Below are 69,781 nucleotides of genomic sequence, written 5' to 3' on the forward strand. Positions count from 1 at the left end.
TGTGCCCTACAGCCTGTTCTCCTGACCAGTGTCAGCAACTCAAGGGAGCCCTTTCCCATGGGAGGCTGTCATGCCCTGTGAGGGATCTCTCTCCTTCCATCTAAACTGACCCTTGTCCTGGCAGGCTGGTATGGCGCCTGGAGCTGCTCCGTGTTGGAGGCATCCCCCCACTTGCGCTCTGGGGCGAAGGGTGCTGTGGGGATGTAGACAGGTCACTGGTGCAGGACTGAGCTGGCTTCTATTGTCCAGGGCCCAAACCAGGCCTCCCATTGGCTATGGCTTTGCCATCCAGAGGGGCTGGCAGACGCCTTGGGGCCAGGAGTCTTCACCATGCCAAGTTGCCAGCTTTGGGGGCCCTGCCCTGGATTGGGCACCACCTGCCCTGCTCAGCCCTGGAGCCACCTCGAGGGATAGGGGATCCTTGAACTTCACTCCAGGCGGTGTTGGCATGGAGGGAGCAGTGCTGGGCAAGGTGCCCACGCTTCTGCTTCCCACAGTCCCCTCTGTGTCTTCCCTTAACCCTTCCTGGGCTGGTGCATTAGTGGCTGAGATCAAGGTGGAAGGACACTTGGCATCAGGCATGGGAGCCACAAGGGGCAGCTGGGGGATTGGCCCGTGGGGAGCAGATGATATCTTGGCTCCTCCCCCTTCGAGTTCTGGGGTCACGTGCATCCCTGGGGCCCCCATTCATTGCTGCTACGCCTTGGCTGGCACCTTGGTCAAGGGCAGCTGGGATTTCCCTCTGGGGCAAGGGCCTGCTGTTGAGTAGTCTGAGTTGCTCCCCCTGCCCTGAGTGCAGCCCCAGGGACGCAGAAGTCCCTAGGCCCCACCTCCACATCTCCCCCTTCCCTGAGCCAGCCTCTCGTAGTCCAGGACTAGACCATTGAGCGCTGCTCCAGAAACAAGCTACAATGTGGTTACAATCAAGCAAGGCTGAGCTTCCCCCCGCCCCTTCGCTGAGCATTCCAGAGAACCGGTCCCCAGCTGGCCCAGGAGCCAGCCCCAGGCCTGGCCTGGGTAGATTCTCCTGCCACCTTGTGCATGGTCGCACTGCACGGTTCTAGCCTTGGGCAGTCCGGGCATCTGGGGGTTAAGGCGGCAGCCCAGCACAGATGTCAGGCTGCAGGGAAGGAAGGGATGCTGGAGTAATCAGGGCCTCCCAGAAATAAAGCTGGGGGGAAGGGGCCAGAGCTCCATCTGCCATGAGTGCTCCTGGAAGCTAGAGCCCCAGGGCTTGGAGCTGGCCTTGGCTACAGGGAGGGGAGGAGGAGCGGGAGAGAGGGGGCCTCGGAGGTCTGTGCAGGGCTGTAGAAATGCATGGTTGAAATCCACCACAGGACCCCCTCGGACTGCACTGCCTGTGCCCTGGTCTCCGGGGACCCTAGGGGGCGGGGTGGTACAAGGGAGGGCCTTTGGAGACCCTGGGTTTAAATTCAGATCAGATCGCAGGTGGAGCAAGTTTTGTTGGCTGCATTTTTGTCTCTTTTGGCAGATTCTGTCTGCATCACAAAATAACCCTGGGGTACCTCTGGGTGGGATACAGGGGGGCTGCGGGTCGGGGGTGAGAGGCACCGGCAGAGCAGTGCAGGGGGGAAGCTAGCCCTGTCTGCTGGCCTCTGCTCAGCCCCTCTGCTCCATGTGCATCCAGCTCCCCCAGTTTTCAAATCAAAGAAGCAGCTGCAGTCACCTGAGCTGTCCTGGCGCCTGCCCAGATCCCACTGCGGGTGTGGGTCCCAGGGGTCCTGCCCTCTGGCCTCTGGGAGCTGAGCTTTTACCCAGGAGCCTATGTGGTGGGAGGGGGGAGGCTGCCTCCAGCAAGCCAGTCCTGGGGTAGGTGAGTGAGGCACTAGAGCAGCCTCCCCCATGGAAAGCTGGAGGGAGGTCAGCCCAGGCTGCAGGTGGCTGCTGATTCGAGGGGTGCAGGGGCAGGGTGGGTCCTGAGGATCTCAGCCCTGGTGCTGGTCTGTCCCCAGGGGCAGCTGGAATGTGGGAGCCCTGCACCGCCAGTGTGGCTGTCAGGAAAACCCCTGCCTCAGCCACAGCCCCTTCCCCTCCTCTCCGCCCCCTCCAAGGCACCTTGGGCACTTTGTCTCCAGCCTACACCTCTTGCTGACCCCAAAGTGATAAGGCCTGAGCCATGTGACTCTGGCTCTCCTTCCACTCCTGTTGTCCTGGTGACGTCCCCCTCCCCCACGTCACACACTTGCTCCCCCCATCTGTGCCCATAGTCACGCACACAGGGGGCCCCATCTCTTCCCTTCCGGACAGACAGACGTGCTCCACCCCACACTGTCCACCCTCTTCCCCCCGGCTGCTGTTATGTTGAGTCCAGTTGTAGTCATCCAAATTTTAAAAAAAAAAAAAAGGGGGAGGGCGGGAGCTGCAAAATGAATGGCAGTAGCCCCTCTGCCCCCTTTTCCCGGGAGATTTCAGAGTGAGAGCCCAGTGGAAGGAGTGGGGTCTTGTGGGGAGATCCTGTGCATTAGTTCTGGGGGGAGAATGTTCGCTAGCAGGGTAGAGCAAGGATTCAGAGCCCTGGGTTCTTTACTGGCTCTGGGAGGGAATATCGGCTAGTGGTTAGAGCCAGGAGACCTGGCATCAGTTCGCTTTTCTGGGAAGGAGCGTGTCTGCTAGCTGGAGGAGAGGACTAGGAGTTGGGACCCCTGCATTCTATTCCCAGCTCTGCTATTGGCCTGCTAGGTGACCTTGGGCAAAACACCGCCCAGATCCGTGCCTCAGTTGCCCCATCTGTATCCCAGGGATACCATTTGATCTGGGTTACCAGCTGTTTGTTTGCAAAGCACCAAGAGGGTGGGATAAAAGGAGTCCCATGCCAGCTGCTCTGCGTGGCTGGGAGCTTGCACTGCCGCTCGGCTCAGCCACGCCTGGGCTGTGAGGGAGCCAGGGTGCAGCTGGCAGCCTGAAACGGGCACGCCCGCTGGCTGATCTCTCGATCCCCACCCCCGCTCAGGCACTTACAGCTGCCGATTGTGCGACCACCGCCCCAGTGCCATGGTGACAAATGCCACTGTGTTGTGGTGAAGCCCCAGAGAGGTGCCCCTCATCCTGCTGCCTGGCGACACCCCGTCACCGCCCCGTGGATAATGCACCAGCTGGTCATTAGAGGTTGCCCACAAAGGAGAACCTGTGTAGGGTGCTGCTCCATCCGAGTGCCCTCAGTTCCTTAAGCCTAGGGACACGGGTGCCCAGCACCTCTGGATCAGGCCATGGGGCAGGTAATGGAATGAGATGGAGCACAGCTAGGACCTCTGGGGAAGAATGGACAGTAGTGCAGGAAAAAGACTGTGGATGTCTGTCTTCGGCAGGTACACGCCCCCCCCCCCCTTCCCGAGAGGGGGTTATGCTGAGTTTGGGCTTGAGCCCATGCCCCTCTGGCAGGTGGCTCTAGCCCGATGCCACGTCTGTCTCTCAGCATGGCTTTTTTCCTCACTGCGCTCTGCTGAGCTGTCTCTGGCTGATCCCTGGTAGTTTGGGGGAATTGCTGTCTCGTACTGGGGACGCTGGAACAGAAAATGTTTGTGGCTATGTCTACACTAGGACTTTTGTCGATAAAACTTTTTACACCCCTGACTGTCAAAAAACACCCCCCTGATGCTCTCCCACTGACATATCTACTGTTGAGGGTTTGGGGAGACAGAGAAGCAGCCGTGCTGTGGGAGAACTAGAGAGTGCATGGGGGTCCGTTCACAAAGGGTGCGGCACCAGAAACACTAGAGGTGGCATGTCATGTAGCAGGGGCTACCCCAGGGGATGGGCTGTGTGGCTGTAACCCCTCTCCCTGGGCTGTAGGCACCAGGTACACTGTGATGCTATATACACTAAGCCAGCTCTGGCGCCCCTCCTTACTTGGCTGGAGAGGATCACTTGACCCTCCCAGGGTACCCCCCCCCGATGGCGGAGCAAGGTAAGACGTGGGCTTGTGTTGATGAGTCCATCGTTTTGGGGGGAGTAAAGCATGCAGCATCCACTCTTTGTGCTTCTTAATATCACTTGTTTTGTGCCTGAGCTGCTTTATCTTGAACAGACCTATTGTGGCAGGGGCTGTGATCTCCCCTGGTTGTCCAGTGTACCCATGTGCAGGCCACATAATAGTGGATCATTGGATGGGGGGAGGGGAGAGGGAAACTTAGAGGGAACCTGCGAAGCATTTTGCGGGGCAGGGAGCACAAGCCCAGTTTTTCCTTTTCCTTACAGTGTTGAAAGAAGGCCTCAATTTGGGGTGTCAATTTTTTTCTTTCTTGCTTTTTTTCCCCCCTTCAGAACAATTTGGAATATCCGTTATGGTCTTGGGTGATGTGTTGGAGTGGCCTCAGGGATGTTTATTGTTAGATCGCTTCCCCCCACCTTCCCCTTTGAAGGGGCAGAGATGTTAGATCTTTAACAAATACTTCCTTTCTCCACAATGTTTATTAGGCATTGGAATTAAATAGAAGCCAACACATGGTTTTAGAAAAAGTCCGGCCAACAATCCCATCTCCTCACTTGGTGATGGCTCTTGTGATGTCATCGCTTCACTAGATCTCCAGACTCCACAGTCTCTTAGGGTAGGCGGGACCAGAATTTCAAATGGGAACTTTTTTTAATGCCCTTCCCCCACCGCCCATCAAAAAGGAGCAGAAAAGGGCAGGTCCTCTTTAAGATGACTGATCCAGAGACTGGAATGCCTCTGATAGTTCAGAGATCTCTTTCCTCCCCGTTCCCCCATGCCCCCCATCTCTGTTCCCGTTTCCCCTGCCTCTTCCCCTATTGATTGCAAGCACCAGCTGGAAGGCCTGCCCCCGCAGGCAACCATGTGCAGGCGCGACTCCTTTGCAAGGCCTGGCATGCAGAGGCAGCCCTGGGTAGTGCTCGCAGCCTGCAGCGGCCGGGTTGGGTTGGGAAGCAACTCGGTGTGTTTTTCCACTGCTGGCAGCGTTGTGTTCAGGGTTATGGAGAGGTGGTGAGGCGGGTGTGTCTGTAAGGCGGGGTGGCTCCACACCCCACCCTTACCTCTTGCCCGATTTAGCCTAATCTGCCTCTGCTTGCATTCCTGAACCTCTCCCCTGGAGCGAGTGCACCCCACTGGGCCAGTGATGGGGCAGCTGCTGGATGGGTGGGACTTTGGGGGGAGAAGGGTGGTCTGGATGTCTAAGGGCAGGGTTGGGAGTCTGTGTGTCTGGGTTCAATTTCTGCTCTGGTGTGTGACCGTCCCCTCTCCGTGCCTCAGTTTCCCCCTTGGGGGAACTGGGACAGTGGTGCTTGCCCATAGTGCAGGGGTTTGTGCAGCACCTTGAGGTGCTTGGATGGGAGTGGCTGAGGGAAAGGCGGGGTGTTATTGCAGCCAGACCCGGGGGAGTGGGAAACCGTCCTGGCGAGGTGCTCCAGAGCTGGTGAGCGTCCTGATGTTCGGGTTTCCATGTGCTGACGCAGCATCATGATGCTGACTGGGCCCTGGAGGGCAGTGTTTAAACAGGCACTCGTGCTAGTTTGGGGGTGGGGTGAGGGCTGGCCAGTCTTGTACCTTCCAGGGGACGGTAATCTGAAATCCCAACACTTCCTCTGCTATCACACTGGCTGGAGCAGGCTGACAGCCCCCCACTTTGTTAGCAGGTGCGAATTCTGAGGGAGGTACCTCATGAACCCCCCTCCCACTCTGGGTTACTAGGGGAGAGAAGATTTAGGGATGGGCTGAGCAGCCCTGAGAGAGGAAGCCTTGCGGCTGTGTCTGGGGAGCAGGCTAGAGCCACATGCTGGTATCTTCGTGTTGCTTTGACAAAGCCAAGCCCAGCAGGGGGCAGTGTGGAGAGCAGGTTGGGGGGGAATGGGCTGTCCCATTCTCTGACTCTCCTCTCCCAGCATGCTCTTGGGGACCTTGCCGTGTGAATCATTACCTTGCCCTTGAAGTCTCTTGTGCCCCAGGGATTGGGGGGGCTCTTGTGACAGTAGCTGAACTGCCCAGCTGGGCTAGGATTGTGGCTGCTGTTTGCCTCCCACGGCATGCGGGGGTGGTGATGGGTTCTCAGCCCTGCCTCAAGAACCCTCCCCACTTTAATTTACACTGCTCCCCCCCCTTTATTTCCCTCCCTCGGGCCCTCTCAGTCCACCTAACATGCATTGCCTGGTGGGGGGATCTTCGGGGCCAGGGCTCCTTTATCTCCTTGGGCAGCTGCCCTAGGAGTGGAGATAGCGCCTCTCAGGGCTTGGGGATTGACCCCTGTGCTGTCTACATGGTACTGTGTAGGCCCCAGGCTCGTCCAGAAAGGAGTGTGGGTGTGGGTGAGGTGCCGGCACTTATCAAGCCCTAAACTGTAGGGGAAAATGACAGGAGTTTCAAGCCAAATTACCCATCCCTCCTCTAATCTAATGGGAAGGGCAGGCGTGGCTGGTGGGGGTGGGTGGTGGCTGGGTGGAGTGGCCTGTATGTAGATGGGTTAAGCTCTGCTGCCATGACACCAACGCCCTTCTCCGCCTCCCTCCCCCTGCCACTGCCTGCGGAAAAAGCTATAAAAAGAACATATTTAAAGTGACACCATCGTGATAAAAATTGGAGAGAGGGATTTTAAAACTTCCACCATGCCGTTCCCCTCCGTCTGCAGGAGCACAGGGCAGGCTGGCCGGCTTGTGTGTGGGTCCCAGCTTGCTCTGTGCTGGGGTGTGACTCAGAAGCCAGGCTGGTCAGTTTCACTCTCTGCTCCCTGGTCTGTAGGTGATTTGGTTGTATGCAGGTTGCCAGCATTGTAGGGGTTTCTCCCCCATTCCCCTAAAAGACTTCCCCCACCCCCTTCCAGCTTTAATTCTCATGGCTGCGAGGATGTCTAGGTGTCCCAGAAAGCCAGGGAGTCTGGGGATAGTCACTGTGGGACTAGTGGGAGCATTGTCCTACTGCATACAGGTCCCCCTCCCCTGTTTGGGATTTCCGTCCTCCCAGGGCTAGGCTGTGCTTGGCCCCCAGTCTCTCTCTCTCTGGAACACCCCATGCTGCTGTCCCTGGGGCTGGAGGGGGGCAGGGCAACATGAGCCGTGGCAGCTTCCAACCACAGGGAGGTAAAACACCCTTTCCCTGCCTGCCCCTGAGGCCTGGCCCGGCTCCAGCTCCCAACCCGGCCGCAGAAGGTGCTCGCTCCTGAGGGATTCCTAGCCCCTTCCAGAGTTGCCGTCTCAGCAGAGACGGTTATGAACAACCTCCCATGGGGGAGTGAGGCATGGATGGGGTGGGCCTGGGCCCCCTGAAGATGGGGGTTCCTAATAGCGGGGTCAGCCAGGCAGGGCCAGATTAACCTTTTGTGGGCCCGGTGCCAAATATATTTGTGGGCTCCCATGGAGGCAATGGAGCATGTTGCAGGGACGTAAGTCCCCAGAGCGAGGGGCAAGCCAGAGGCAATGGAGCATGGCATGGCAGGGGAGGCCCCGCTCTGCCCCGGCCCATGGAGGGCCAGGGCCGGCTCCAGGCACCAGCGGAGGAAGCACGTGCCTGGGGCGGCACATGCTAAGGGGCAACATTCCGTTTATTCTTGGGGCAGCACAGTCCGAGCGGGGTTTTTTTTTTTTTTGCTTCAGCAGTTCGGGCAGCTTTTTTTGCTGGGGGTGGCAAAAATGGTAGAGCCGGCCCTGGCGAGGGCACAATTTACAAACCAGCAGTTGCCAGACGCACAGTGGCCCCGTCGGCCCTGTGCTGCCAGCGTGCCCCTTTCCCTCAGGGGCGGGCCCATGCCGTGCCACGCAGCCCCCCCCCCCAACACCGGAACCCCTCCCCCCAATTCCCTGTGGCCAGAGCCCCCCTGGACTTACTATGTCCAGCACCCCCCCACATATGCATAGCACCCTGCACAACACCACCCTTGCCCAGTGCCCCCCTGCCCACAGCCCCACCACAACTGCCCAGCACCCCCCACAGAACCCCCACTGCCTAGTGCCTCAACACACACATCTTCCCCGTCACCTCCCAGCCCAGCACCCCCTAGAGACCCACTCCTCAGCCCCTGCCTCCCGGCCACACCCAGTCTGCCGGGCTGAGCCGGCAGTGCAGCCAGGGCTGGTCCCAGGGCCGGGAATCGCTCCGGCCCCTTGGGAGTGGCACGATCAGCCAGGCCAAGGCCTGCCCTGGCTGGGCTCTCTCAAGACGCACTTGCCTGGAGGGGCCCAGGCAAGCCCCCCACACTGTCATCCGCCCCGCCCCCCGTCCCCACCTGGCTGAGACTGCCCAGGCTTCTGCACCAGTCCCAGGCAGCTCAGCTCTGGGGAGATAGATGGGGCGCCACAGGTGATGGGAAGCAGAGACTGCCCGGAGCCGGAGGTGCACTGGGTCCAGCCAGGGGGCTGAGAGGAGCCGGCAGGTGGGGCCAGGCGGTGGAGAGGATCCCTCGGCCTGAGGAGCAAATGATGGGGAGGGGGGGGAGCCAGCGGGCTGATGGGGTCTCAGGACCCAGTGCAAGCGGAGCAGGCTGGGGCCCCTTCTGAGCATTGGCCCGGCTCCATGGAGCCATTGGCGCCATTGTAAACCTGGAACTGCAGCCAGGTGGCTGGGTAGTGTGGTGCCTTATAGCGGGATGCTGGGAGGTGCGTTGCAGCATGGTGTGGTGCCGGGGCAGGTGGAGGGAGGAGAGGCTGGGAAGGGTTTGATGAGGCACAGCCCCTGCCCGCTCAGTGTGGCCCTCTGTCCCTCTCCGGTGGTGGCTGGGCCACATACAGAGGGTGATGAGCCAACTACAGTGTGGGTAGCAGAGCCTGGTCTCTTAGCTCAGGCTCGTGCTGTAAGATGCAGAGGTGTCAGGTCTGGTCTTGGCTGCCAACAACCCATCTAGTGGTACTGCACTGGCATAGCGGGGCAGGCGGCACACTCTTTCTCACTCTGGTTTGCCATCCAGGTATTGAGTTCCCCCCTTTTATTTGGGCACATTCTTTGTCTCTGTTTCCTGGCTCACCGCAGCCTCCGTTAACCCTTTGTACTGAGGATCAGGCTTTCCCAGCGCCCTGCAGGATTTTGTCTGAGCACCAGGTTCACTTGATCGGCAGTCCAAAAGGACAAAGCATGCCTGTTCAGATTGGCTGCAGCCCTCCTTCCCAGCTGGAGCCAAAGTAGCTAAGGCCAAAGTTCAGCTGGAATTGACTGACTTAATGCTGCTCTGATCTGAGCCTTGGGAAGGGAAACCTTGGGGCCAGATTGAGACTCTATAGGCCTGTTTCCAGGTCTATCAGACAGTCCGGTCAGAATCCCAGCTTTCTTTTTTTTTTTTTAATTGTTTTCTAGCTCTCCTATTTGCAAAGTGAATCTTTAAAACCTGACCGTGATGTAATTGACACAGTGATGTCTGCCTGAATCTGAGGAGAGCCTGGCACAATTACTCTTGGGGGAGGGGGGGAGGGAAGAGTGTAACTGACGCAGTGACCTCTGCCTGAGCCTGCAGACAGTCTCCAACAGAGGGTGGAGCAGCAGTCACTAGAACCAGGGAAGACATCTGGCCCCCTGAGCAGTCTGGGCCCCTGCCATCAAAGGCGCCGTCTTTCTAAGTTGCCAGGGGGTGCTCGACCCCCGCACCACCCCAGCCCTCCCCCCTCTCCACCCCTTCCCCCAACCCCCCACCCCGCCTCTCCCCACCCTGCCCCATTCTGCCCCTCCCCCAAGCGCGCCCAACCCTTGCTCCTCCCCCTCCCCCCCAGTGCCTCCTGCATGCCATGGAACAGCTGATCACGGTGGGCGGGAGGCACTGGGGGCTGGTCGGGGGGCTGCCAGTGGGTGCCTGCCATTGTCTGAGATTTGGCCTTACATTCTCAGATGACTGAGTGCACATCACAGACACACGGTCAAGGGCATGTATGGGCTAGGGAAAAACGGTGTGTTTTCAAATTGGTTAAAACACATTAGATAATCTATGTGATTTTATATGGGACTTGGTGCAGACAGGACAAGTCACAGGAAATAAAAGTGGTAGCTGGTTGTGGCCAACCCCGGAGAGTAGGGGGAACGGGGAGAAAAGTATTACTAAATCTCACTAATTAACATGCTTTATGATTATTATTTGTATTCTAGTAGGGCCTAGAGGCCCCACTGTGCTGGGTACTGCACATCCATCCAGTGCCCTAGTCGCTGGCCCACACTCCTTTCCCCTTCATATATCTACTGGTTTCAGAGTGGCGTTGGCATTCTGCTCATGGACGTCCCTTCTCCTGCAGCCCCCGAAGTGGGTTTGCTCTCTGCCGCCATGATTAAGTCTGTGTAAATGACAATGCAAATTAGGCACCTCCCAGAGGCTCCTGGCAAGCTCCCAGCATGGCCCTTGTTCGTGCACCACTGGACCAAAGGAATGAGTGGCCCAAAGTGACACTTGGATTCTCTGTCCAGCACAGCTGTGAGCCCTAAGCTTTGCTTGTGCTCTGAGTTACTCCACAGCCATGAATGATAAACTCTGTGTGAGGACTAGTGGGTGGGGGTGCATACATATAATCTCACAGAGGGGTTAGCTGTGTTCCACTGGTTGAACTATGTTCTGCTTGCTTCAATCAACATTGCAGGAGCATTGTTCACTTCCTGTTCTAACCTGTTGTGCAGAGTTTCTGTGGCTGTTAAACAGCTGTTATATTCCCCCACCCTAGAGGTGGCTGCATTTCCTCCCCTGCTCCCTGTCCCCTGACTGCCCCAACCCCTATCCACACCCCCGCCCCCTGACAGGCCCCTCTGGACTCCCATGCTTATCCAACCCCATTCCCCGTCCCCTGACTGCCCGCCCCAAGAACCGCCGCCCCATCCAATCCCCCTGCTCCCTGTCCCCTGACTGCCCCCCGGGACCCCCGGCCCCTTATCCAACCCCCCAGCCCCGGCCCCCTTACCATGCCGCTCAGAGCAGCATGTCTGGCAGCCACGCCTCTTGGCCGGAGCCAGACACGCTGCTGCGGTGCCGTGCAGGAGCGCGCAGCCCCGCCGCTCAGAACGCTGCCCGCGCGGCGGCGTGGCTGCAGGGGAGGGGGGACAGCAGGGGAGGGACCAGGAGCTAGGCTCCCTGTCCGGGAACTCAAGGGCCAGGCAGGACAGGCCCGCGGGCCGTAGTTTGCCCACCTCTGGGTTAACTGATTTCTTTATAGCAGGGGTGACCACCTGTCTTGCTTGATGTATTTATGTGGCCCACGTGACACATTCAGCTTCTTGAAATCTAAGCCCTTTTTTTTTTTTTTTTAAAGTACATTTCTAGACATTGAGGTTAGAAACAGAATCTTCTAAACGTGAAGCCAAGTGTAAACTGATGGCAGTGATGTCTGCCTGAGTCTGCAGACAGCCTGAAGCAGTGACCCAAAGGGGAGAATTCCCCTGCCTCCAGTAATTGTAGTTGGAATGTTAACTCTGGAACCTAATTATGTAAATTTGGCACAAGCATTAATTGCTGATCATTTTAGCAATGGACAGGAGTGTGCGTGAAGCCTGTAATGGAGTAGGGGCGGAGATGGAATTGGGAGTTGCTGCAGGGAGGGAAATGAAGAGGGAAGAACCAAAGTGATCAAAAGATGGGGAAGAGGGAGAGAAACAGAGAAAGGAGTATGGGGTTGGGGGGAAGAAAAGGAACTCAGGGTATGGTTACTACATGGAGGCATATTCTACTCTTGAGCTTTGAGCAAACCTCCCCCAGACATCAGTGAGGAGGAAATTGACCAGAATACCTCTTCTAGAATAAGAACAGGAGTACTTGTGGCACCTTAGAGACTAACAAATTTATTAGAGCATAAGCTTTCGTGGGCTACAACCCACTTCTTCTTCTAGAATAGCTCCACATGGGGACAGTCTGTTCTAGAATAAATGACTGTATCCAGAATAATTACTCTGCTTTGGAAGTGTACTAACTATATTCTGGAATAAAGTGACTCCCTTGAGAACTATTCCACAATAACTCTTCAGGTCAATTCCCCCATGTAGACAAGCCATCAGGTGTCTAGGGCAGGATTTGGAAGGGGGATTAGCCAGCACATGTTAACATCCCAAATTTAACCCCAAAGTTAGGTCTTGTAAAAACAAGTTGTTTCAAGACTGACCATCACTAGAAATGTCTCTGTGACTTAATTTCTCAACATTCAAATGGCCACTAATTGAAAACAATAAAAATTGGGGTCTTGCAGCAGTCTAGTGCAGTGGTCCCCAACGTGGTGCCCGCGGGCGCCGCCAGGGCATCTATGTGCGCCCGCGTACTGGCCGGCGGACGAGCATCGATTTTCGGCGGCATTTCGGTGTCGACGCCTCTGGATGACGCTGCTTGTCGGCGGCATTTCGGCGGCGACGCCTATTGACGTTGCTGCTTCTCGGTGGCATTTTGGCCGATGCTCGTCCGCTGGCCACGGTCCGCGGTGGCTCATCGTCTGGCACCCGCCAGACGAAAAAGGTTGGGGACCACTGGTCTAGTGTGTAGCAACGTGAAACTGACAAGCTTATTTTCATTGCCTGGGCTGCTTGAACTGCAAGACGTAAACACACTGTCTAAATATTGGAGCCACAAGGTGGGAGAGGCAATATCTTCGAATGGACCAATTTCTGTTGGTGAGAGAGACAGACCTTGGTCCAGTCAAAGATATTACCTCTCCCACCTTGTCTCTCTGATATCCTGGGACCAACATGGCTACACCAATGCTACAGAGTAGACTCCCTAGTTTGCTATAATCTAAAGTGGCATTAATTCCACACATAAGGAGATGTCTTAATAAAATATGTCACCAAATTCTGACCTCTTATGTCTTAGCGGCCTGGTTCTGGCAGGATCGAGGACAGTCTCTCTCTGTTTTGTTGGATGATGTTATTATTTTTGTTGTTGTGACCCAGATGCTTAGCTGTTGTAAATTGGTGCTAGCTGACTTCAAGGGAGCAATGCTCCTTTACCCAGCTGAGGATCTGGCCCAGCGGAGGCTGCGTCGGGGTGTGCTGGGGTGTGTTAGCTGTGCCAAGGTTGCCTCTTGCACCCATCTTCTGCCCTCCCTGGCACTAACTAAAATCGAAGAGGTAAAGGGCATCCCTTGGTGGTGTGCGAGAGGGGTTTTGCTTGCGGAGGAGGGAGGGAGAGGCTGAGCTGGGAGGAAATTCCTGCAGAAGGTGTGGACGTTTAAGAGGCAGGGTGTGTCTCCTTTCTGCAGAGCACAGCCCGGCTCTCATGAAATCCGTGAGGGCTGCCCAGATATCTGCAGCTCCCAGCTGTGCCCGGGAATAGAGGCGAGGCCCCAATGGAGCCAGGAGGGGAGTCAGATGGCTGCTTTCCCACGGCTCGGTCCCCTGTGCCGGAATGGCGTGAGGCTGGCGCCCTCCCCTCCACACAGGGAGTCTTTGACTCTTTAGTGGGAGAGGGAGAGGCCCTCGCCGCAGGCATTGCAGCAGCTTCCTTGCCCGATTTCCCCCCGCCCCCTCTCCCCAGGGAGGGGATGGGCGGGGGTGGGCAGGGAGGAAGCCAGGGAGTGGCTCTGCAGAGCAGGCGGGGCGGTTACAGCCCAACAATCCGATTACTAGACTGTATCCAATTAATTCCTAGCCATTTACAGACATTTTTACCCAGCGCCCCCCTCTAATCCAGTTAGATTTCGCCAATTACTGGAGGTGTTTGGTCTGGAGCAAATCAAGAGCCTCCCTCTAACGTGAAGGCTAATGGAGGGGTGCTGGGGCTGACCCTCAGGGGCCCAGGTCCTCAGCCCGGGCATCTGACTCAGAAGTTAGGTGCCTAAATACCTGAGGATCTGGGCCTGGCTCCCAAGGGCTGCAGTTAGATGGGAGTCCTGTTACAGTTGCTCATGTCCCAGGTGCCCCTTTGACTGGTCCTGCCCTGTGACCCGACTGCACTGGGTCCCGGTTGCCACTGGCATCTCTGGTCCCTGCTCCATTTTCCCCTGCATCTCTAACCCTTGTTCCATGTCCCTGTGACTCAGCTGCCCATTCCCCCCGGCTCCCCCTTTGCCCGTGAGGCCTGACCCCACTCCATTCCCATGTGATGTCTCCGCTCCGTTTCTGAAGGCCGGGGGCTGCTTGTTCTCCAGGGAGTGAATTTCCTACCTTCTCAACTCTATCTCATTTCATTTAAGTCACGCCAGTTTCTGGCCTCCACAGGATGAGGGGGGCCTGCCCCAGGCAGGGAGCCAGGGGAGAACAGCCATGTTCTGCTGCTTTCCTTGGCTGCAGGGGCCCTGCAGCAGGGTGTGCGTTGGGGTGGGAGGCACAGGGCAATAGGCCGGATCCAGCTTGCGAGCAGCGCAGCCCACCCACGCCCTGGGCCGTGCGGATGGTGTTGTGGGGGGCGACCCAGGGGCCTCTCCAAAGAAGTATTCAGTTTGGGGATGCAGAGCTGAAACTACAGCCAGGATGAAGGGAAAAGCATCCATTTGCAGTCCTAAAAACAGCCAGTAATGGAGAGTGGGTGGGCGTCTTCCCATTGGGTGGCTCCCTTTTACCTCTAATAAATACAGTGCCCCAATGCTCCAGGCTCGATTCTGATCCCCTCCAGCCCCGCAGCAAGGGGCAGGAACCCCTCTGGCAATGGAGGTAAGGCAGCCTATAACTAGACCTGGGCCCTAGGTCTCACCACCTGTCTGGGGTTGTTACTCTTTCTAAGGAGAAGCTGTGTTTGTCTTCTCTGATGTAGCACAGCCTGGTGGGGCTCCAAGGGAGGTGGCTGCTGGCTATGGCCATGAAAGCATCAGTTCCTGCTGGGGTTCTAGGAGCACCAGCATGGGCAAGCCCAGTCTGTGCTCGGAGGCCACTGTAGAATAGTGTCTGGCAGCTCAGACACGGCTCTCCCAGCCCGTGCTGGAGGAGATCACGTTCGAAGCCTTCTGGTGCCAAGGAGGCTCCTTCCTGTGCCAATCTCGGTCCTTTCCTCCTAGGCTTTCACCGTGCTTTAGCGAGGCAGATTAGTGTTGTTGTTTTTTGTCCTGATGTTCTAGATTTGTGGGGTGAGGATGGGGGAGACACTGGGACTGAGGGCGGAAGTGACTTGCCTGAGGTCACACTGAGAGTTGTTTGCAGAGCAGGAAGTAGGACCCAGGTGTCCTGGATCCCAGTGCCCGGCTCTAACGAGCTTGGTTTTGGCTGTAGGTGGTCGTGGCCTGGGGAGTCCTGGCAGAGGACAGTTTACCTGAAATCCACCTATGCTGAAGTGGTCCTTGATGATGAAAAGTGGCCTTTTGGCTTCCTTGAACAGACCCTTTGTGCTAGTGGGGCATGCAAACGCCATGGGAGACCGTGGCAGATTGGCATCAGCAAGGCGGGCAAAGCCTAGCGCTTGGCCTAGTTGCCATGAAGTGGGATTATTTCCTGCCCGCATCTCTGTGTCTGGATTACCCCTTCCAACCAGGGACGCTGTCACCAGCAGTGCAGAGGGATAAGAGATGGAGGTGGGGGTGGGGAAGATTTCACTGATCCTCCGGTGAAAATGGGGACATTGGAAAGCAAGAGTTTTTCATTGCAAAGACCCTTCCAGGCCTCCTTCATCGTCAAGCAGCAAAAGACGAAGGGGGTTGGTCTCCAGTGTTGCCCTGTGTCTTTTGGAGGCCATTGGTGGGTTTGCAGTACCATCTGGAGCCATAAAAAAAAGTCCATGCCCTTTTTAAGAAACTTGATGGAAAGAACCATCTTTGCCCCACTGCCACCTGGGTAGCTAACAGCTGAGCAGCCCTGGCCAAGCTGAGCATGGGGGAGCTGGCTACACTAGCCACGGGATAAAGGATCTGGATGCAGACTAGGTTAGCCAGTGACTGCTCAGCTGTATTCTCTCCCTCCAGCCTGCTCTCCTCCTGGACCTGCCAGTGGAAACTGCCTGGGGTCCATCCTCGACAGACCTTTCAGAGAGCAGCAAGTCAGGCTGGGCTCGAGCTGGCTCAGCCGGGCGTAATGGGGTGGGATGGGCGTTTGGCTGCAGGAGAGGTTCCCCACTGAAGGGGTGGGTGGTGGCGGTGGGGGGTTGCTGATGGAAACAGCCTTTTGAGAGGCAGCGCAGATGCCCAGCAAAGAGGGGGAGGAAGGGGTTGGTTTCGACTGCCACTGAACCCGGAGAAAATGAGTCTTTTGTTTGCTGTTGCTGTAACCGCTGAGCGCTCACCCGATCCCCACTCTCTGCTGGAGTCACAAGAGCAACTCCGCAGCCTTAGAGCAGGAGTCAGAGGAAGTTCAACCGGATTTCATCCCCGAGCGGAAACGCAGCCGGCGAGGCGCCCAGAGCCCTGCGTGGTGGCCCTAGCGCCACAGTGTTTGTAAGGTCTGCGCTTCAGGGGCTGGCACCCCACCCCAGTGGCTGGAGGCCCTCCAGGGTAATGCTGCCTTGGGAGGTGCAGGGAGCTCAGCTTGGCTCGTCAGTATAAGAAGTTACAGAGCAGCATCTCTGTGACGTAGGCTGAACAAATAAAGGGGGTCTAATGCCTGCCCTCTGGCTCCATGGGGGAAACTTGCTTAGGGCCTCTGTCCAGCTCAGCTGGGGAGGGGATCAGTGGGAGCTGCCCTTTCTCCCTCCGGTCAGGGAGAGGGCAGCCCTGAAGGCAGCTGTTTCCCGACCCTTGCCTGCTGCCATGGCTCAGCCTCCATCTCTCTGGCTCTGCACTGAGCTGGGCAGAAGCATCAGAGCAGCCCTCTTTCAATACAGTGGGAGGGCCTGGCTCTCCTCCCTGGGCCCCGGTGTAAATCAGGAGCGACTCCACTGTTTGCCAGTGCAGTTCTACAGGTGTAACCCCCCCAGGAGATCAATATCAGGCAGAGGCTGTGCTGTACATTAACCCTAGTCTCCCCTCCCTCCCTGCTCCCAACTGCTGGTCCCCTCCCCCTACACCCATCCTGCCTCCTGCAGTTTAACCCTTTCTCTTCTCTCTGGACAATAGCCCCAGCCCCGCCCCTCCTCACAATTGTAGGTTCTCTCCCACTGCCCCTAGCCAGACCATCCCCCACAGCCATTCAGTTCCCTAGCTGCCAGGCCCCCTTACAGCCCCCTGGGTAAAAGCCTGAGCAGTCCCTCCCCCCAGGCCTGACAAAAATGCTGCCAGGTGGGGCCCAGCTGGAAATCCAGCAGCAGGGGGAGGGATCCTAGATCAGAGATAAAGCACCTCAACGGGTGGCTGTCAATGAGGACAAGGCTGGATTGGGCCTGGGGGGAAGGAGGCTGTGCTGAGACCCTCCCCTTCTGGAGGAAGAGCCCACAGGTGCTGAAAGGGGAGGGGTAGGGAGTCTGAGATCATGGGAAAAGACTGTGCTGTGGAGGAGATGAAGAATGGCCTGGCCTACTGGGAATAAGCAAAGGGGGGATGAGAGGGACTGCCACTTAAGAAGTGATGCCTTAGTGGGGCACTGCTGCTCCCATGGCAGTGTGCTCCCCCCCCTTTTGGTTTTATAGTTCATGTGCTAAGGCATCCCATGGTGTCTTGGAGCCTGGCTCTGCAGCCTCTTCCTGCAAGGCCGGTTTAAGGCGGCAGGAGCGTTTCACTCTCCCCTCTGAAGTTTGCCCTGGAAACAGGAGCAGAAGGTAGGCTGTCCCTTAGGGTTTGTCCACATGGGATGTTATAGTGGTGTAAGGTAAGGTGTGAATTTCAACTCCTGTAGTCACACCAGTCTAACACCCGGGTGGACACACTCATTATCAGGGTCTCCTTTTTCTGGTTTCACTTAAACCCTTCCAAAGCAACAGTGGCTAACCTGGAAAAAGGCCCCTCTGATACCACCTGGTATCCACAAGGGGATCGGGGGTGTCATGCTGATGTATAACTAGAACTGTCTAGTTAGACTGGTATAACTCCTCTGCAGACAAACCCTTACACTAGCAAGTTATATAGCTTTAACTATCCTGGGGTACAGTGCACTCAAGGAGCTGAGAACCCTCTTGGGGTGGGGCAGTAGATGTTGAGGAGTAGTCCCACACACAACCTTAAGGCCTGGCCTACGCTTAAAACCCCCCATCAGTGGAAGAATGCTACCGTTATTCAGGGAGGTAGTGTTCCTACAGCAGTGGAAACACTCTCTCTGGTGTTGGAAGCATCTACACGCTATGGGGTTATGCTGGTGTAGCTATGCCGACATAGCTATACTGGTATAATCTCCGTAGTGTAGACACATCCTGAAATATAGGGCAGAACCAAGTTTCAGGCATCTCCCAGTGCTCTGGAGTAATGAGTGAGGTCTAAGGTCACTGTAATGACTAGAGCTGTGACTCAGTGCTCAGCAATAGCACCCACATGGTTCTGGTCTTCAGCACTGAGGGATGATAACCCCATCCCATTCAGAAGGGCCTTTTGTGTTGGACAGCAGCCACCTGGGCAGACAGAAAAGCCCTTGGATTAACATCTAGATAGGTAGGTTATGTGTCACACCCTTAGCATTCTAAGCGTTCTGATTTGCTGAGGCAGGATCACATGACTGCACGTTGTTTTGCCTTGTTCCCTTTCTTTAATTGATCCATAATCTTTGAGCTATTGACTAGGAGGCAATTGAGGAAGACAATGGAGGTGCCTCCCTATGGGATAATCCCCATTTTTCATCCCATGATGCAGCACCTTTGGCAAAGAAATCCACTCTGCTAGGGTGCAGGGGGTCGGGGTCTGTGTCAGGCAGCATGTAGGGCTGGCCCATGCTGAGTTAAAGCAGGTGTCACCCCTGTAATGCTACAGCCAGCATGGTCCTGAGGATAGATACAACCTCTGTTGGCCTGTGCCCTTGTGTAAGGTTATCCCAGCGGGAGGGGTTGGCAGTGTTTTTCCTGTGGGCTGTTTTTTCCCGCTGGGTACAGGATGCTGTTCTGAGGCAGTGGGGAGTGGCTGGCAGAAGGGTGGACAGTGATGTCCCTGTCTTGTTGGCTGAAAATTGCTCAGGAGGCTGAGCAGTGCTGTGGGTGGTGGTGGTGGAAAACAGGCAACAAAAGGAAACAAAGGCAGGCCACCCAAAGGAGGGGCATGGGTGCTGGAGGTGCAGGCCAGTGTCCCTAGGGGGGCGGGATGTGGTTGAGTGTCTCCGGCTGGTTTGCACACTGCCAGGGATGCTCCCTGTGACATTGCCTGTGCAGCAGCAGGCTCCTCTCTAACTAGCCTTATTGGGCCCAGTTGTCTGGAAAGCGCTAATGGCCCAGAGCAAAAGGGCATGTTAAAGGAGACGTTTTCACCAGTGCAGCCCTGCATGGGGTGGGGGGTGATGGGATGGATTAGGAGTGTGCACGCTGGCCTAGAAAGAGAGTTGGGGAGCTAGCTGTGTTTTAAACATGGTGCCACCAGCTAAGGATGCGGCACACATCATGAAGTAGGGGGCTAAACTGCATCTAAAACTGGGGTCATCAATAAGCAGACTGCCAGTCAAATCCAGACTGCCAGACGCTTTTGAACGTACCCTGAAATCTTTTTTTTTACTTATTATCATTTTTTAAATTATTATTTTCTCTGGAGCCTGGACCTTGACTGTACCTTGACAAAAAATAATTGACTACCCCTGATCTAAAACCACTTCTCTAGCTTAGGCCCTTTGCGTGGGTTTGATGCCATTTCGGCTAGCGGCAGGTGAGCCGGGGATCTGTGTGAGTAGGGGACCCCTGATGCCGCCGTAGATGGGGAGTGCACGCAGGCGTGACTGCCTTGGAAAGCTGTTTGTAAAACTAATGAACACAGCCTCAAGGACGATTCCCTGCAAAGGCCCTTTGCCTGGCCGGTGGGATGTATGGATGCTATAGGCTCCCCTCATTAAGTGGCCAGGCCCCCTCCCTATAGTCCCCATAGATGGGCACACATAGTAAGCCCAGCATGAAGCTAATGAACCTCCCCCAAAAGAGGAATGTGCTTTCATCCCTTTCAGCGCTCTCCCCACCCCCGCCCGGGGGACAGGAGACCAGGAGGGATGGGGCTCGGCAAGGACTGGCGAGGGCTGGGAGGTGCAGGAAGTGGGTGTGCCCACGGCTCAGTGGGAGCAGGATGGGAATTGGCCACTGACCTCAAGCAAAGGTGAGGGTGTGGTAGGGTGACCAGATGTCACGATTTTATAGGGACAGTCCCAATTTTTGGATCTTTTTCTTATATAGGATCCTATTACCCCCCACCCCCGTCCCGATTTTTCACATTTGCTGTCTGGTCACCCTAGGGTGGGGAGCTTGTGCTGCCAGGGCCCCTCCCCCGCTGTCTGGAGGGGCAAGAGAGCAACTGGAATGTGCCCTGCTCTGTACAGAGATGCTGCTGCAGAGGGGGTGGGAGGATCTCTGCTTGGGCAGAGCAGATATTTGAATGGTCACACAAGCCTACTCCATGCCAGAGTCCTTGGGGAGCACTCGGCCCAGCACAGACGGGGCCCGGGCATCTTTACCCTTAGATCCAGTGCCAGAAACGAGTGGCATAGTGATAAAAGCACTGATGCCCTGTCTCTGCTAGAGCTGGGCGAGCTGCAGTCCTGGGAGGCTTCACTACAGCCTGAGAACACATGTTGGAGGGGAAGTTACTCTGATGATGTGCTCCAAGGGTCCCAGCCACGTGAGGATCTCAAAGCATGTTGCCAAGGAAGGGTCATAGTGTCACTGTTCCATTTTAGAGATGGGGGAAACTGAGACATGGGGAGTGCCTGGGGTTAGAACCCCAGTGATTCTGCTTCTTTACTAAGAGGGATATGGAGCCCATCAAGAAGATGTCTTAATGGGCCAGCTGTTATAGGATCAGACTCCCTGGGGGTGTTTCCTATTGATTAATGTGATTTTAGTCTCTGCACAGGAGTATTTACTTATTCCAGTTTATTTAAAACGTGCCACTCTGTGGCTCTCGGTGCATGTCCAAGCATATTTCCCAGCCCGAGCGGGATGTGTTGCAGCTCATGATTCGAGCAGTGGCTCCCCAGAGCTGCAATAGCAGGGAGGGTGCAGGGCGGGATTGAGGGCCGGGGCAGAGCTGTGTAAGGGCTCAGTGCTGGCATAGCAAGGGCTGCAGGATGCCAGTTACTCGGCTGATGGCCCCACTTCAGCAATGGGTTAGGGCTAAGATGGCAGGAGGTTTTGCTGGGGGTCCCTCTCTGTAGCCTTAGGCCCCTCTTGGATGGATTTGGGGCTCCTGCAGCAGACGTAGATGAAGCAGCCTTGACCTGGCAGGGAACCCCGGCTGCACACATCTCAGCACTTCATGGCCCAAGACTATAATGCAGGACAGGGATTCGGCCCCGAGCCCTTCCTTGAGCGTGGGTTGTTTAAGGGCCACAGCAGCTGGTGTCAGTGACTCTTCATCTCAGCATAGTCTTGTCTTGCACCCCTTGCTTGCGGTTGAGTGGGGGGGGGAGGGTGTGTAGGAAATGAGCCCCACTTGGGGTTGCGTGCAAGATGTGCCCGTGTCCATTCCCGGGAGGGTGTAGCAGGGCGGGGAGGGGAATACGCCCAGTCGCGGGTATGGATGAGGACATGCCTAGAGCTTCCAATGTGCCCACACCCATTTACGAGCAGGGTGGGGTCAGAGAGTGCCCATTCTAGTGGGGATGGGAGCTCTGCAGAGCAGAGAAGCTGACCACACCCATTTGCTGGGGAAGAGGGTGGGGCTGTGGGCATGCTATGAGTTCCCTCATGATTAGTCTGGAGATGCTCAGAAGGGCTCCATTTGGGACGGGTGAATTCCCTCCCCCGTGTCTCTGCAGGGACTCTGGGCTCTCACAGGAATGAAGTGGGCCCAATCATGGGAAACTGCTGGGGCATAGATGGCTCGTGGTAGTTGTGCCTGACCTAAACTCAGCCAAGCCAAGGCCTTTTGTCTTTAGGAAACTGGATAACTTTAAATCTAGGATCAGTCTGATTACCTGTGGCTGGCTTGGGGGAAGGAGGCATCCGTGATCTAAATAGCCTGATCCTACATAAACCAGAACAAATCTGCTTTCCCAGCATATCGAGGTAGCTCCCAGCCTTTGGGTTGGGTTCCTAATACCCCCCAAAATCATGGAGATGATCATGGCAGCGGGCTGGTGACATGGAGGGGTCGTTGGTTTGGGAATGGGCATCGCCACATGGGCCAGGCATTTTCTAGTTAAAGGGATCACAAGGGAACAGAGTGACCTGTCAGTGGGAAGTAGTGCCCACTGCATCTTTGGATCCGATTTTATCCCTCGCAGCTCAATGCCTCCTGAGGCCACCAGCTTCTACTCCCCATATGGCTGGCCCTGGCTGTCTGCCAAGAGAAGCAGACAGAGGTGTGTTGTGTGGCCTTTCTATTGGAGACCTAGTTGCCCAGCTGGCAGAATAAGCAAGGAATGGAGCTCCATCCCCCCATCCCCCACTCTTCCCTACCCACCCCAACCTCTCATGTCAGCAGCTATGGGATTTATTTCTCCTTGTCACTAGAGATGGGCCCCCAACCAAATCCGCTGCTTCCAAAGACCCCAGGCTTCTCAGCTGGCCCTTCGCCGTCCAGCAGCCTGGCCCTGGATCGGGGTACCCAGGACCTAGGGCCGGTTTGGGTGCTGCTCCAGCCGTTGCCACTTGCACAGCTCCGGCCCCTTGCTGTGCCCTTTGTGGGCCCGGCATGGCCCTGGCCCAGCCCAGTGGTGCCTGGTTCCGCAGGAGGCGGCTGCCGGGGCTGCACTGGCGTTCCAGGCCGGAGCCGCTGCGCCAGCGCTGGTGACGTGGGTGAATAGCGGTGCCGGGGGAACACAGGCTCCTCTCTATTCTGCCTTCCCCCACCCCAAGCCTCCTGCCCAGCTGGAGCTCCAGAGGGTTTTGTTTGTTCAGCTTGGGAGCTGGGAGGGTGGAGTCAGGGAGGCCTTTCGTTCTCCTGCCTCGCCCACCCCAGAGCCAGGGCAGGGCTCCGCTGGAGCCAGCCTGGGCTGGAGAAATAGCCCCGTCAGCAGCAGCAGCCAGGGCCCCCCAGCGCAGTGTCTGGCTCCACACCTCTCAGCTGCTCTGCGTTAGGCCACGCTTGGTTTAACCCTTGCCTACCACCCCCATCTGCCTCTTTCAGCCCATCGGGAGGGGCAGAGGCTGCCTTTGGAACCAAGTCACTGAGCCGGCCTCAGGCCAGGGTGGCATGGCGGGGGTTAAAACTAGATAGCAGCAGGGGCGCTGGAGCCTGGGAGAGTGGGGGTGGAGCAGGGAGTGGGTGTAATGGGGAAGGGTTATGAGGGTATGTGCTTTGGGGAGAGGTCAGTGTATGCAGGTGCAGTGAGATTGTGTGGAATAGAGGTGCAGTGAGGTGCCAGGGGAATAGCAGCGTGGGGGTAGGTGGGGGGGTATCAGTGCAATGTGGGGTGGTGTAGGGAGGTTCAGTGGGGCATGGGGGGGTTCAACATGGTGCTGTTGTAGGGGGTGTGTCTGCAGCGGGGGTGTTGGGAGGTGCAATGGGGTGTCAGGGGTTCAGCGTGGTGCTGTGGTAGGGGGTGTGTCAGTGCAGTGAGGGGGTGTTTGTAGGGAGGTGCAGTGGGGTGTCAGGGGGGTTCAGCGTGGTGCTGTTGTAGGGGGTGTGTCAGTGCAAAGAGGGCATTGCAAGTAGGTGGAATGGGGTGTCGAGGGTTCAGTGTGGTGGTGTAGGGGGGGTGTCAGTGCAGTGTGTGTGGGGGGTTGTAGTTAGGTGCAGTGGGGTGTCTCAGGAGCGTTCAGCCTAGGGAGGTGTGTGGGGAGGGGGGGAGAGGCATTGTCTTCCCTACAGCTTCCGAGCCTGTATCTGTTTGGGGTGTGATCACCTCCAGATGTAGCTCATGTCCACACACGTATTTGCTGTCCCAGTTTCCACCCCGTATCCCCCTTGCCAGCTGCCTCAGCTTGGCGCATCCTTGGCTTCCAGCTTGGCCTACTGTCCATTTGTGCTGGGAACAGACCCCCCTAACGGTACCTGTGCCACCAGCTCTGCTCTTCCTCCCTCCCTGCTGTGTGCACTAGGCAGCCCAGGGGTGCTTTGCGGGCGCAGGGACAGAGCGGCCCAGACTTTCCCAGCATGCCCTGCTGCCAGCACGGCTCAGCCATGGGTGCCAGGCAGAAGCAACTCTCTCAAGCTGTGCGTGTCGCGGTCGGGTCAAAGGAGCGTTGCCAGCTGGCTGCTGAAATGCTGTTGTGCTTGTAGCACAGACAGGCCCGAAAATCCGGCTGATTTGGGTGGGCTGGGCAGTAGCCTTTGGTAGCCGACTCTCGGCTGGGAGGCAGGCTGCATGCCCAACGGGTTGGCATAAGCTGTCTGCTCCGCTGAGGCAGGCAGCCCCAGCTGTTTGATTTTAAGACACTGCAGTCCTGCCTCTTAAGAAGCTTCCTTGGTGTAAGTCAATTAGAAATGGTGCTGGCTCAATGGTGTCTGCTATTGGGCCCTCTCCCCTGCCCCAGGCTTCAGGGAAGGGTGGACTGGGGGGAGTTCCCTCATCACCCCATCCCACAGGGAGCCCTGAAGGGTCCTGCCTTTTGGGGTCTTAGCCAGGGCGCGGTTAAAGGGGAGGGTTTGCATGTGTGAATCTCTCTCTTGCCCCGCTCTGGCCTGGTGTGCGTGGCCTGCACATGGTTGGAAGGGAAGGTTGGGGGTGTCCCAGGGCCATCCCCCCCTTAGCACAAGCCCTGAGGGGAATCTCCTAGCCAGACGTGCATTGGACTGCCTTTCTGCTAGGAGGGGAGGCTGCAGACCTACAGGTTCCCCCCCTTCCCTGGGGGACAGTGTGCAGCAGATCTCTCTCTTTTAAGGGGAGACTTTGATTACTCCCCCTGTCAATCCCCTCCCCTGTCTGTCCCCTTGCGGGGAGCACACCATGACCTCCCCGTCCTTGCTGGATCTCGCGCACTCGCCGTTGCCATGGCGAGCATTGTGTCTAAATATTGCAACCAGTTGTCAGGCTGCCTTTCCCTGCCTGCCCCTTCCTGGCTTCCGAAGCGCCGGGTGCTCGCTGGCGGAACGACCCACTTTGCTGTGGCTCCTGCGTGGGTGCCAAGGGATGGAGGCTGGGGGAAGGAGCCGAACGCTGCTCCGCGAGGCCTCCCCACCTGGGGACGGGCGAACTGACATGCTTTGGCGGCAGGGGAGGAGCCGACAGCCGCAGGCTTGGCTTGGCACTCAGCCCCTCCCTTCCCTCCCCTCTCTGCAGCCCGTCCCTTTTAAGGAGCTCCACCCAGGGTCAGGCCAGGGTGGAGCTGTCAGACTATTCACACCTCACAGCTCAGGACTGGCAGGCTAGACACGCCAGCAGCAGGCAGCTCTTTATTCAGAGAGAGACTCCTCTGTGGAGGAGCAGAGCTCTCTGACTGCTTCACGGGTGTGCGTCTCTGTGGAAGGCTGAAGGCGTGGGCCTGTGCAGACCCTAACGTGAACGTGTATCGATAATAAGGAGCCGCTATCGGCCACATCTCTCCCCCTTTTTTTTTTAAAATTCCCCTTCCTCGTTCTTCCATTCACCGGAGAGGCGTGTGGGGCAGAGACTTGGCTGAGGATCTAGGGATCTCAACAGCTTGCCAAGTTGCCAGGCGTATAGGCCAGAGGAGGTGAGGGAGAACGGGGGACTCACCCTGACCGCCAGTCGGCAGAGCCCTGGGTTTTGCAGGAAGACCCTGACTGCACCCGCCCGGGCTGGTATCCCACCTCCTTTGCCTGCTCCCAGCCGCCAGGAACGGGAGCGTCGTGCAGACCTCGCGCGTGGTGAGGGGCAGCCGTCTGGAGCCCGGCTCAGGAGCATGATCCTCCCCGCAGACAGCATGAGCGCCGTGCAGTACCGGAGGAGCCCACCGCGCGCTGGCTGGGCGGTAAGTGGCTGGCTGGTTCTCTGGCAGGGGGCCGTGATGCTCCCCTTGGGGCAGGCGGCAATGCTGGGGAGGCATTTTCCACTCTTGTGCTCCAGGGCTGCATGGTGTAAGCGAGCTACTTCCTGGGGGGTCAGGATATCTCCCCAAGCCCCCCATTTCATCCAAGCCCTCGCCGGGTACATCCCCGATCCTGCCCTTCTCCTTTTTAACAGCCTTTATCTCCCCACCATTCACACATGCACCAGTCCCGGGCATGGCCCCAGTTATCCCTCCCCCACTCTGCCATAGCAGCCCTGGAGAGGAGGGGGGCGCCCACTGGGCCTTAAAGCCATGGGATGGGGGTGGGGCAGCTTTGCCTTGCTCAGCCCTGGAGGGCTCTGAGTCTCAGTCTCCTTTGGACTCCGAGGGCGGGCGGGTGTGTGCAGAGAGGGGGATGGGTGTGCGCCTGTCTCCTCCCCCAAAGCCGGTGCATGGGAGGCCAAAGCAGAAAGACCTCCAGGGGGCTGCAAGGCCAGAGGCAGCAGGGTGCACTGCCCCTTTAAGAGAGGGCTGGGACATGGGGGACCTTTAAGGAGCAGATGGGAGAACAATTTGTGGCTTGTGCACTGCTCCTTTAAGGAGGGGAGGAGGAGGAAGGTGTGCCGCACCCACTCGCCTCCCCTGCTCTTTAAGAGCCTGATGCCCTCAGCCGACACTGGGTGGCAGCAGCAGGAGGGAGGCCTGGCAGGGAGAAGGGGTGTTTGGGCTGGATTCCAGGTTTCGTTATGGTCCAGGATATGTACACACCTCCCTCCGCAGGGGTCCCCCAGTGTGGATGGGAGGTTTGCACAGAGACCAAGGGGGACTCGCGGCCTCACATGGTTATTGTTGCATTGTGCATCACGCAGTGGGGGATCTGCTCCCCATCAGAGCGCTGCCACTGCGCCTTTGTCTCTTTTTCTTTCCCTCGCCCTCTCCTCTGTTTTCCCTTCTGCATTTCCTTCCCTGCAGCAGCTCCCAGTTCCCACCTCTGGAGGGCACCACTCCCCCCCCCCCATTTCCCGTTCCATCCAGCAGTGGAATAGCGAATATTGACGTAGAAGTGTTGTCATTCAGCCTTAAAGCTGACACCCCAGTGAGATTAGTAGGGGGCAGGGCTGTTCACCCCTTGGAGTTATTGTTTAAGGCTGTCTGCAGACTCAGGCAGACCTTGTGCCTTCTCTGTGCACTCAGGCCCTGTTTTATCTCTGCAGCCAGGAGGGCTAGAAACATACTTTAAATGAACCCCACAATTTTGCACAGTCTGAACATGCGTCATATGGGCCACACCAATACTGCACGAGGGCTGGATCTGGCCTGCGGGCTGCATGTTGGATGCCCCTGGTGTAGAAAGAGTCAGGGACCGCCCTGCTGCTAAAGCCCTTGGGAAGGAGGGGATAAAAGAATGTTTCTTTCTCCTGAGTGATACCCCTAACTGCTCCCAAGAAGCCCTTCTCTGTGCTGCCCCCCAGCCGGACAGACCAGTCTGGGGAGCCCTGGGAAGGGCCCTCCTGGGAGTATACACAAGCAATGCTGGGCTGTTATTTATGTCCTGTGTCTGTTCTCACTTGTGAGATCATTGAGGATGAGGATGGGGCTAATGGGAGGATCTGCGGTGCCCCTGTGGGACTGGCCATGTGTGAAGTCTCCCGACTTCAGATCTCCCCTTCCCACCAGAGCCCTTCTGGGCTCCGCGCTGAGTCCCCAGCTCCACCAGAAGCCATTCCCAGCTGCTTTGAGTCCCAAAGAAAGTGTGTCCTTGGCTATGGTTTGGTCAGGGATGGGATTGGGGCCTCTCTCCCCATGGTCATTAGAGTTTGTCCTGTCCTGGTTAGGCGGGACGGAGATCCATCAGCAGCTGGTGGATCTCTGCTGAGCTCGGTGGGAAATGGGGCCAGGTGTTCCCAGCTGGCAGCAGTGGTGGAGCCCAGTGCTGTCTCTCTAGGTCAGAACTTCAGCCAGGACTGGTATATGGGAAGCCTGAGCTGTCCCTGTGCCGTGGAGACACGGAGGGCTTGAGGCTCCAGCATTGTCACTGAAAGCCTGCCAGGCCTTTCCCATGCCCTCTCCCCCGTGGTATCGCCTGGCGATCGCCAGGTAAGCTGAGCCTGCTGTGGAGCCGAATGCTGGGTCTGTGCAAAGCTGTTTCCCAAGGCAGAATCCTGAGCCCTTTGTGTTTTATGAACTACTCCTAATGCTGGATGTCATCCCATTGTGGCCTCCACAGCTTCTCCACCAGAACTCGACCAGCACCTGATTACATGGAAAGGCAATGTCAGGACAGTGCTAAGAGGACAGGATGAAAATAAACTTGCCTTAAAGCAGTGGGTGCAGCTGTTTGGATACATTCCCCCCCTCCCCCTTGTGTTTATCTCTTCTCTGGGGGCCAGGAGCTTTGCATTCATTAGTAACCAAATCTCCCCATGTTGCCTGAAACCCCTGCTGCTCCAATCTCTCCAGGTTCCCATATGCACTTCCCCCTCCACTTTGGTGTCCTCTGCAAATCTGGTTACTGCTGAGTCAAGGAAAACCAGACGAAATCCATAGGGACCTCGGGGCTCTGAGTTCTGCTGATTCGGGACCCCCCAAGTGTCTTTGGCTGGGCTACTAACAACTAGCAGGAAGCTTCCTCTGTAGCTAACAGTGCTGCCCTTTAAATGATCATTCCTGGGCCATCAGAGTTCCAACACCATTGAGGGGAATGGGGCAGTTCACAGTTCTCAGAGCTATTGTCTCAGGCTCTCTGCAGACATAGGGCATGTCCACACTTAAACCACTGCGCGGCTGTAGACACTCCCATCAGGAGAGATGGCAGTAGCCTAGTGCTGTCTACACTGGGGTAACTATGGTGTGGATTTTACACATTCCTGATCAATGTAGTTATGCCGACCCAATTTTCTAGTGTAGACCAGGCCTGTGCTAACTCGACTCAAACCAGCTGTAAACTGATTGAAGTGTGCGCACATTAGGCGGATGCAGTGGTTAGGCTACAATTGATTAATCAGTACAGCCTTTGCTGTCTAGGCATGGCCTTACTTACTTTAGTGCAAACTGAAATTCTGGAGCATCAGATGAAAACTTGGCAGAGATACTGGGATGGTCAGTCCAACCCCAGAGTTACAAATCCCATCATACTATCCCTAACACGGGGGTTTATTCCAGCTTTGCTAACCACAGCTACATAGTGTCTCCCTACATTTCCCCAGCAGTTTCAATTGGATATGGGATTGTTGGGCAATTGCTAGGATCATCGGGGTAGATCTTACTTAACTCCCTGCCATTGCAGGGGCTTCGGCATTGGTGCACATTGGTCCCTCCTGTTTTCTGCCCATGGGCTGCAGTACTTCGGTTGAATTCTGGGTATTGGGCTTGATGTGATATACAGCGTGTCAGACTGGATGATCTGACACTCTCTGTTCCGGCACTTCCTGTCCTGAACTCTTGTTGAATGTTGCTGTTGAACAGTGGCCACGTTTCACTCCAGAGGTGGCTGCATTCTGTGTGTGGAATGGCCCTTGGGGATGAGCTCTAAAGAAATGTAAGCTTCTGTGGCTTTGAGCGTGATGCCTGAATCTCTGCTGGATGCCAGTGAGAGGGAATGTGGGGAATGAGGCTGTTGTTGCAGGCGGTGCGAATCCTACGTCTCATAGGGAGTTTTGGGGTATAGTATGTTAATGCAGCTCCTATGTCCCCCCCCCCCCCTTGGTGCTGTTTGTGTGTGGGGGTGGGGGGAGGAGAAAGGTGCTGCTGAAACAGACTGGAGAGGCAATTCCATTCCATGGGCCTCATCTCTTGCTTTAGGAAGGAGTCAAGGCTTTGAAGTGCATGGGTGTGGGACAGTAGGTTTGGCTCTGTGTCAGGTCTGGTGTGCTCTTCTCTGCTGTGCATGGATCCGCCTCCTGCGTCCCCAAGGAAATAGCGAGAATGAGCTAGGAAACTCTCATCTCGGCTGAGCTCGGATACCCCAGCAATGAGCATGTTATAAATTAGGGTTACCATATTTCAACACTGAAAAAAGAGGACACTACATGGGGGCCCCGGCCCCGCCCCAACTCCGCCCCTTCCCCCGACCCCATTCCAACCCCTTCCCCAAAGTCCCCGCCCCAACTCCGCCCCCTCCCCTGAGCACCCCGCATTCCCCCTCCACCCTCCCGCCCCCTGGGCTCCGGCTGCTGCTGCGGTGGGGAAGTTGCTTCGGCCCCTGCCGCGGCGGGAGCTGGGAAAGTTGGAGCCCGGGGAGGAGGCGGCTGCGCTCTCGGATGCTGCCCGCCGCCTCTGTGCCCTGGCAGATCGGGGGAGTTGTTAGTTTTGCTGCAGCCACTCGCACTCGGGGTCCCCCGAGCGTCTTTTGCCCGAGCGCTACCAGCTTCATGGCTTCCCCAGCGCATCAGCAGCCGGAGCCCGGGGAGGCGGCAGCTGCGTGCTCGGATGCCGCCCGCCCCCTCTGTGCCTCGGCAGATCGCCGGAGTTGTAAGTTTTGCTGCAGCCACTCGCACTCGGGGTCCCCTTACCATGCCTCCCTATTTTCCCGGATATGTTCGGCTTTTTGGAAATTCCTCCCGGACTGGGATTTGAGGACCAATAAGCCGGACATGTCCGGGAAAATCCGGATGTATGGTAACCCTATATAAATACACTGCTAGGATTCTGCAGACTGGATTTCAAGCCCCGCATTGATGCTCAGGACCTGTGGTGTGTTTGTGCCGGGCCTGTGGAATGCTTTGGTGGAAATTGCTGGCCTCCCAGTGCTGTTAGCCTCCAGTATAAAGGGCTTTGCTGCATCTTGGCTTGTAGTTTCCTGACATCTCCATGTCTGCTGATCCCTGGGATCTGAGAGTGCTCGCGATGTTTCCTGCTTTGGAGCCACTTCTGAATGCAACCCTTCGCTTGGTTCCCATGACCTTTGACCCTTGGTGTTGGGAGCCTGGGATCTCCCTCCTGTGAGGCCTCCTTGCCCTTCTTGGAACCTGGGGTGACCATTAGCCTCATGGTAAGGTCATTGAAGCTGGTGCTGGTTGGAAGGCTGGACTGGGCTGCTAGTTTGCTACCAGCTGTTGTAGGACATCTTGTGGGGGTCCTTCTAGATGGGTTTTCTATGGGGTCTCTGTATCTTGCCCGTGGGATCAATGTGCTCTGTTGGCTTTGTCCACACTAAGCGTCTGTGCTCCGAATTCCCCACCGTTGCTAACACCCGGTTCAAATCCCCCAGAGGTAGCAATGATAGGAGCCCTAATATAGCTTAGGCACTTGCATCTTTCTGGCTGCTAGTGCAGACAGAGCCCTGGGGCTGTTTGCTAACTGCTGCGTTGCATAGTGCACTGTGGGTCACTGCCGAAGGGGACAGCTGGACCCCAGTCACCCTGGTCCCGTGGAGTCACAGGGCCACATGGCAATGCAGTGAGGCAGCACAACAGCAGGATAACATGGTGTTGACCGCACAGGGATTTCCAGACCCTCTTCATGCCAGGTGAGCTCCTGCTTGCTGGACAGAAGCCTGGTTGGCAGCCCTTTGCGTTGCCCCCTTCCGTGCCTCCCGGCCGCTGCGTCAGGGATTGGGTCTGGGGTCCGTTGCTGTTCATTTGCAACTGATCGAACGTTAAAAGCAGCTCCCCTTCTCGCTCGTTTGAGGGGCATTGGGCTCCCCATTCACACTTTCCCAGGGAGGTTGAGGCAGGTTTGTAGGTGATCCTTCCCTTCAAAGGAGCCTGCTGGGTTCCTGACCTGGGGCTCGAGGACAGCTTCCCAGTCCTCCATTTCTGGGGCTGTGGGGACACAGCTTGCTCAGTGGCGGGCTGAGGACTGTTATAATAAGCCTGTGTTGTCTAGGAATTCATAGTCCCGTTCCACAGCCTCCCAGGGCCACATGCTGTGACTAATTGGTAGCGACTGTGATACTCCAACAGCACAGATCACTACCAGGGAGCTCAAGGAGAATCTCCTTTTGCTGATAATGTCTAGGGACTATGACACACACTTGGGCAGCTCTGACTATATCCGGTAGTGGTGCTCAAACACAGCCTGGCCATTTGGGTCAATAACCAGGGAATGGTACCCCTAAATCAGAGGCCCCCAGGGGAGGGCTGCAGGATTCCTATGCTGCTTTGGAGTCCCCTAGTGGTTAAAAACTGATGGTTTCTGGCACGTGCATCCCACTTGCTGGTTGAAAGCTACAGCTCCTTGTAGCCCATGGCAACTTCCTATCTAACCCCTCTCCTGCTGCGCTGAGCCGCAGGTGGGGTGGGAGATGGTGCTCGCGGCTGATGAGGCTGATGATTTCACATTTAGCTGACCTAGGCTGCTGTTCCTCAGCCACGCATGCGCAGCCATTCTGGCTGGATTTCCAGGTGATTGCAAGGAAATGTCAAACCAACATATCTTGGTTCTCGCACATCACCTAATCCCCACAGGGATCTGTGCACCACGAGGCAGTGAATAGCTGTGCTTTAACTGGAGAGCACATGCTCTTTTGGGGGCTCAATTCAGCTTCCTTTGACATCCGTGCCCAATCTTCCGTTGACTCCAGTGGTAGCCAGTTGGGGCCATCACTCCTTTTTTCTTTTTCTTTTTTTTTCTTACGGGATGGTGGTTTAAAAAAAAAAATCTTCCTTCAGTAAACTGCAGAGTGGGATCTAAACCCTCCTGCTTCAGAGCATAACCGCGGGGGCTGGGAGGAAATATCATGTAGGGGCACGTTCTCCCATAACTGTCTCTTGCGGGGTATCTTGCACATCTCTCTGAAGCATCCGTTACTGGTTACTGTCAGAGACAGGATACCGGGCTGGGTGGACTCATTGGTCTGATCCAGTCTGGCACTTCCTGTGCTCCTGGTATTCCTGCTAACAGGTTAGATGATTTGCAACAAAATAGCTTTAACCATGGATTTCCTTTTAATGGCTGAGGCAGCTGGCTTCAATTTCAACCATCAGGCACTTTGGAACAGGGCTGGCCAGTTTCACGTTCCCTCTCCAGTCTGTTTCCCTCTGACCGTAGCCCAAAGCTTCGATATTTGGAATCCCAGCCAGGGAATTTTTAAATTCACTCACTGCTCAAGGGGAAAGAAATACCCTTAGAACTTAAACTCACAAAATCCTATCCATATATGTTTGTGTTAAGTAAGCTTCCTAAGCGTTAACAGCTCGTACCACTGGGTCTTGAAAGGCTCTGCTCCTGCCAACTTCCCTTTGCGTAGGTAGATCTGCTCTGTGTTTGGATTCTGCCTGGGTCGAACAGAACGAGCCTGACTGCCCCTTCGCCCCAGACTCAATCCGTAACTCCTCACACACATACACCCCTTGTCCCCACTGCTCTTTGTCTATTTCATGCTGCTTCCTCCCAGCTCCTGAACATGCAGAAATACCCCAAGAGAGGCTGAGCTTGTGAGACTTCCAGCCTGGCTCTGCAGACCCAAATGACCATGTGAGTTCAGACTGGTATATCATCGGGGGCATCTGTGGATCCTTTCAGTGGTGGCCCCTTGCTGTTCCACTGAGAGTTGGCCTGCATTGGCCATGTGCTGTCCCTGGTGGACCAGAGCAGTAATGCCTGATTGGCTACAACAGCTTGCTTCCACTCTTGGACCCAGCCTCTGTTCTCTCCAGCTTGGAGGCTGGTGGGGGTGATGCACTGAGCCCCTGGCGGTAGAGGGGGCAGAGAGCTGCGTGGGGCAGCTTGCTCCGTGATGTGCAGAGCAGTGTGTGCAGGAAGGAGTTAACAGGGAGGGGACGGGGGGTGCTCTGTGGAATCCCATCCTGGTGTCTGGTTTTGGAGAAGGATGTGAAGCGAAAGGCCTGACAGCAACTGTTGTGGATGGTTTTGTCAGAGACACCTGCACCGCGCAGAGCGGGACTGACAGGAGAGGCAGGGCTGGCTGGGAGATAAAAGGCTTGGGGGGAGCTGGGGGGCCTGGATCAAAGGGAAATCTGTGCTCCGCCTGGGTGTGGAAAGCAGATGGGAAGGGAAGCAGAGGGATGGCTGAATGAGGCCATAAATCTCAAGGGGTGTCGGATAGGCTGTGGCGGGGAAGGGCTCTGTGGGGTGGATCAGCCAGTTTGTAGACTAGGGGGTGGGTGGCTTGAACCGGGGGGGCTTTTAACCCCCCTGGGATTCAAGCCCAGCTCTGTCTGTAACTGCTGGGGAGAGGCAAGGGCTGCAGAGCACAGCTAATCCCTAGCCTGGCTGACGCCCTGAGTGGAGCCTGGGGCTGCACATAGCCGGTGGGGCTAACGTGGCTGCCAGAGGGAGAGGGAGGGGGAGGGGAGAGGCAAGCAGCCAGGCGAGCTCTCAACAGGATCTCTGTGTGGGTGGCTCCGCTCAGGGAGTGACAGCCGTGGGTTGGGCCCGCCTCGGCTTGCCTGCCAAAGGAAGGATTTGTTTTGTCACCAGGCCGGCTGCAAGGGCTTGGGCCGCGGCCAGGCAGCGCATCAGAACTGCCCAGGACACTGCACCTATCCAGAGCAGTGGCCTGTATGGTCAGGGTCCTGGGCGTGTGGAGGTGACAGTGACAGGGATTGGGGGAGGGCGGTTCATGCACGTGAAGTCAGGGCAGGGTTAGGGAGTCTGACCGTCTCATCCCAGCGCCCACCCTCACCCCCCGTCCATTTGGGATCTGAAGAGGGGGCTGCATCTGAGCCTCTGGCTCCCCCGGCGATGCCTCCCCTCCCAGCCATGCCCACAGCCCTTGCAAACTTTTGGGTGGCTGGCACGCATCCTGCTCCTCCCCTCACCTGGGCATCAGCCGCCAGCGCTCCTGGGCTCTATGCTAGGTGGTGACAACTTCTGCCGCCACTGAGTCCCTGCTGCTTCCTGGTTCTCAGCCAAGCTGGGGGTAAAACCAGTTCCACCCCCGGCTCCCAATCCAGCCTCCTGGCCGCAGATCCCTTCTTCCCTGGGACGGTGACCTCCCCTCACAACCCAGCCACCTTATGGTGCAACTCACCCCTGTGCCTGAAGGGTTAATGTTGTGCCTGAGGTTAATCCCCCCCCAGATCCCTGACATCCCGTGGGCAGTCCCCATCCTGCTGGCCAGGGACTGGGTGTGGCTCTCTTGTGTTCCTCAGCACACTGGTAAGCTATCGCCCCCAGGGAGATGCTCAGCACAGCTTTGCCTAGAATCAGATAGTGAACTCCCACCTCTCCCCACTCCCCTCTTGCCAGCCAGACCCGCCCACTGCGGAGGGCATCTCTGTGTCACGTAGCTGGGCTGTGGGGCCCCCTCGCAGCTCCAGAGGCACACAGAGCTGACTGCCCCACTGAATCTTGTGGGGGAGACGTATGGGCACCCCCTAGTGAGCAGGGAGGGGATATCACTGCTCTTGTATCTCCTGTGGGAGGGGCAGCTGGGTGCCCCTCTCCTAGGAGTCGAATTGGCCTGGGCGGGAGCCCTCATCCTCTCTCATCGCAGCACCCCCTCACAGCCAGCGACCGGCAAACGTCCCGCAAGCTCCATGAGGGTAGTCTCCTTGCGGGCCAACCCCACTGGCCCATCTCTTGGGCTGCAGGGACGATGAACCGACCCAGCGCTCTCCCCATCCGCCTCTCTGGGGCTTGGCCCACGCGCAGGCTGCAGGCCCCAGCCGGTTCGTCTTGTACTCGAAGCCAGTGTGCCCAGCCTTGGGACGCTGTGGCTGCCTATCAGAAGGGGGTGGCAACCCTGGTCTGTTGGGGGGCCCCCCACGCCGCATGGCTGAGGTTACTTTGGAAGCAGCCAAGTAAATGTTTATGGGAGCCTCAGAATAGAGCCCAGGGTTCTGAGCCCAGCTCCTCCTTGGTCCACCCAGGGACCCCCTGATTGCTGCCAGGGGGCAGCTGAGCACCCCACTAGTTCACCCTTGCTGCTCTGGGCTGTGATTGGCCATGTCCTTTAACCCTTTGGGCTGGGGACTGGATCCCCCTGCAGCCCTAAGGTGTAACCACAGGGCCGACAAGGTGGGTGGCTTGGTGGGGCTGAGAGGGAGGAGTTGGATCTGCCCCAGTGACCTCTGGCCGTTCTGCAGGGGGATGGAGTGTGGACATGTGAGCTGCTCCCTGGGCTCAGCTGTGATCTAGTTCTCATGGCAACCTGCAGGCCTGTTCTATGTCTTGGGGGTGTGCTGGGGGGGGCTTTTTGTTCCTTCTCTCCCTCCCACTCCGCCCCCACCCATTCCCCAGTGGAGGCTCAGCGTGCGTGAGCTCCATCTGCTGCCTCTCCCCAGCCCAGGCCCTGCAATGGAGCACAATGCCCAGGGCGGGCTGGCATCCAGAGCCAGTGGGGCAGGAGTCTGGCTGCATAGGAGTGGGGCTGGTGTTTGTATGATGCAGACCCCCCCCTCCATTGCTCCGAAGGTGCACACACAGCCATCTGCCCCTTACTCGGGGCCTGCACTACAGTCTGAGGCGGTGGGTCAGTGCCCTGGCTTTCTGCCTTCAGAGATCAAGGCTAACATCCTAGCTGAGGTCCTGCATGAAATCCACCGTGGCAGCCTCGTCACAGTCCCTGCAAAGCCACTCTGCAGGCTGGCCCGGTTCCCCAGCTCTGATCCAGAGGCTCGGGTGTTGAATGGCAGGGGGTCTTGTCTGGAGTGAGCTGCATAGGGGTCAGGACTGGACCTGCACTCCCAACCAGCTAGTCTAGATCAAGTGGCGGCAAAGAGCTATCTGTGGGGAGCCCAGGACTACCAGGGCTGGGGTGAGATGGGAGTGGGGGTGTGGGTTGGGATTGAGGGGCAGCGGACAGCAGTGCGAGGCAAAGAAGCGCAGGACTGGAATAGTAAGGGGTGATGCGAGTTAGGACTGAGATTCATTAGGAGACCTTTCACGTTCCTAAGGCCCAGCAATGCAGGTACCAGCCTGCCATGAGATGAACCACGCCAGCCGCACTCATGGCACAGAAATGCCCTAATCAGGACACTTCTGGGGCCCTGTTAGCATCATGCCATGTTAGCCGTAGAGATCTACTGGTCTTCAGTAGCCTGGTCCTGCCTCAAGTGGGGGGCAGCTGGGTTCTCTGGCTTGGAGCCAGGGCACCCAGCTCTTCTGGTAAGCTCTCAGCACTTGGACTCCTGGGTCAGGCAGAGAATACATTCCCCTGGCTACTGTCAGGGCTGGTTCCAGACTGCACTTGGCTGAGGGGCATTGCTAGGCAAAGGGCGGGGGAGGAGCTGTTCTTTCAAAAGTGAGTGCAGCAGTGCTGGTGAAAGGCCCCCGGATGCCAGCGCTGGAGGCCTCTGTATCCCCAGAACGGGGACAGGCTGGGTGACGCTGGCTCCTCCCTGCCCACCCTGATCTAGAGGGGAGCTCCATCTCCAGGGCGTCACCATGCTTCTGCTGAGGCTGCCAATAGCTTGTGGTGTTCAGGGGGAGGCAGGTTCGTGCCCATTATTTAATGTTCCCTATGGCATAAAATCCCAGCGCCCCCTTCTTGAGTCACCTCCTCCAAGCTCCCAGGACTCCTTCCTCCCTAGTGTCAAGCCATTCTGTGCCACCTCCCAGCTGAGCAGGCGTTGTCTCCATCTCCCTCCCTCTCCCAGCGTTACCCTTTCCCACCTCATAGAATCATAGGCTTGGTCTACACTTACCCCCCAAGTCGAAGTAAGGTACGCAAATTCAGCTACGTGAATAACGTAGCTGAATTTGACATACCTTACTTCGAACTTACCGCGGTTCAGACGCGGTCCACACGCGGCAGGCAGGCTCCCCCATCGACTCCGCGGTACTCCTCTCGTCTAGCTGGAGTACCGCAGTCAACGGCGAGCGCTTCCTGGTTCGATTTATCGCGTCCACACCAGACGCGATAAATCGAACCCGGAACTTCGATCCCCAGCCGCCGAACTAGCGCGGCAGTGTAGACATACCCATAGAATATCAGGGTTGGAAGGGACCTCAGGAGGTCATCTAGTCCAACCCCCTGCTCAAAGCAGGACCAATTCTCAACTAAATCATCCCAGCCAGGGCTTTGTCAAGCCTGACCTTAAAAACCTCTAAGGAAGGAGATTCCACCACCTCCCTAGGTAACCCATTCCAGTGCTTCACCACCCTCCTAGTGAAATAGTGTTTCTTAATATCCAACCTAGACCTCCCCCACTGCAACTTGAGACCATTACTCCTTGTTCTGTCCCTCTGGTTCTTCCTTTGCAGTTCAACCTCTGCCAAAGGGCTGGGAGTGAGTTGCTACTGCTGGAAAAGCCAGCAAGCAGGATGGAGGAGCCTTGATCTGTGCCCCATGTTACTGCTGCTGTCCCGAATCTGTCCATGCTTTGGGGAGGGAGTGCATCCGTCCATACAGAGGATTTACTGAGCGTAATCCCTCTGCCAAGCTTCCCCACTCGCCGTCCCCCCCTCCCCCCCGCCGACCCACTCTCGCTGAACAGGACCAGACGGCACATCAGAAATCAAGGGAGAAGTGTCCTGAGGACTGTGCTTCTGGGATGTCTGATGTTTTGGGCGGGGCGGGGCTGTGGTTAGGGCCCAGGCTGGGAGCGGGAAGGCCTGGGCTGTATTCCCAGATCTGCCCTGGAGTCGCCGTGTGACCTTGGCTTATCAGTCACCTCTCTGTGCCTTGGTTACCATGTGTGTAAAAGGCGGACGGGGCGTGTCAGTGTATGCCAGGGGTGTGGAGAGGGGCGGGTCAATGAGTGTTTATGAAGAGTGCTCTCCTCCAATGGAAGTGCCAGGTATTTCCATGTCACCGCATAGGGAATCATGGGATTAGATTGCTCTGTGGAAACAGACATACCTGCATTTCCAGCTGAGGGCCTCAAAGCATTTCCCAAATGTTAATTAAACCTCACGCCACCTCCTGACAGGCAGCTGAGTATCACCTGACCCATTTTACAGGTGGGGAAACTAAGGCACAGAGTGAGTCACACAATGACTGACTGAGGCAGGGATAGAACCCAGGAGTCCTGACTCCAAGCCCATCTGCACCAACCAGAAAATAACACCACCTTCCTCTCCCCTGCTGGCTTGAACTGGGAGCAGTGTGACTCCGTGGATGTGGTGGCTGGGTCTGGGAGCCCTCGTCCATGGTGTTACAGCTCATTCTTGGACGCTCTCAGTATGTTCCTGCATTCTTTACAGGCTGCCCTGGAGCCTTAGGGCTCTGTGGCCTGATCCTGGGAGGTGCTGAGTGTTTCTTGCTGCCATTCAAGTCAGTGGGAGTTGAGAGTGTTCAGCCCTTGAGAGACCAGTAGCGCTAGGTGCCTATGATTTTGCACCCTGTTTTCTATCTTGGGCAGAAGCAGACAGACCTGGGTACCGTTCCAGTGGGGCTCAGGAGAGCCCCATAGCACAAGATCCTCCATCCCCCCAATGAAGAGGGTATCTGGAGTCCAGTTCCCAGGCTACCCTCACCCACGGGCAGCCAGCACTGTGATGACCAGGCGCGATCCTTAGCCCACACTTGGCACATTGGCGTTGCACATTGGTCCCAAGCTGGTGTCAACGAATGCTCCAGTCAGAAGCGACATGTTGTTACTCATTGTCTCTGCTCCCCCGGTCTCTCTGTCGCTCCCTGGCCTCCCAAGGGGTTCCCCATCAGCTTGGCATGGCAGGAGATGACATTTCTAACCACCAGGCCTGGGATCAGCAAATCCACTCAGCTTCTCTGCTGTACGGCGAGCCGGGAGCTGCAATCGGCTGCAATGGTGTTGATGATACACGAGGTTGACTAGAATGCAGGCCGCTGTCTTGGCTTTGCCGAGCGAACAGGAATAGCAACTTGTTTGTGTCAGAAGCAGATCTGACTCAAGGAGCGAATGACTCTCTGACGCTAGCTGCCCTTTAAACAAAATCCACACTCGTGCTAGCCTTACTCCCGCAGCGTTACATAACCCACAGGCTGATGGCTGAAGGTCACTGGGAGTGGAAGGTGTCCAATAGCGCTCGGCAATCACACCTAGAGCATTCCAGAGAGCAGCTTGTGGGGAAACTGAAAAATCACCCTTTTCTTGTCCTACTCATCAAATAGCTAAGCACTAGGCTAGGCAGCCTCTTCTGGATGCTTACGGCATAAGATGCCGCTATGTAGAGGTGTGCAGTGCAGCACCCATCCCGAATGTAGCTCGTCCGTGTCAGTCACTCCAGTGGCTAACTCAGCACTGAAGGGATGACTTACTGATTGAAGCATCAAGTGTGAACTGCTTTGTTTCCCTTCAATGGTTGGTTCAGATCCTGGCAGAGTCAAGTCAGCCAAACTAAACTTCCCAGGTGCATCAGTGGCGTTCCACCACGTTTTGCTGGGTTGGGTGGAATTTTTTCAGATGAGACCTTCGTCACCTGGGTCCTTTCCGCTCTGCATGATATTCAGAATTCCCTGGCCCTCTGTGGTTGCCCCTATATCCTTGGTAACATACTTCTGTTCTCTCTTCCCATCTCTTTGTGCTGCATTTTCATTGGCTGCTACTCTGAACCCCAGAAGTGGCTGCATATGCTGCCTGTGTATAGTGGGGCCCTTTGGGATGAGAGGCTGTGACACACATGGCAATTTCCTGTAGTATCCTTGGAAAAACCTTATTGGATTAAGTTCAAGTACCTTTTGAGTCTCTTCTAGTAGTTGCAAAGGTTAAGTATTATTATGGGCCTGGATAGTCCAAGGACTATACTGAACAATGTGGCAGACACGAATGAAGTGGTTTTGCTGGGAAATTTCTAGGGGGAGATGAATGCAAATTCCCTACTCCCGGTTATGCACAACCCCAGTCTTTTGCAATGGGTGGACCTCTGTCTGCTGATCACCTGTTACATGAGGCTAAGATCAAAGGACAGACTGAACTGTTCTGGTTCTGATTGAGGACTGTTGTACACTTGTAACCACAGGAAAAACCTTGTGTTGGGGTTTGAAGGGCTAATTCCTACCAGAGCCCTTCTTGGAGTTGGGGGTGAGCTCTGGTAAGCATGTGTATAGGTTCTTTACTGTTTTTAAGACGTGGTCTCTGTGATACTTTCACCTTAAGAATAAATGTGCTTGCTTAGAGCTGCATGGTAGCTTGTGATTGCTTGCTCTCCAAAGAGCTGGAATTGCCAGCAAAGAGCAGATGCTGGCCTGTTCAGGCAGTCTGGCTTGCTCAGAATATCCAGTGCAGGCAGGGAGCTGTGCAGCCTGGAAAACCCTGGCCAGGAGGGAGCGAGATGCGGGTCTGCACCCAAGAGTGGGGATGGCTGAGGAGCTTAACAGGTGGGGGCCCTGGCTACAGGTGCAGTTGGCCTGGATTGTGACAGAGGCGTTGAATAAGATGAGCTGACTGCATGTTGCAGCATGTGGCAGTCTCCCTACTGGAGAGAGTTGTGGAGCCATCCCCACGCCCTGCAGCAGGCCTAGCCGGGGAACCAGGTTGCACCGGCGGGTGGGCGGGGAGTCTCGTTTTCTGATTGCCTTTGGTCAGCGTGTCCAGCACATCCATCTCAAAGGCCAGGGCTTCGGAGCTGCCTGGCGCTGTGCTTCCTCTCCCCATCCCCTCGTCTGCTCTAGAGTGGCAGGGGAGGGAGGGTCTGGCTGCAGATTGAAGTCATCCCTCTCCCCCTCCTCTCCTGCCTTTTCTCCCCACACCAGGAAGCTCAGTAAAGTGGCACCTGGAGGAGCATCCGTGGAGTGTTTGTCGAGTGTTTTAGCAAGTGCTTTGAAGCAGTGAGTGCAAGAGAGAATCATTGACTCACATCGGGAGCCTAAAGCCTATTGGCCCTCCGCCAGCTCTGTGTGGCTGCTCCACCCGGCTGGCTCCGGGTCCCAATGCTCAAGTTCCAAATGGCTCATCCCATGACCCAGATTCACTCCTTGTCCCCCCTCCCCCTCAATCTGGGATCCCTTCCCTGCATGAACACAGGCACACACGCAGTGAATGACTCTTGCAGTTGCGTCCCATCCCCTGGCTGAGGGGACGCCAGACCGGCTGGGTGCATTGGAAGGATCATTCCATTGGAACTGGCGGGGCGGGGGTTCTTTCCTTTTAAAAACGAAATGCAGAAAAAGCCAGAATAGGAATTTCTCAAGTTTACCCCTTGAAGGCTTCTGTTTCCCATGCCGCGTTCCTGAGGGAGGTCAAGTATGTTGGTGGGCATGTGGGTAATGCTAGCCTTCCGGAAGCGCAAGGGTTAATGCAAGGGTTCGTCCGCCCACGCCAAGGCATGTCTGGGGCTGCGTCGTAACATGGCAGGGTGAATGTCTCCGGCATCTGCTCCCCCTTCTAATCCAGCGTGGCGCTTGGCAGTGAGATGCCCATGCCCACAGTGTGGTCTGAGCACAGCACTGGGAGCCAGGACTCCGGCGCTCCCTCCCAGCTTTGCCAGTGATTCATTGTGACCAACAGGAAACCTTCACTCGTCCTTTGTGCCTCAGTTTCCCTATCTCTAAGACGGGGGTGATGGCCTCTGCCTCCCCAGGTGCTCCGATGCTGCAGAGAGGAGGGCCATGGCAGTACCTGGACAGATGGGTGTTGGGAGGCTGAGCTCAGCTGTGTGTCTGATGGCTGCAGTCCAGCTCCCTCCTGTCCCTGTGCAGTGAGTCAGCACCAGGGGGAGACGCTAGCGATCTGCCAGCGAAATTACCTGGAAGAAGTGGTTGGCTCCAGCTACCACACCATCCCCTCCCCCGCGCAGAGCCAGCGCCCTGTGTGTCTCTGTCCATGACTAGCTATAGTGCTGGGATGCATTTCCCGAGAGCCCCTTGGCCCTGCTGGGTGGAGCTTATGTCATGCTGGGCAGTGCGGCCAAGTGGATGGGGAACTAGCTTGGGAATCTGGAGACTTGGGTTCAGTTCCTAGATCTGCTGGGTGACCTTGGGAAAGTCGCTTCCCCCTTTCTGTGCCTCAGTTTCCCCATGAGTAAAATGGGGGACAGTGGGATTTCCCTCCCTCCCAGGATGTGGGGCAGTTTCCCCCTTCCCAGTTGCTGCAGTGCCTCCCAGTGGAGGGCTTGGGAAGTGCCATGTGCTGGCCTCACTCAGTCCACACCCCAGTGCCCTCATTGTTGATCTCTTGTCTCTCCCAGGCTGCAGGCTCAGTCCAGAGTAAGGTGCTGCCCAAGATGAGCTCCTCATCGCTGCTGGAGGACAGCTCCATAGATCCCCCGGTGCTGCTGACCGACATCAAGACAGAGCCCCCCGAAGAGCTGCTGGCCAGCGACTGCAACCAGCCCCAGGCCGAGCCAGTGGACCTGTCACTCAACAAGCCCAAGGTGTCGCTGCAGTCCTCCACCCTGCTGCCCTCCTCCATCAGGTCCTCGCCCATGCTGGTGGCGCCGCCCATCCAGGCCCCTGTGGTCTCCATGTCACCCACGGGGCTGGGCTCTTCTTCTGCCATCCCCGCTGTGCTGTCTCCTGGCTCCATCCTGGCCTCCACGCAGGGTAGCGGGGGCCAGCAGATCCTGCACGTCATCCACACAATCCCCTCGGTCAACCTGCCCAGCAAGATGGGCAACTTGCAGACCATCCCAGTGGTGGTGCAGTCCCTACCCGTGGTCTACACCACGATGCCCACAGACGGGGTCACCGCTGCCATCACTGTGCCCCTCATCGGCGGCGATGGCAAGAACGCCGGATCCGGTAAGGGCTCACTTCCCCTCCCTGGGGCTGTGGGTTGGGATTGAGGAGTGTTGGCAGAGCTGTGTGTGCGGGGCTGTGGGTCAGGATTTGAGGAGCATCAGCAGAGATCGGTGAGTAGGGGAGCCCAGAGCAGGAACCACTGAGAGATGGGAGAGGGGGGTTGTGGGTAAGGCTTGGGGAGCCCAGGGTGAAGCAGCAGTTTGGGATTTGAGGGGTATTGGCAGAGCTGTGGAGGGATCCCAGAACTGGCCCAGCTACGGACAGATTGGACCATGGAGACTGGACCCCTGGAGGTGGGATCCTTCTTGGGCAGGGCTGAAGCACATTGGCTGGAGGCACCGTGTGGGAAGATTGCCCTGCCGCTGACCCAGTTCCATGGCAGAGCTGTCCATCTGGTACCTTTCACAAGGGCTAGCGTCATAAGGCAGCAGCCAAGCCAGGGCTTCATAAGGTCCTGTTGGCTCCGCTCCCAGAGCGTGATGAAGCCCATCTGTCTGGGTGTGGGAGGAAGCCTGGCGTGCCGGCACTGCTGCAATGGGCAGGCATCATGTGGTGCCCAGCGGGCAAACGCCTTGCCTCCTTGCTTCGCCTGTAGGTGCATGACGCTGCATGATGCTCCCCTGACCCCAAGTGGCCAGTTGTGGTAGTGGCAGGTGGGCTGTCCCTTCTCCACAGGCTCTGAGTTCAAACCAGGCAAGAGGGAGCCAGTCCCTGGGAGCAGGACTGGGTGTCTAACTCCATGTTCCAGCCGGGCTTGTTTGTGTCAGCCGTGCCGGGTGCTCAGTCACTTCCCAGGAAATGCAGCATGTGCTTGGGAAGGCGCAGCCCGGCCTGGCAATCAGAGAGGCTGTTGGGTGTCCTGGCTGCACTAGCATAGTTGGGATCTGCTCCGCTGGCCCCTCTCTGGCCAGAGCCCTAGGTATCTGTGTGAGTCCCATCTCAGATTTCCCCCCCGCCCTGCCAGCTGATGGGGTGGGGAGGAGAGTGTGTGTGGGAGGTTCTCCCTAAAAGCCTGGCTCAGTTGACTTCTTCCCTGTTCTTTGAGAGCCCTGGCTGCCCTGGAGCTGCTCTCTGGGGATATGGGGTGGCACTCAGCTCCTGGCAGGAGCACTTCAGTGTGCCTGGGACTGATGGGACTGGTCGGGAGGGGCAAGGGGTGCTCCCCAGTTGCAGGAAAGGGGTGGGTTTGCAGCCACACTTTCACAGGTGGTCCTTGACTCTGGTTGCCTCAGTGCTTGGGAACCTGGCTTGGGGCCCCTTAGCGTGTCTAACAGGGCCCTGTGAAACCGGATACCCAGAATTCAGGACCACCTGCAGAGGATGGAGGGGACGTGCTGAATGGGCTATTTCCTGGCTAAGTGTGCTGGGGGCAGGGTGGTGGTCCTGTTTGGGGGAGGGAGGGGAGTTTTCCCAGTTGGGAGATGAACATGATTCCTACTGGAGGAAGGGAGTTTCCCTGTTCTGCACGTGTGCGCGCACACACACACACACACACACACGCTGTGGGTTGGGCGGGATAGCTCTCTGTTTGGGGGATGGGTGTGATTCCTGTCAGAGGCTGGGGAGGGGGTGGGATTGGGATGGGTCCCAGCTCTGTGTGTGTTGGGGGTGGGTTTGATTCCCAGCTGGCTGATCAGAACTGGTAGGCGTTGGGTGGTTCCCAGCTGGGGGGAGGGGACCAGCCACCCCTCACAACTGCCTGGCAGGCCCCACTCCCCCCCATCTGTTCCAGTTCTCATGCTGCGCCCATCACCTTGGGCTCAGTGCCTGTCTCTTTCCCACACTGCTTGGAGCTGCATGGCAGAGCTGGGATTTCTGCCTGGGGGGACTGTGTGGGGGCAGGCCCCCCAGTGCCGGGGAGCCGCCTGGCTCTGCGGTCGAGTTGCCGTGAGTCAGTCATGGGAGGAGGCTGTCTGTCTGCCCTCCATCCTGGGGAGTGGGGGAAGGGGGGCAGTTTGGCAGGCTGTCTTCTCCCTCGCCGCAGGGTGGGGTCTTGACCTCCCCTCCCAGGCCCCCCCCGCGGCTGGCTCCAAGGCTGCTCTGGTTCCAGTTAGACTGGCTCCCCCCACTCCCAGCACTTCCTGCCTCCCATCCGGCAAGCAAAGAACTCCCAGGCGCTTCCTGTCGGAGGCCCTGGCTGGTTCCCCTCTGGCCAGGGACACGTGTGGAAGTTGGGGGGCGGGAGTAGCTGAAATGAACCAGGAGCAGGGGGAGGGGGAGTCTTTATGATGGCTGCACCTACGCTCCAGTGCCTTGCCCAGGGGGTGAGGAGGGGATAAGGTGGTGGGGCTGGACCTGGGTTGTGGGGTTTGGATCTGGGTCTCAGGGATGGGGCGGGGGAGAACTGTTGGGCCCCATCCCTGCCCAGGCTGCCAATCCCCTCCCCCAACCCCATCAGCTGTGCCAGGTATCCTGCTCTGGGGTGCGAGCCGGACCCTGTCCAGCTCTGTGACCGCTGGTTCCCCTCTGGCCAGGGACACGTGTGGAAGTTGGGGGGCGGGAGTAGCTGAAATGAACCAGGAGCAGGGGGAGGGGGAGTCTTTATGATGGCTGCACCTACGCTCCAGTGCCTTGCCCAGGGGGTGAGGAGGGGATAAGGTGGTGGGGCTGGACCTGGGTTGTGGGGTTTGGATCTGGGTCTCAGGGATGGGGCGGGGGAGAACTGTTGGGCCCCATCCCTGCCCAGGCTGCCAACCCCATCAGCTGTGCCAGGTATCCTGCTCTGGGGTGCGAGCCGGACCCTGTCCAGCTCTGTGACCGCCTCCTATGCTGAGCGTGTCGAAGGCCCCGCTGTCCCCTCAGAGCAAGGGTAGGCCTGTCTCAGCCCACTACGAGTGTCTGGTGGGGGCTGAGATGCTAGCTTGGGGTGCTGCCTCCCACTGGACAGATCAGCAGGTTTTTCCCCAGAGCTGGGGTGAGCTGGGCTCTGGGGCTGGGTGCAGTGCTGTGGGCTCAGGCTGGGAACCTTCCCCACTGCCCCAATTGCCCTGTCTGTCCAGTCCCCCGCACCCCATCCAGTGCCATCCCCCTGCCATGCCAGGCAGCTCTCTTGTGCTGCTGGCTCATAACCCTGTGACTGGGCAAGGGGCAGGAGACGTGGGTTCAGAGGGGGCTCAGGGCTCCAGTGCTGGGGGGACCAATGTCACTGACAGCTCTGGGCAGGGGTGAGGCGACCAATCCCTGCAGCCCAGGGGAAGGACCCTGTGGGTTCTGGGTCAGGGAGGGGAGTGTTATCCCATGGTGCAGTGGCTTTGGTCCCTGGGCGGAGCTGGGGACAGAGCAAGGGGACGTGGCTCTGGGTCTGTCTCTGGTTTCAGTGGGTCTCTTTCCTCCCCAGTGAAAATTGACCCCAGCTCCATGTACCCCCTGGAGATGAACAGCGACAGCGAGGACAGCGTCACAGAGAGCAGCTCAGCCCCCTTCCAGGACCTGCAGAGAGAGTGAGTGGCAGCCACACACTGCCCTGGACTATGGCTAGGGTGGGCCCACTTCTTGGTGCTAGCGCTGGGGTTGGCGCCCGCGTAGCACAGGGCTGGGGGGCGGAGGAAGCAGAGCTTGCCTATTGGGCCTGTCCCTCCTCTGCCAAGACCCTGCAGCAGCAATGATGGGGGTGCCCTGGCAGCATCACTGCCCTCGGGTCTCAGCATTCCAACGCCACATCCGCCTGTAATGACGATGGGCACCTCCCAGCAGGGGAGGGAGTGAGTATCAGCTTCCCCTCCCCCACGTTGATGAGGCTGCTCAAAGCTGCTTCATAAATGACTGCCCAGGGCACTGGCATGGTGATACCTACCATAGCCAGATTCCACCCCCACAATGGGTAAGGCCAGCCCTGGGGTGGGGGGATGGTTCCCTGGTTGCCACGAGTCAGGCCTAGTCTGCTGCAAGGGGCTGTGCCAGCCCAGAGGGAGAGGGTGGGGCCCCCAGGAACCCAGCGCTGGGTGACACTGCTGTCTCCCCCTGCCCAGGTCGCGGTCGCCTGTGGCCCGGATGCAGCGGGCTGAGTCCCCCGACTTGAAGAAGAGGCGGATTCACCAGTGTGACTTCGAGGGCTGCAACAAGGTGTACACGAAAAGCTCCCACCTCAAAGCACACAGGAGGATACATACAGGTAGGGCTGGGCGGGGCAGCCTGTGGCACACTGCTGCTAGCCCAGGGTGGCTACACCCCAGAGCCGTCCCACCGCCCAACTGGGGGACCTCGGTGCTGTGGGGGAGGACGACGACTCCCACACGGGCCTATCGCCCCCCACGGCCTTTCTGCTCACCATAGCAGAGACCAAGGCGTGGCTGGGCCGTGGACGCTGAGGTCCCCTTACCACTAGAGACAGGATAAGGTCAGCAGGGCAGAACCTTGCCCTGCCAGGGCCCGTGCTGACCCTGCTCAGTGGAAGGGCTGCTGCAGGGCTGACCTTGCGCCAGCGCTGAATTGGCTCCAGTACAATCCATGAGTGGCAGTGTCTGATGGATTGAGATTCCCTGCCCCACCAGAGCAGGGGTAGTTGGGTACCAGCACAAAGGTAGCTGCACTGGGAGCTGGTGTGTCCCTTCCGACACAGTGCACTTGGGCTGGGATCCCCAGAGGAGGCAGAGGGTGGGCAGTGCTGTGGGGTAACAGGGAACTCACAACTTAGTTTGGCTTATTTTTGTTCACCTTGGCTTAACTCCAATGGCTAGTGAACTGTTTGGAGAAAGGACTTCTCTTAAAAGGCAGCAACCCTGCTCCTTTTGTGAGCTCTCCAGCCTGAGAGAGAGCACGGCTGAGACCCCCACCAAGTCCTCCTACGAAACCAGATATGCCCTAGTTCAGCGTTTCTGGGACTCCTCTGTGATCATGCCCTGCATCTCCAAGACCCTGAGCTCCTCTCCACCTTGGCTTCGTGCCTCTCTGTGTGCCCGGCTCGGTGGGCGCAGGGCCATGCCCTGTAGCCGAGAGAGCCCGAATGCCCAGTGACTCCAGTCCAGGGTTCTCAGTTTGGGAAGCTGTGAGCCATGTGCAACCTTCTCCAGACTGCACTGGTGGGGAGCTTTTTAATTAGAAGGCAAATCCAGCTGCCAGCCCTCAGGGTTAATTGCGAAAGGAGCCATGCTGCTCCGGGCTCACAAAAACCCACCCACAATCTGTGCAGGCCCTGACTCCCTCTGCGTATGGTTCTGTCCTTCCTCTGCTTGCATGGGTGTGTAGTTCTCAGATGACCACCAGGGGGCAGACGTCTCCCTTCTGGACACAGCTTCCAGGTGCTGGGTCGTCATTCGATTTGAATGCGTGGCCTTGAAAGCTGAGGAGTGAGGGTGAGAAGATTCATATGCTCTGGGGGCTAGAGGAGCTTTGTGACTGGGTGCCATGGGCTTCCAGATGAGCTGCTGGAGCAGGCTAACTGGGACATATGGCATGTCATACTGAAGGGATATTGTGCTGGATCCTCTAAGGCATTTAGGCACCTAAGTCCTATCGGAATCAATGTCTTTGAGGCTCATGGCCATTAGCGCGTTTTGCTGATCATGATCCCCCGAGGCTGATCCCTGCTCTGCTTCATATCACACACACACACACACACACACACACACACACACACACACACACACACACACACACACACACACACACACACACACACACACACACACACACACACACACACACACTCTGCTGTCCCTCCCGGCTGCATCTGGTCCTGCCCAGTGAGGCTGTAATATATAGGGCTACGTACAGTGCAGCGAGAGGAGTCACGCCCCCTCCATCCCCTCCACTTGACAGGCTCAGCTCGGGATAGAGGGTGGTAAATACACTTCTCCCTGGACTGCAGAAATCAGGGGGCTGTTCAGCCATCCATCCATCCATCTCCTCACCTTGCCCTGATCTCAGGGCAGCGCCCCCCACAGTCCAACAGCTGATCCCTGCATACAGGAAAGCCTGCATACTCTCAAGGGGGGATGGATCCCCCCCCCAAATTAGTTGGTCAGTAGGATCAAGGGGTCCCCCAAACTCTGAATGGGGTTTTATGGGTGTAACTGAAGGCAGGATTGGGACCACTATCCTGTAATCCCTGAGGCACACGGATGAAAGATCCATTCCTTTAGAGAGCCATCAGGAACACCGCATTATAATAATCCATCTGACCACGAGATGGCACCATTACTCCACGCAAATCCAGCTGAAGCTGACAAGGCCGTTTGTGCCAAGATTTAGAAAGCCTGCCTGCTCCCAGTCAGACTGAGGCAGGGATTGCACTGCTTGATCCTTTCTGTCTTAGGTATTTCTCTGGTCCACATCACTGCAGCATCTGACCAGATCACTGTCTTTACAGCACCCGAGCGCTGTAGGGCAGTGCTGTTATCCCCATTGTACAGAGGGGGAAATTGAGGCACAGAGTGGCTAAGTACCTTGCCCACGGTCACACAGGAAATCAATGGCAGAGCAGGGAATTGAAGCTGGCTGGGCCACAGCTCAGGCTAGTGCCAGCCTTCCTCTCCAACTTCTAATGAGACTCTCTGCAAACATCCAGAACTAGCCGCTCTTCAACTGAACCCACTTCAGCGAAGGCAGGCAGAATGCGAGTGTAGCTCCTAAAACCAACAGGGAGAGCTGTGGGATAGAGGGAAGGGATGGAGTCTAACCTGAATAGACAGCACCATGGGGGGCATGGAGTAGAGAACCTTCCTGCACTGGCCAAGGGATGGCTAATCAACAGGTCTCTTCTGTCCCGGATTTCTCTGGTCCTAACAAGGAAAGCCTGCCTCCCCAGTTGCTCTGCTCCGTGCATTATCTTCCCAGTGAACTGAGTCCAGTTCTAGGTCTCTGTCTACACAGCCATAGCCCCTTGGGTGCGATTACATCTATTGATCATGCCATGTGTTTTAGCAAACAGTGCATTTTGAACTTTGTGGGGAATTCTGAAAGTGTTCCTTAGCACTGTTTCTTTTTCATATCCCCCTGCCTGAAAGCTGCTTTGTCTCAGTATCATGAGCCCAGCTGGAGAGAGAGAAAACAAATACAGTTCTAAACCTCCTAAATAATCGAAAATAACCATTTCTATACAAAAGAACGTCGCCCTGCTCTCCAGCCCACCCCTGTTTCATACCATGGGAGAGGGGCTGTGAACAGCACTCGGATGCTCTGAAATGCTTGCGTGGTATGTGCATAACCCCTGCAGCTGAGGGGCATTTAACTCCGATGTCCTATTGCTCCCACGTCTGCCCTGATAATCTAACAACACTCACAACAGTATCCTAGTAACCCATCCTCTTATCCACCCACACAGGTATCCTAGCAACCCAGGCCAGTATCCTAGCAGCCCCTCCGGTATCCTAGCAACTCCTCCAGCCCCTTGTCTCATGGAAGCTCATCCCCCTCTCTCTTACGCCAGCAATAATAACAACCCTCTGCAGGGGTACATGGCTCCTTCAAGCCGAGGATTGCCTAGGTCTTGACAGAGCCTCCTGGTGTCTCAGATACCTCTTCAGGTTTAGACTCCAGCTGGCAAACCTACAGCATGAGGTGACGGAAATGCCAGCCCAGAGGCATTCCAAGATGGTTATAGCAGTTTTTATTGTGGATTGTTTTTTATGTTATTATTACACCTGCTTAATGTCAATGACTAAATAACATTTTGGAGAAGGGAAGTTTCTGTTAAAGGTTCAAAAGCCTCCTCCCTTCCACCAAGCCACAGCGTGCTCCGATTGCTTGTACCTCCCTGAGGTCTTCCAACAGAGCCAGGAGAGAGCAGACGTTCTTGGTGCTTCTCGGGAGAAAAAGAGGCAGGGCCTATGTCCTTACCATGTGACTGTGCAGCAAGGATGAGGCCCTGATCTGGGTAAATGCCTGTGGGTGCTACTGTAATGCACCTAATAAATAACTGAGATCAGGCATTATTACTAATTAAGAGCCTACAGGCCTTAATATCTGATCTTGGTTAAGGCTTGTATGTGCTGCTGTGGTGCCCCTAGTAAGTAATAATGCCTCATCTCTGCTGAGGGCCATAGGTGATACCATAATGCACCTAATAGATACTGCCTGATTTGGACTGAGGCCGGTGGGTGCTGCCATAATAGGTAGAAGTTTGATGTGTGCCCAAGCACTGAGCTGTCCCCTCTGCTCCCTGTGCAGGAGAGAAGCCGTACAAATGCACCTGGGAAGGCTGCACCTGGAAGTTTGCCCGCTCCGACGAGCTCACCCGGCATTTCCGCAAGCACACGGGCATCAAGCCCTTCCGCTGCTCAGACTGTGACCGCAGCTTCTCGCGCTCGGACCACCTGGCCCTGCACCGCCGGCGGCACATCATGATGTGAGGGGGGGGGGGGGCCTCCAGCTCCTCCACCGCCCCCGGCCGCCCACCCCCGCCTCACCGGCCATGGCGAAGAGACTGCGAGACGGGAGGCACCGTCCCCAGCTTGATTCAGCCTGGCAGCAGGCTGGATGCCAGCTTGGCACCTGTGGCTGCCCACACCTGAGAAAGCAGACCTCCTACCATGCACACGAGGGCTAGAAAGAGGCTCTGGAGAGATGCCCTGCTCCCTCTCTTCTGTTCACCTCCCCTTCCTTCAGTGGCTGGAAAGCCCCAGGATTCCTTGAAATGGCACCCAGCTCCTCATCTGGCTTCGATTTTTTTGCACATTGCCTCCCCCTCCTGGGTCAGGAAACACAGAGGATGTCCGGCACGTGTGTGCACAGCCCCAGCTTGTCCCAGCGCGACCCTGGCCTTGGCGAGCGAATCAGACTGGCCGGACGGCATCGCTGCTGGCAGAAGGCTGTTGCTGGGGGTTGGATTGGGGGTTTGACTCATGGCTAGGGGCTGGCTGTCTCCTACCAACGGGCTGATGCAATAGGACTCTGTTCTGGTGAAGCTGGCACTGCCGCCTCTCCTGTTCCACGACACGTCATACGTGGCTTGTCCTAGCTGGTCCGTTGGACTCCCTGAGCTCCCGAGGCACTGCTGGCATTGGAGAGCCCGCCTGGACTTGGCTTGATCTCTCTCTTTTATGAACACGTGGGTAACTGGCCGTTAACGAAGAGGCCTCATTATGTAAGGACAAGGGGTTTGTGGTGTTACCTGAACAGGGAGGGCCCGAGGAACAAAGAAAAGGGAAAACTTTGCGGAACATGGAACTGTGATGATTTTATCTGATTTTAGGGGTGGGTGGGTTGGGGACCCTGAATTCTGCCCATGCTGCAGGGCCAAGGAATAGGACAGTAGATGCATTTCTAACTTAAACCTAGCAGCCTGGACACGGACTGTTGCATTTTTCTATTGCTCGTCTGGCCTGCAGAGGCTGAGCCGGCGCTGCACTCTGGGTGGACTCACGGGGGCTCTGTACTGGATCGTTTTGGACTTGATCTTGGGGGGCTGACGGGGTGGCCACAGGGCTGGAAATATGTCCGTGCACAGTTGATTTTTTTTTTTTTTTTTTTTTTTTTTAAGAATTGCTTTTCCCCTTCCCTTCTGCAGGGGCGGAGCTAAGAACCTCATGCCTTTCCAGATGCTCCTTTTTGTGTCTCCATCTTTCTTTCTGATGGATTTGAGTTTGGCAAATGCAGGGATGGAGTGCACCTGCCAGACAGCATCTGTGCTGCCCTCAGGAGAGGGGGCGAGTGCAGTGGCTGGAATTGGTGAGGGGAGGGAGCCGGGAAGGAGAAGATCGTCAAGATGTGGCAAACTGGATCCTCGTTCTGCCACCAGCCTGGGCTAGGGATGTGGTGTTCCAGCTAAAGCCAAGAATCTGCCAGCAATCCTGGTATTGACACAATGTATATGCTGAAGGGGAGAGTCCCGTTAAATGTTTGGTGCTGCCCCTGGCTCTGCTTATCACATTGTTTCCCCTTTGCTTCCCAATCCAGCTCAGCACTGAGTTCATGTAGGCCCCCCAACTGCATTTCACTGGGCAGATTCTCTTTCTTCCTCGCATCCCTTTAATTTAAGAAGGCTCTTGATCCGTAGGTGCCAATTCTGTGGGTGCCCCTGGGCTCAAGCACCCACTGAAAAAAATAGGGGGTGCCCAGCAGCTGCAGGTCCTGATGAATCTTTTGTGGGCCCTGGCGCCTGGACCATGGCCCCCGCCTGTGCTCCACCCCTGCTCCGCCCTGAGGCCCCGCCCTCGCTTGGCCCCTTCCCGCCCCCCCCCCCGAAGCCCTGCCTGCTACTCGCAGGGGAGGGAGGGGGCGGAGAGGAGCACCCACCCGCAAAAACAAAAGTCAGTGCCTGTCTTTTGATCAACTCGCCACCCACTGCAGCTCCTTCACGCCTCTGTGGAACCTGGAGCCAGTCCATAGCAGGTGAGGAAGAGGCATGTGGCCGCTATCTGCCTGTGGGTTGTGCAGCAAGATCCCAAGCCCTGCCTCTGATGCAGGCCAGCCCCCCTATGAAATGATCTCCCTAGGCATTGCCCCTTCCTCCAAGGGCGTGAACAAGTCCTCCTGCATGAGGGCAAATCCCACAGGGCCTGCTGCCCTTTCCAGAGCTCGAAGCTGCAGGATGAGGTTCCAGATGGGCTGGTATTTGAAATTCCATTTGGGTCACTTTGCAGCTGGCAGCTCCATGGGGAAGTAAATTTATTTCATCCAAACTTCAATCCTCAGCCTACCAGGAACACAGATCTGCCTGGACTTTTCCCATCCCCCACACTCCTGTTACCTGGGTGGCCTCAGTGTTGCCAACTCTGGCTGTTTTGGGTGTTTTTCTTAAAGCTGCAGGTCCTGGACTCAGGTGACAATCTCAGCTTTCATTGAAAAGCAAAGTTTTTCTGACCTTCCTGGTTGTGGAGCAAACTTTGAACATGTGACCTCTAAAGGCTCCGAGAGAGAAAAAAGCCCCCCCCCCAACTGTTTTATAAAAATCTCATGATTTTTAAATCAATCTCATGAATTTTTATGGAGAAGGGGATTTGACTCATGATTTTTGAACGCTCAGGGTTGGCAATACTGAGATGAGATCTGGGAAGCTGACAGGCTGTGTGTTTTGATTTTAATTTCTTCAATCTGCTGTTTCCCGAGCGTCAGTGCAAAACACACACATGCACACACGCAACAGAGCACAACAAGAAAGCGAGGAGGGCAAGAGACGTCAAACGGAACGTTAGCTCCCCTCTGTCTGAGCAGGGCAAGCTTTGCTTTGGGATTTTTACCATGAAATTTTAAAATCTTGAGCTGTGAGATATTTGTACAAAACTGTTTGACGTTTTTCTACATGGGAATAATATGGAAAGTAGATGCATTTTATTGGTGTGTGTCTTGCTTTTAAAAAGAGTTTTTTTATCTTTTGGTTGGTGGGAGGCAAAAGGCTGTAGTTTCAATCCTACATAAAAATAAATCCCCCTTTCCTGGTTCTCAGCATGATCTCTATAAAGGGAAGAAGTTGTCAACTACAGTTTTGGGTTCCAAAATTTAGATTTCAGCCCCCCCCACCCCAAATAAATAAATAAATAAAAAAGGCTTTTACAAAACTTAAGAGCAATAGACCTATTTCTATGGAGTTTTAACAATATAATTCTAAAGAAAATAGCATTTACATTTAGAATTTGGAAGTAGACATTTGAAAATTTCTTTAAACAAATAAGACCCTCCCTTGAAGTGTTTGCAGCCCAAACATTGCAGGGCTGGGAACCCAGAAGTGAAAGGACTGCAAGCAGAAGTGAAACTGACCTCTTGGGTTGGCAATGTTGAGACAGGGAGAACTGTAGACTGCCTGCAGACTCAAACGATATGGGAAAGAATGGGATGCTTCAAATTGTCTTCAGATACCATGATCCGAGATGGTGTTAGTAGCCAAGACTATATTATTAATAGAGCTGGTTTTGTGAAAAAGTTTTGAAATTGTTTTCTTTTTGCAAGGCTCAAAATGAACCCATTTATTTTCACTATTCCTCTCCCCCCCCCCCCTTAATTTGTCTTTTTTCAACAAACTCATTTTTCCCCCATTCCTATTGAAAATGGCAGGGGGTGAGGAAAAGAAGGGGGACAGAAGAAAAGAAGGAGAAAAGTGAAAGTAGAAAAACAATACATTTCAAATAAAACATTCATGAAAAGTTTCCAGAACAATTTTTGCACATGCACAAATTTTTGGGATGCAAAAAAATTGTGACCAGCTCTAATACATGAACATTGAAAGATGGTGTTATTGATGCCTGAGTCGGTTCTTAGCCTTGCTCAGTTGCTCTATTCCACCCTCCTCTCCTTAAACTACTAACCAGCTGCCTGCTGGATTCAGTAGCTAAGAGAGAATGCAAGGACAAACTGCTGGAGGCTTCACTGCCTCGTCTACACTATGAAAAATAAAATAACCAGAAGTCTGATTTTCAAAGTAGTCCCCAAGCCCACCCCTGCTCCTATGGATTTCAGTTGAGTTGTGGGTACTCAGAATCTCAGACAATTGGGCCCTACGGGCCAGGGCCCAGATCCTCCAAAGTCTTTAGGTGCTTTACTCTTATTGAAATCAATGGGCGTTAGGTCCCTAAATACCTTGGCAGTCTGGGCCCAGATCCTCAGCTGGTGTCAATGGTCGTAGTTCCATGGAAGTCAATAGACCACTGACAGTTTTACGCCGGCAGAGGATTTGGCCCTTTGGGTGTGTCTACACTGTGATTAAAAACCTACGGCACCGAGTCTCAGAGCCCACCCCCCTCGTGGGGTCTCAGAGCCCAGGCTCCAGCCCTAATGTCTACACCGTAATTGTATAGCTCTCCATGAGCCCGAGTCAGCTGACCCAGGCCAGCTGCAGCCGTGTCATGGGCCTTTTACTGCAGTGTAGAATGGGTGTGTTTAAACTGTTGTGAAATATGGTTTGCTTCAGTGCGGATTGGTTTTTTGCCTCTTTACCCCGAGGTGAGGGAGGAAAAGTTAAGGCCCCAGGTTCTTGTCTAGATATTTACCACGGTTAGAACTCAGTTCCTTGCCCTGATTATAACCGTGGGTTTTTTCTGTGCCACGTGAGGACAAAAATACCCAAGTCAAGATTTTCAAAAGTCACTTTGGGTGCCTCAATTTTTAGGTGACCAGCTTCAGACTCCTTTTAAAGGGGCCTGATTTCCGGAGGGCAGGTTTTGAGCACTTCCAAGCCCCTTTAAGCTGTCTCAAGTTGGAGTCCCCCCAAAATCATCCTGTTTCCAACACACACGGGCCCAAATCAGGCTTCCCAGCAGTGTTTTGAAACTTGGTTATGTTTGTAGACAGGGCATGCAGGAGTGTAGATGGGTGCAGTTTAGGGCATCGTCTGTTGGCACGCCTGAACAATCAGACCATGCTTTCTCCCAATTTAAAGCCCAATGGGGGTACTTAATTTCTGCTTCTGCTTGCACACGGCTCAGAAGGGAAAATGCTACGGAGGGGGATGAGGCAAACCTGGCACTTGCTCAGTGGCTGAGTGAGCTGGGGTTGAGCAGGTCTCCTGCATCTTCTGATCCAGTACTGTGTCTCTGACTCAATGGATACACGACCGGGAAACTAGAGCTCACAGAGGTGTGAACTGCCTCGCCCATCCATGGACCGTTAACTCTGAAGTGATGACTCATTCAGTGTCAGCATCTGTGAACAATGTCAGTGCTGGTTACTTGAGCTGCAGAAACATCCAGCCACAATGGGGTTGTGGGTGCAGGCTGAGCAAAGCCCTCACTACTCCCATCCTACCCCGTCCCACCACGGAAATTGGGTGAGGGCTGGAGCTTTGGGGATCACACTCTTCACATGTCATGATCCAAATGTGAGTTGCATGCGATGGGACAATGGCTTGAACAGGGGCAGATCTCCTTGGGTCCAGATCCTCCCACGCATTTAGGATCAATGGGAGTTAGGCGCCTAAACACCTATGAGGATCTGGGCCGTTCTCCAACTTTCACTTGGTAAGACAGTGCTCTCTAGTGGTTAGAGCAGAAACGCAGGGCTCAGGACTCCTGGGTTCTATTCCCAGCTCTGCCGCAGATGTGCGGTGTGACCTTGGGCAAGTCATTTTTTTCTCTGTGCCTCAGTTTTCCCCATCTGTCAAATGGGGATAATAATACTTAACCTACCTCACAGGGGTGTTGTGAGGCTTCCTTTGATGTTTGCAAAGTGCTTTGAGATCCTCGGATGAAAGGTGCTATGAAGTGCAAAGTATTATTATTATTTTATTTTAAAATATTAAATAACTTATAACGAAGTGCGCGCGTGCCGTGGGCTTGTGTGGGCTGCAGGCGATGTGAAGGCTGCAATGATGGACGCTTAGTGCAAGTGGCGTGCGATGCCATTCGAAATCCTCGCCTTTCCAGCTGTGCATCATGCCGGCTTCCTGGGTCTGGTGCTTCCCAGACAGCTGAGACACTGCAATGGGACTCCCACCCCCAGCAGCTCAGACCTGCTTCCCCAGACCTGCCCCACTAGCTGCTTCTGGCATCATCTGCCCTGAGAGAAGCACCTCACTGAGCTTGCCTTCAGCTGGGGGGTGCTTACTGTAAATCTGGCCCCTCGCTGTTCTCTGTCAAGTACCCTTTTGCCCTAGTTATTGGCATCTGGGGGGGGGTATGTAAATCAGCTCCCCAAATTCTCGGGTTTTGCTCTTATTTTTGGATCAAACCGAAACCGCTCTTCCCCCACCTCCAGTTGGGTTGTGTTCCCAGCCCCGCCTGGGAGATCCTCTTGGCCCTACTGGTGTGGCATTTAATGTGTGTTGTTACTAACTGACGATCAGAGAGTTAATGGCACCAGTGGAACATGCTGGGAACGGAGATTTGGCTGGCTCTGTGTTGTTGCAACTCCGGTTGAGTTTTCTGTTCATGGCTAGTTCTTTCCCTGCTCGCTGTGGATTTGTTTTAGCTGATCTCGATCTCTGCGTCCTTTCTGCTGCTGCTCCTTATCTTTCCCTGGATCCATTATTTTAGTGATGTGTCATACGGACGCAACCCCACCCTGCAAACGGTAAGTTCAGTAGTGGCTCCGAGCCAGATCCTAGCCCTACAGAAAGACTGATTGGAAAAGCAAAAGCCTGCAGTAGGTTCGCATGGCCAAGCAATCGCTCCTTCCCCCTGCCCCCAACCCTCTTTTGGGGCCTTGCTCTCCTACAGCCCAGAGAAGATGAAGTGGTTTGGATGGGACGATTGTTGTGACCCTGTGTATTGAGTGATCTTATCCAGTTTGATTGTTGTACTGTTGTTGTTGTTTTTTTAATAATAAAATGGTATTTTAAACTTGGGAACATCGTTTTATTTTTCCTTCCAATGGGATCTTAGCCCTTATATCCCCAGCTGCTGGGATCTACTTCTATAGAAGTACAGGGACTCCAAAGTTAGGGGCACATCGATCACACCTGCACTGCCTGAGTATCCTCCCAGCATGGACTAAGCTCCCAAAGTCCTGTCCTAGCATGCCTTGGGCACAGCACAAACCCTGGGAAAGAGGCCCTGGGAACTGGCTGCCCCTTTGATAGTTTCAAATGAAGTCGGAATACCCCCACCCCAATCAGGCTGCCGATGGCTTTATTTTCCACAGAGGGCAGGAATTTTATTTCCAAATGCCTTTCTGGCTTCAGGCCTTCCTCCTGAGACGTACTGAACATCTGTTAGTTATTGTACAGTAGTTTTCTAGAGGCTTCCCTCAGGACCGTCATGGTAGGTGCTAAACATACACATGGCAAGCAAGTCCCTGCTTCAAAGGGCTTACAGGATAACTAGGCAAGACAGGTGGAGGCTAGGAAGGGAAACCGAGGCACAGAGCAGGGAAGGTCACACAGTAGGTCAGCAGCAGAGCTCTCCTGAGTCCCAGGCCAGGACTCTACCAAGTGGCTCATGCTGCTTCTCCCAGTAACGTCAGTGGAAGCTGAGGGCACTCCACGCCGGGTAGGTCTTGGGGCCGCTGTTGCCGACACTAGGATATCAGCTCATTCAGAGGAGCCCCCAGGACTGAGCACCTACAACTCCCATGGATGTCCATGAGAGTGCAGCCTGAGCAGAGACGCGGGGATTTGGCTGCTTCCCCTTTGGGGACAATCTAGGCCAAGCCCAACCTCCATCCCTTTACAGAGACCTACCTGCTGTCTGACCCCCATCTCACGTCGCACATGACTGCCTATAATTCCCCCTCCCCTGTTCCCACTGGGGCATTCTAGCGGTGATGGGATGGAGACTGGGCCTCCCTGTCCTGTAGTGTCAGGAGCCCCAAGTGCTCCCGCTGCCTTTCCCTGTCTCCTCCAGCCCTGTAAGGCAGGCTGCGCCATGGCAGGGCAATGCGGCCTAACGCAGGGCTTGCTGCTCTTCACGGCTGTTCCACAGGCAGGCTGGGCACCGACTCTGGCAGCGTCTTCATTCCTGCAGGAAGTCAAGATGAAGTAGCATTTACAGCACCTTCCGGCTCTTTGCAGCTGTTGGGGACTCTGGGACACCACTAGCCTCTGCTCTGAGGGTCTGTCGGCACCACAGCTACAGCCAGGGCTGGAGACCGGCTCGCAGCATGGTTGTCTGCTGTCCCCATCCCAACACTGCCCCGTCGTCTAGCAAGGCTGGAGTGTACAGGCTTGGCCTACACCAAGATTTTGAAAAATGGTCCACCAGCGCTCCTGCCAGTGGGAGTGGTGTAGGGGGCTGGGGGCTGTTTGCACACCATGCTGTCTGATCCTATGCAGAGCAGGCTTTGATGGTATGGTGGTACCTGGGAGGCACAGGGACTTTTCACCCTTCCAGCTATGGCTGGCGCTGAGCTGCCAGGAGCCACACTGGTAAACTTGGAGGCGGGGATCTAAGAGTAGGCAAGGCCAAAGTGTCTTTGAACTTCAGACAGGCCATCGTTTGGGGACATGATTAATATCCCCTCTATGCTATGAAAGGGGGCAAGGGATATCACTGATTGTAACAGAGATGGAGCCAGTTGTTTTCCAATCTCCTCTCCCGTGAACCAAGCCAGATGGAGAGAAATATGCAGCCTAAAAATGATCAATACATCTAGTCCCACTCTCTGCAGATCCATTTCTCTCTCCCTTCCTTACAGCCGAGCCCTGAGTCCAGGGCACCTGTTTTCACTAGGCACGTCCCATCCCATATGCCCTGGGGATGAAACCCTGTTTGGCAGAATTAGCTTAAAAGCTGAGATAGACCCGAACCCTCAAAGCCTGGATCTGAATGTGGTGAACTTTGAATTCAAGAGCCCACCTGTATTTAAATGTGGGTTAGGCCAAGTCCCATCAAACCAGGCTTTGGCCTGTGCCTGTCGAGCACAGGCTAGACAAAGCATCAGAGGCGTGAAGGTCTGGAACAGCCTTCCAAGGAGAGCGGGAGGGAGAACCTAACTGGCTTCAGGACTGAGTGTGATAAGTTTATGGAGGGGATGGTAGGACTAGACTACTTACAACGGCATGTAGCCGATCTGTGACTGCTAGCAGCAAATATCTTCAACAGCTGGTAATGGGACACTTTATGGGGAAGGCTCTGAGTTACTACAGAGAATTATTTCATAGGGGTCTTGTGGGTCTTGCCCACATGCTCAGGGTCTAACTGATCGCCATATTTGGAATTGTCCCTCAGGTCAGCTTGGCAGAGACCCGGGAGGGGTTTGCCTTCCTCTTCAGCATGGGGGCAGGGGTCACTTGCAGGTTTAAATGAGAGTAAAAGGTGGATTCTCTGTAACTTGAAGTCTTTAAACCATGATTTGAGGACTTTGGTAACTCAGCCATAGGTTAGGGGTCTATTTCAGGAGTGGGAGGTTCTGTGGCCTGTGATGTGCAGGAGGTCAGATTAGATGATCATGATGGTCCCTTCTGACAAAGTCTATGAGATTCTAAACAATTCAGTCCGATGTGCTCTGGCTATGGGAGGGGAAATACAACCCCAGACCTGCTCCGGCAGCGCTGTCTCAGCACAGAAGGGACCAAACGGTCTGAATGTTGCAGAAGTTTTTGCCATAAATATCCTATGAAATGGGCAGGTTCTTTTAAACGCTTCTGATCCCTGTGCCCAACACTGGGATAATTAATGATCATTCTTTGCCCATCTCTAAGGGCTTTTCATCAGTGGATCTCAACGCACTTCACAGATTAAACAATAACTTGCAACATTCAGTAGTCCACTATGGGGGACTATGGCAGATCTTTAACCTCACATGCAGCACTGGCTACCTGGGATGCAGTGTTATCCCTATTTTACGGAGAGGGAAGCTTAGGCAGGGGGAGCTCAAGTCACTTTCCCCAGGACCTAGAGGGAGTCGGTGTCACACCTGGGATTAGAACATGGGGCATCCTTGCAGCCCGCCAGACAACATTTCTGTGCAGCACTCTGGCTGCTCAGGTGTTGGGTTGGCTTCAGCATCCCACTCCCAGCCCCCCCCCTCAGTGCCACGTAACAACTCCAGAGGTGGGCTGGGGGGCGATTTCCCCAGGAACCTGCCAGCCGAGTGCTTATGAGGCTGAAGCTGCTGGTGGCTGATGCTAGTGTGACTTGAAAGACCCCATCCCTGCAAGGGCGGAGCCGGCTGCCTTGGCACAGGTGGGTGGGAGGGGCCGGGTGGGGGGTACTGAAGGCAGAGCTCTTACCACTAGGCAAACTGTCCAGCCTGAGACCCAACTGAAATAAGGCTAATGGGGGCAGGCCAGGCCTAGCTCCAGCTGCAAAAGGTTTACACCCAAAGTCTCAATCATGCCCAGTGATTTGTGGGTGCATCAGTTCCAGGGGGGGGTGCGCCTTTCAGAAGTACCATGCAACCCGTGTGCCCAGTGATTACAACTGGATCCAGGGTTTCTCCATGCTTTTTAAAATCCGGTTCAAGGTGGCTTGTAGCATTGCTCCCAAACCTCTGGCCACAGGTAACTGTGCTGGCTCTAAGGTGTGACTGATGGTGGTAGCAGCAGGGGAGGGTGTGCGGCCAGCGAGAAGTGTCCAGCATATCCTTAGCGATTCTGGGAAAAGCTCCTCCACTCCGGAGGATCGGGGGTGTTTGTGCTGGGCTGCTTGGTTAGGAATGTCTGTGCTTGTTTATACAGAAGAGATATTTTGTGTGTGTTTCATAGCAAGGGGTCCAGTGCCCTCTGTGGACACTGCCATGGGCCCTCCTTGAAACTGCTTCAGCCTGGTGAGGAGAAGGGCTGGGGCTGGAGTCAGGCCCGGACTCAGAAACAAACCAAATATTCAGGATTCCAAAGAAGTCCTTGAAAGCCCTTACAGATAAGAGAAAAGGGTCTTTCCAGCGGCCAGCCAAGTGCAGCACAGACACACATGGCTATTGCTGTGGCTGCAGCCAGAAGGGGCCTAGCATAGCTTGGCAGGGGGATGCAAAGTGGCAGGAGAGGCCTTGCTGTTGAGCTGGCTGGCTGGCTGGCTGTGTCAGATCCGTGCTCCAGCTGCCAGTGGCTGCAAAAGGCTGATACAGCAACCCAGGACCAGCCAGGCCCCTCTGCCGTGTACATTGGCCAAACCAGACAGTCTCTACGCAAAAGAATAAATGGACACAAATCTGACATCAGGAATCATAACATTCAAAAACCAGTAGGAGAACACTTCAATCTCCCTGGTCACTCAATAACAGACCTAAAAGTGGTAAATCTTCTACAAAAAACCCTCAAAAACAGACTCCAACGTGAAACTGCAGAACTGGAATTAATTTGCAAACTGGACACCATCAGATTAGGCCTGAATAAAGACTGGGAGTGGTTGGGTCATTACAAAACCTAAACCTAATTTTCCCCAATAGTAATTTCCCCTACTGTTACTCACACCTTCTTGTCAACTGTTTGAAATGGGCCATTCTAATTACTAGTACTTAAATTATTTTTCCTCCCTTGGTATCCTGCTGTTAATTGAATTGTCTCCTTAGACTGACCTCACACTTGGTAAGGCAACTCCCATCCTTTCGTTTATTTATACCTGCTCCTGTATTTTCCACTCCATGCATCTGATGAAGTGGGTTCTAGCCTATGAAAGCTTATGCCCAAATACATTTGTTAGTCTCTAAGGTGCCACAAGGACTCCTTGTTGTTGTTGTTTTTTAAAATGGGCTGTTTCCACAGGCTCTCTAGCCAGGAATCACATTTGCTTGAGGCATGGTGTTGAGGCCCCTCCCTATGGACTGGGTCTGGCTGGCTTAAGGTCTTGATCTAGCCCCAAGACGCATCCAGCTTCTGCAGAATGCACACTTTTGCTTAAAAAACCCCAGCTACATTTCAATGCAAATGGAAGCCAAGTGTAACTGATACAGTGATGTGGGCCGACAGCCTGAAACAAGAGCTCAGAGAAATACATACTTTCCTCTTTCAGCTTGATTAGGGTGCTAATTCTTAAGCTTAGCAGTGACACTTTAAGCACCAGGTTTTCAAACACTTTAGGTGAGCATCAGTGCATCCAAAATGCACAGTTACCACAAGAGTGTGCGCAAAATGGGTAGTTGAAAGGGTAAATGATCAAACCAAACACAGGGATAACGATTGTCCTAAAAATGCCCTGCATCATTTTTCCCTCTGCACGATGCTGAATGCAACAGTAACTTTGCTAACTGCAAGGTCAGTTTCTCTATGGTCTATATGGCTCTGTCTGTGGACTGCACGCTGGGATAAGATGCAAATATCTCATTTAAATTATTATTTCCAAGGAAGAATCCGAACTCATCCCCCTTCCCTTGAGTAACCATCAATTTGTTTCACTTTGGTGACCCCTGGTTTGTTCTAAGGCCGTAATGTAACTCCTCCAGCCTCTTTCTTCAGCTCAGCTGCTCTGGCCCCAGAACTAGAGGGGTGTGTGCGCATGTGTGTCCGTGCCTGCTGGCAGGACAATCACTCCAGCATGATGTCGGGCAGTGGAATGCAGTTTGGGGCAGTCGCTGAGCTGCTGGAGCGGCCAGTTTCAGTTGGCAAAGACAATGGCGACCCTTTCCTCAGAGATACTGGCAGGGGGCCCAATTGGGTTGATCCAGTAGATAGGCTGAGTCGATTTCTCTCCCAGTGGGTAGAGTCCATGACCTCCTTTTTGGGGTCAGTTCCTCTGAAAACAGGTTCTTCATGTCCAGCATTGCTCCCTGTTGACATTATGGAACAGAACCGCTCTGGCTGGGACACAAGAACCACTCTCATCCCAGGCAGTCAGGGCCTCTACAGGAATCACTGACTGTTAGCAGCCTAGGCCTAACAAATGCTGAATCTCCTGACATATCCCTGACCCTGACTAGTTCCTTGGTGTGTCTCCTGGACCAACTTTCCCATCATGTATCTCAAAGCACTTTACCATCTGTTCAGTGTGGTGTGATCAGGACACCATTTGCAGTGGTCCAAAACTGAGAGAACTTTATTGGGCCAACAAATTTATGAACAATGTTGCACACTCTGCACCAGCAGATGGCGCTCTTTACATTAACTAAGCCAGGGGTGGCCAACCTGAGGCTGAGAAGGAGCCAGAATTTACCAATGTACATTTCCAAAGAGCCACAGTAATATGTCAGCAGCCCCGCCATCAGCTCCCCCCCCCACCCCGCCCCGCTCCCAGACCCTCCCACCCACTGGTAGCCCAGCCGATCAGCGCCTCCCCCTCCCTCCCTGCACCTCCCAATCAGCTGTTTCATGGCGTGCAGGAGGCTCTGGGAGGGGAGGAGCTGGGCACAGCAGGCTCAGGGGAGGGGGCGGGAAGGGGTGGAGTGGGGGCAGGGCCTGTGGCAGAGCCAGGGGTTGAGCAGTGGGCACCCCCCGGCACATTGGAAAGTTGGGGCCTGTAGCTCCAGCCACGGAGTTGGTGCCTATACAAGGAGCCGCATATTAACTTCTGAAGAGCTGCATGTGGCTCCGGAGCCACCGGTTGGCCACCCCTGAACTAAGCTCTTTGGGTTAGGGATCGTCCTTTTGTTCTGGCTGTGCAGTACCGAGCACAATGCACACTCATGGGGCAATGTGATAGAGCTATTAAATCAGAACACACACTCAATCACAGCTCAGTCTGGGCTAGAGCTGGTTGGGAAAAGGGGAAATATATTTTGTGAAAAAAATTACAATATTTTCTTCTGTTTCGTTTGAAATTTTTTTGTTTGTTTTTGAGGTGAAAAGTTTGAAATGAATGTTCCCCAACTTTCTTGTGCCTTTTAACTTTTCTCCCCCCTGCACTGGGATAAAGAGGCATGTTTATTAATTTTTTTGAAAAAACGATGCTGTTTTTTCCCTTCCACCAAAACAAAACAATTTTTCCCCTGAAAATTCTTCCTTTAGAAAGTCCATATAGATATATATTATTTTTACCAAAATGAAGGAAAATTTTTATGAAAATGTTCACTTTGGTCCAAAAAAGCATTCGCTGTCAAAAAAAAAAAAGTTCAAAGGGAATATTTCTTTTATACATAACTCCCATCCCATTATATACTTCACGTATCACCGTGGCATCTCAGTTCAGCCACCGCTGGAGGTGTCATACCAAAAAGCACAGGGTCACAGCTCTGTGTGAAGCAAAACCTTCTGCAATGGCCGCCTAGCCAGAGGAGGCAGAGCTAGGCAGTATAAGGAGCTCAGCTGAGGCGATAGACTTAGCAGAGAGGAGTTTGGAGGGGTTTCCTCTTCCTTGGAAGGGCCCGAAGAAAGGTTCACGAATTGGGATTGGCGGTGGCAGGGTTAACTCCTGTGTGGGGGAGGGTCCTATAGTGGAGAGGAGCCCCAAGCTGGTGTGTGTAGAAGACCCATTCATCCAAGGTAAGCGTAAAAAGCAGCTGATCTTCTTTACAGAACCACAGAGCTGAAACAATAGGAGCATCACCAAGCACAGGTAGATCGCAAGGCTTGAGTAGAAACTGAAGTAAGTAGCCCAAGGGGTTTTCCTGGGGACTGACATGAAGGTGTCATGTGAAAAGCAGAAGAAAGCCAAGGACACAGCCACAGAAACACTCTCAGGGTCCCACTAAAGAGAGCTTTTGGGCAGAGTGTTGGCTGGAAATAGGCTTGGAGCTGTGAGTTATGTGTCAATTCTTTCTGTTTCCTTGAACACTGCACTTTATATGTTGTTTGTAAATAAACAGGATGGTGTCAAAGAAATACCTGGTTCCTTCAGCAGCAGCTTCTCCTCCCAACCACAGGACCCTGAAAATTAGCTAGCTGCTTGGGTCAAACAAGGTAAGGCTGGGAGCTTTGTGTGCTGGAAGCTGGTCAGATGGCAGCAGCTCAGGACATGTCAGAACTTCCCCCTAGAGGAGGCATCTCCTGGCCTGCAAGAGAACTGGCTTCAGCAGTGGGGGCCCCCCAGGGCAATTTTCTCCCCAAGGTCATAGGGTTTTTGCTTCCAGAGCAGCATTTCCTTTGTCACCTGCACTAGCCCCTCCCCTGTCCCTACCCTTCAATAGCATTTCCAGCCTCTTTTGCTTTTTCACCCTGATGAAACTTAACACTGTGTACATGGTTGTCAGGACAACTGGTAAACAGCTTGCTGGGTGGACTGGGAGGAGACAGGGCTCTGACTAGGCGCTTGTGTTCTCCATGGGAACCAATATTGGATAATGGGCTCTTCAGTCTAGCAGACAAAGGTATAATTAGATCCAATGGTTGGAAGTTGAAGCTAGACACATTGAGATTGGAATAAGGTGTACACTTTTAACAGCAAGAGGAACTGATCATAGGAAAATTTACAAAGGGTTACAAAGGGTTCTCCAGTGCTGAAAATTTAAAAGTCCAGATCTGCTCTTCAGACAGGAGTTTACTCCTGAGGGCATTCTGCACCAAAAATTAAAAATTCTGCATACAGTATTTTAAAATTCTGCAAATTTTATTTGTCAGATAAATGTGGAGGCTCCTGCATGGCATTGGGGAGCACAGGCCACTGGCTGCACAGAGGTGGGAGATCACTGTGCAGCTCCCCCCATCCTGGACACAGACTTAACGATGATGCTGCACCCAACCCTGACACAGCGCAAGGACCGGGCCTGCCCCAGAAACACCCCAGGGCCATGCCCCTCCGTGCCAGGTGCACCAGGTGTGGGCAGGCAGGCTCAGCAAGGCAGGATCTGAATGTGGAGGGGCTTAGTGTGGGGGGATCCAGGTGTGGGTTGAGAGGGTTCTGTGTGGGGCAATCTGGGTGCGGGTGGGATCTGGATGGACAGGGGCTTGTTGGGGGGTTATGGGTGCAATGGTAATGGGGCTCAGCCAGGGGGGGCTGGATGTGGGGGGATAGAGCTTGGCAGGGGGGTCCAGATGCTGGGGGAGTGGGGTTCAGAGGGGTGGGGATCCAGGTGCAGCTGATTGGGGCTCATTGGGGATCTGGGTGTGGGTGGCTCGTCGGTGTGGTCCAGGCACAGAGGGAGTGGGGCTTATCGGGGTGGTCCAGGTGCAGGGGGGTGAGGATTGGTGGGTGGGTCTGGGTATGAGGGGGTCTGGATGCATGGGGGTTGGGTGGATGAGGATCCTGTACAAGGATCTCTCCCCCTGCAGCTGAGGAGCGATGGGTGCAGAAAGCGCAAGTGGGGTTGGGGGGAGTTTGCAGAGCTTCCTGCAGCTGGGGGAGAAACCGGGGCGGGGGTGGGTCTGACCCAGCCCCAGATGCTGGGCAGGGGAAGAGGAAGTCCCGTCCTGCCCAGCCAGGACTAGCAGCTGAGTCTGGTTCAGGGTAGGGAGTTGGGTCTTCCCCAGTCCCACCCCCTGCCCCACAGTGATTTACTTCTCTGCCAGCTGCCCTGGGCACCCAGAACATACTGTTGCATGACTCTTCTTGTCTTGTGGCTTCCCTTTGCTTCCCCGTCAGAAAGCCATGATAAAGAGAATGCACTCCAGTACTTTTATGAGGTGAATTGAAAAACACTATTTCTTTGATCATTTTTACAGTGCAAACATTTCTAATAAAAAATAATATAGTGAGCACTGCCCACTTTGTATTCTGTGTTGTAATTGAAATCAATATATTTGAAAATGTAGAAAAACATCCAAAAATATTTAATACATTTCAATTGGTATTCTATTCTTTAACAGTGCGATTAAAGCTGCGATTAATCGCGATTAATTGTTTTGAGTTAATCGCGCCAATTAACTGTGATTAATTGACAGCCCTAATTCATGCTATGATAAACTGAGGAATAGTGAAGATCAGAGGTCTAAGGGTGACTGGATCTTCCTGGAGGATTTAGAACAGGGATTTCTGCTGGGAAGGCGACATACATGACCCTTTCCAGACCCCACTAAGCTTCTTCCAGCTGGCTGCTGAGAGCTCTCCATCCGCTTTCCTTGGTATGCTGGCTCAACCAGCACTTCAGCCCCTCAGTTCATGGATGTATTCCAGACCTGCTTCGCACCTGGGACTGTGGCAGCTGCTCTGAAAAGAGAAAACACAACCCGTTGTGTAGCATAGGCAGCCACCCCATGCTCTGCTTTGTCATTCAGAGACAGGCCGCCTCCCAGGCCCAGAGCTGAAGTGAAGTAGCTACTCTCTTGGTCAGTGCACATTGTGTGTTCCCCTCAGTACCTGCTCCATAGAGGATACGAGCCTGTGACAACTCTCAGTGCGAGAGGAAGGAAGGGCCAATGGTTAGGGCAGTAGCCTAGCAGTTGGGAGACCTGGGTTTAAGTCCTTGCTCTGCACAGACTTCCTGTGTGACCGTGGGCAAGTCACTTAGCTTCTCTGTGCCTCAGTTGGGAATGGCACTGCCCTACTTCACAGGGGGTGGTGAGGCTAAATGCAGTAAAGACTGTGATGGGATTGGATGTTACGGAGGGGGGGATGTAAATACCTAAGATACTGAGTCTCTTTAGCTCAAGCAGTGGAGACTCATGGTCTCAGCTTTGGAAGTTCCTGCTTCAGTCCCTGGTGTGTCAGCCAAGATGGTGCCTCTCACAAAGTCCCTAGCAGTAGAGTGGTTTCAGGCAGTGAGCACTAGAGGTGAAGGGAGCAAGGTTGTCCACTTACTCATTAGCACTGGAGTCCTGTAGGGAGGGACGGTCCCTGGCCATTGAAGGCCTGAGGGATGATGACATTTCTTTGGCTGCTGATGTTGTAATGCTCCTGGAGAGAAGAGACAGGACTTGGCTGCAATGAATAGGGGTGGTGGTTCTTAATTCTGGCAACTGGAGGTACAGACCCGTGTCTCCCCAGCTCCATGACTGCCCCTTCTCATAACAGCTATATTCCACCAGAGCAAATAAACCCCGGGCTAGTAGGGGATGCTCATGAATGCAGGAGACAGAAGTTTCATGGGAGCTGGATCTAGACTATGGAACTCACTACCACAAGGAAGAAGAATGATCATGGACCTCTTCATGTTAAGAACTAAATACAGACCGTATGTCTCTGACTTACCTTTCCCTCAATTTCTTCTCACACATGCTCACAGACATAAACACACCCATTCACATGCACAAACACACACGGATATGCAGTGCACCCACCCACTCACACACAGGTAAGTAACATAACTGCCCAGTCACATATACACATGCAATCCATACATGCTAGCAAAAAAGAATCCTATCAAGTGCTTTCTCCCACAAGGTGGGAAGGAAGAAAGACACAGAGAAAGATGATTATGGTTATTTTTAAATGCTTGGGAAGTGCTCAAGATACTACAATGCTGGGAATAGATCAGATTTTATAGGGGAATATTCATGGAAGATTCACTGCAGCCTGCATCCAGCTGTAACAGGGACACGTCACCCTAAGAACTGGCTGCCCCAAGGCAACAATAAACAAAGATTTCTCTCTTAATGGGCAGCTGGCTGGATGGCAAAGGGTGACATCAGATTTGTTCATAACATTTG

General features: G+C 55.1%; 1 protein-coding gene across 2 annotated transcripts; it reads left to right on the plus strand.

Moving 5' to 3' along the window:
* The first annotated feature begins 25,553 nt into the window (after positions 1-25,553).
* Positions 25,554-51,437, plus strand: KLF8 (KLF transcription factor 8). Of its 2 annotated transcripts, XM_065410394.1 has the most exons (5): positions 25,554-25,622; positions 42,597-43,149; positions 46,487-46,589; positions 47,118-47,260; positions 51,256-51,437. In XM_065410394.1, exons 1-5 carry the CDS (start codon positions 25,554-25,556, stop codon positions 51,435-51,437), a joined length of 1,050 nt encoding a protein of 349 aa, XP_065266466.1. The 2 variants fall into 2 exon arrangements, with proteins under 2 accessions (XP_065266466.1, XP_065266467.1); XM_065410395.1 differs by lacking the exons at positions 25,554-25,622; positions 46,487-46,589; positions 47,118-47,260 and having other exon boundaries at positions 42,633-43,149.
* The last annotated feature ends 18,344 nt before the right edge of the window (positions 51,438-69,781 follow it).

This window comes from Emys orbicularis, chromosome 9 (genome assembly GCF_028017835.1).
Source record: "Emys orbicularis isolate rEmyOrb1 chromosome 9, rEmyOrb1.hap1, whole genome shotgun sequence".
NCBI classification, from domain to species: Eukaryota; Metazoa; Chordata; order Testudines; family Emydidae; genus Emys; species Emys orbicularis.

Excerpts from the sequence above, each read along its gene's own strand:
- KLF8 (XM_065410394.1), top strand. The coding sequence starts at position 25,554 with ATGATCCTCCCCGCAGACAGCATGAGCGCCGTGCAGTACCGGAGGAGC. Across the intron at positions 43,150-46,486 it reads TGGCAAGAACGCCGGATCCG|TGAAAATTGACCCCAGCTCC; the intron begins GTAAGGGCTCAC and ends TTTCCTCCCCAG. Across the intron at positions 47,261-51,255 it reads ACACAGGAGGATACATACAG|GAGAGAAGCCGTACAAATGC; the intron begins GTAGGGCTGGGC and ends CTCCCTGTGCAG.